This window comes from Mirounga leonina, unplaced genomic scaffold (assembly GCF_011800145.1).
Source record: "Mirounga leonina isolate KUSES-001 unplaced genomic scaffold, KU_Mleo_1.0 Mir_167, whole genome shotgun sequence".
Lineage (NCBI taxonomy): Eukaryota > Metazoa > Chordata > Mammalia > Carnivora > Phocidae > Mirounga > Mirounga leonina.
The window spans coordinates 2,063,447-2,135,535 of record NW_023270422.1 but is presented as its reverse complement, the minus strand read 5'-3'; the positions used below and the strand labels follow the sequence as shown (position 1 = coordinate 2,135,535).

Below are 72,089 nucleotides of genomic sequence, written 5' to 3'. Positions count from 1 at the left end.
GTGCAAGTCTGCCCAGGCAAAGACACTTGTGAATCAGTGTGACAGGGCCCTCCCTCAGAAGACCAGCTGGAAGAACAGGCCAAAAACAAAAAACAAAAAACAAAAAAACAAAAAAACGGAGCACATGGAACTTCAAAACTCCAGTGCTATGGGAAAATAATATGTAGAATTCGAGTTTTTTTTTTTCTCTCATGATTAACTTTCAGTTTAAAATTGTTCTTTTCTTTATTTTTTCCTTTTCAATTAGTTTCTTATTTTATCTTTCTTTTTTAAGTCTTTGTTTAATTTTCACTTTTTTACATTTACATTTTATAGATATATTCTTCATTTTTGGCTTCATTTCACTGTATTCAATTTTATTTTTGTAGGTATATAAGTTTTGCTTTCTTTACAATTTTGGAATTTAGTGTCTTCTAACAAACAGACCAAAATACACCCAGGACCAGGTGGATCACTCTGTTTTGTCCATGTGGGAGATTATATTATTCTATATACCCCCTCCCCCCCTCCTTTTTTTGGTTGTTGTTGTTTCTGACTCTTCAGATTTGCCTAGTGTGTATTTCACTTGGGTCATGGTTGATATATATATTTTTTTATTTTGTTCACTCATTCATCCATTCTTCTCAGGGCAAATGACTAGAAGTGGGAATTCACAACAAAAGAAATAACCAGAAGTAATACTCTTTGCTGCAGACCTAATCAATATGGACATAAGTAAAATGTCCTAACTGGAATTCAGGATAACAATTATAAACTCACTAGCTGGGCTTGAAAAAAGCACAAAAGACACTAGAGAATCTCTTAGGGCAGAAATGAAATCTAATCAGGGTGAAGTGAAAAATGCTCTAAATGAAATGCAGTCTAAATTAGATTCTCTAACACCTAGGGTAAATAAGGCAGAAGAGAGAGTAAGTGACATAAAAGACAAGTTGATGGGAAGGAGAGAAGCTGAGGAAAAGAGAGGAAAACAACGAATGAACCAGGAGGGGAGGCTTTGAGAAATCAGCATTGCCATAAAATGAAACAATATTAGAATTATTGGAGTCCCTCCCTGAGGGAGAAGAAAGAGAGAGAGGGCCAGAAGGTATATTTGAGCAACTCATAGCTGAGAACATTCCTAATCTGGGGAAAGAAACAGGCATTCAAATCCAAGAGGAGAGAGGACGCCTCCCAAAATCAGTAAAAATAGATCAACACCCTGACATATAAGAGTGAAATTTGCAAATTGCAGAGATAAAGAGAAAATCCTGAAAGCAGCTAGAGACAAGAGGTTCTGAACCTACAGGGGTGGACACATTAGCCTGTCAGCAAACCTATCCACAGAGCCCTGGCATGCCTGAAAGGGCTGACATGATATATTCAGGGTAATAAATGAGAAAAACATGCAGCCAAGAATACTTTATCCAGAAAGGCTGTCACTCAGAATGGAAGGAGGGAGAAAGAGCTTCCAGGACAGACAGAAACTGAGAGAATATGTGACCACTAAGCCTGTCCCACTAGAAATATCAAGGGTAATTCTGTAAGCTAAGAGAGAGCTCAAAAGTAACATAGAAAAGAAAGAAACAGAGACAATCTACAGAAACAGGGACTTTATAGGTAATACAATAGCACTAAATTCACATCTTTCAATAGTTATTCTGAATGTAAATAGGCTAAATGCTCCAGTGAAGACACAGGGTATCAGATTGGATAAAAAAGCAAGACCCATCCATATGCTGTCTACACAAAAGTCATTTGAGATCTGAAATCACCTCCAGATTGAATGTGAGAGGGTGAAGAACTATTTAATATGCTAGTGGACATTAAAAGAAAGTTGTGATAGCAATGCACATATCACACAAATTAGATTCTAAACCAAAGCCTGTAGTAAGGTTTGAAAAGGGACACTATATCATATGTAAAGGTTCTATCCAACAAGATCTAACAATTATAAATATTTATGCACCTAAATTGGGAGTAGCCAATAATATCAGCCAATTAATAACCAAATTAAAGAAACACTTTGATAATAATACAATAATATCAGGGGGGCTTCAACACCCCACTGACAGCAATGTGCAGATCATCTGAGCAGAAGATCAACAAGGAAACAAGTGTGTTGAAAGAAACACTGGACCAGATGGACTTCATAGATATATACAGATATATACATAGATATATACAGAACATTCAATCCTAAAGCAACAGAATACACATTCCTCTCAAGTGCACATGGAACATTCTCCAGAACAGATCACAAACTGGGTCACAAATCAGGTCTCAACCAAAACCTAAAGTTTGGGATTATTCCCTGCACATTTTCAGACCACAATGCTTTGTAACTTGAACTCAAACACAAGAGGAAATTTGGAAGGAACTAAAATCCTTGGGGTTAAAGAACATCCTACGAAAGAATGAATGGGTCAACAAGAAAATTAAAGAATAATTTTTAAAAATCATGGAAACTAATGAAAATGGAAAAAAAAGAAACTATTCAAAACCTTTGGGATACAGAAAAGGTGGTCCTAAGAGGGAAGTACATAGCAATACAAGTTTCTCTCAAAAAATTAGAAACATCTCAAATACACAAACTAACTGTACACCTGAAGGACTTGGAGAAAAAACAGCAAATAAAGCCTAAACTAAGCAGGAGAAGAGAAATAATAAAGATCAGAGAAGAACTCAGTGAAATAGAAACCAGAAGAACAGTAGAACAGATCAATGATTCTAGAAGCTCTTTCTTTGAAAGAGTTAATAAGATAAAAAAAACTCTAACCAGACTTACCAAAAAGAAAAGAGAGGGGACCCAAATTAATAAAATCATAAATTAAAGAGAGATCATGACCAACACCAAGGAAATACAAACAATTTTAAGAACACATTATGAGCAATTATAGGCCAACAAATTAGGCAATTTGGAAGAAATGGATGCATTCCTGGAAACTTATAAGCTGTCAAAACTGAAACAGGAAGAAATAGAAAATCTGAATAGACCCATAACCAGCAAGGAGACTGAAACAGTAGTCAAAAAACTCTGGAAAAACAAGAGTCCAGGGCCAGATGGCTTCCCAGGGGAATTCTACCAAACATTTAAAGAAGAATTAAGACCTATTCTTCTGAAGCTGTTTCAAAAAACAGAAATGGAAGGAAAACTTCCAAACTCGTTCTTTGAGGCCAAGATTACCTTGAATCCCAAACCAAAGACCCCATCAAAACTGAGAATTACAGACCAATATCCCTGATGAACATGGATGCCAAAATTTTTACCAAGATACTAGCCAATAGAATTCAACAGTACATTAAAATAATTATCCAGCACAACCAAGTGGGATTTATTCCTTGGCTGCAAAGGTGGTGCAATATTTGCAAATCAATCAATGTGATACATCACATTAATAAAAGAAAGGACAAGAACCATATGATCCTCTCAAATGATGCAACAAAAAGCGCATTTAACAAAATACTGTGTCCTTTATTGATTAAAACTCTCTACAGTGTAGGGATAGAGGGAATATACCTTGAAACTATAAAATCCATCTATGAAAAGCCCAGAGTGAATAACATTCTCAGTGGGGAACAACTGAGAGCTTTTCCCCAAAGGTCAGGAATGCGAAAGGGATGCCCACTCCACCACTGTTGTTCAACATCACACTAGAAGTTAAGCCCCAGCAATCAGACAACAAAAACAAATAAAAGGCATTTATATCAGCAAAGAAGAAGTCAAACTCTCACTCTTCACAGATGACATGCTACTTTATTTGGAAAACCCAAAAGTTTCCACCCCAAAATTGCTAGAACTCATACTAGAATTCAGCAACATGGCATGTTATAAAATCAATGCACAGAAATCAGATGCACTTTTATGCACTAACAGTGTGACTGAAGAAAGAGAAATTAATGAATTGATCCCATTTACAATTGCATCGAAAGACATAAGATACCTAGGAATAAAACTAACCAAAGAGGTAAAGGATCTGTACTCTAGAAACTACAGAATACTTATGAAAGAAACAAACAGATGGAAAAACATTCTATGCTCATGGATTGGAAGAATAAGCATTGTTAAAATGTCTGTGCTACCCAGGCAATCTACACATTCAATGCAATCCCTATCAAAATACAATCGGCATTTTTCACAGAGCTGGAACAAACAATCCTAAAATTTATATGGAACCAGAAAAGACCCTGAAGAGCCAGTGTGTTGAAAAAGAAAACCAAAGTGGGGGCATCACAATACCTGACTTCAAGCTATATTACAAGGCTGTGATCATCAAGACAGTATGGTACTGGCACAAAAACAGACACATAGATCAATGGAATAGAATAGTGACCCCAGAAATGGACCCTCAACTCTATGGTCAACTAATCTTCCACAAAGCAGGCAAGAATATCTAATGGGAAAAGGACAGTCTCTTCAATAAATGGTGCTGGGAAAATTGGATAGCCACATGCAGAAGAATGAAACTGGACCTATTACTTACACCATACACAAAGATAAACTTTAAATGGATGAAAGACCTAAATATGATACAGGAATCCATCAAAATCCTAGGGGAGAGCACAGGCAGCAATGTCTTCCAACTCAGCCAAAGCAACTTCTTGCTAGACATGTCTCTAAAGGCAAGAGAAACAAAAGCAAAAATGAACTATTGGGACTTCATCAAGTTAAAAAGCTTTGCACAGCAAAGGAAACAGTCAACAAATCTAAAAGGCAACTTAGGAAATGGGAGAAAATATTTGCAAATGACATTATGGATAAAGGGCTGGTATCCAAGATCTATAAAGAACTTCTGAGACTCAATGCCCAAAAAACAACCCAGTCAAGAAATGGGCAGAAGACATGAAAAGACACTTCTCCAAGGAAAACATACAAATGGCTAACAGACACATAAAAAAATGGTCAACATAAATAGCCATCAGGGAAATACAAATCAATACCACAATGAGTTACCACCTTACACCAGTTAGAATGACAAAAATTAATGAGACAGGAAACAACAAATGTTGGCAAGGATGTGGAGAAATGGGAACCCTCTTACACTGTCGGTGGAAATGCAAGCTCGTACAGCCGCTCTGGAAAACAGTATGGGGGTTCTTCAAGACATTAAAAATAGAGCTACCCTACAACCCAGCAATGGCACTACTAGGTATTTACGCCAAAGATACAGATGTAGTGAAAAGAAGGGGCACCTCCACCCCGGTGTTCATAGCAGCAATGTTCATGGTAGCCAAACTGTGGAAGGAGCCGAGATGTCCTTCAACAGGTGAATGGAGAAAGATGTGTTTCATATATACAATGAAATATTACTCAGCCATCAGAAAAGATGAATACATACCATTTGCATTGACATGGATGGAACTGGTGGGGATTATTCTAAGTGAAATAAGTCAATCAGAGAGACAATTATCATATGGTTTCACCCATATGGAATATAAGGAATAGTGAAGAGAACCATAGGGGAAGGGAGAGTAAACTGAATGGGAAGAAATCAGAGAGGGAGACAAACCATGAGAGACTCTGGACTCGAAGAAAAAGAACTGAGGGTTACAGAAGGGAGAGGGTTGGGGAGATGGGGTAAACGGGTGATGGGTATTAAGGAGGGTATGTATTGTGATGAGCACTGGGTGTTACATGCAACTAATGAATCGTTGAACACTGCATCAAAAACAACTGATGTAGTACATGTTGGCTAACTGAACATAAAAAAAGATAAATGTAAGAAAATAAATAAATAAATGTACTTCTGCATTTGCTTTCAACAACAGGCATATTTTAAAGAAATTAAGAGGTGAAAAAGTCTCTTTAGCCAGATCTGTACCCCTCCTGTTGGTTTTCACAAATTTCTCATGTTCTGACTTCCCTTCTGGTGTCACGCCCTTTCAACCAAAGATCTGCCTGTGGGATTTTTGTTCTTGAAGAAAATCCACTGGGGATGAATTCTCTTGGTTGGCCTTCCTATGAGAATATGGTAAATTTGCTCTCATTCCTGAAGAATATATTCTCCAGATGTAGGTTCCTGAACTGACCCTTCTTTCAACACTAATGACACCAATGGCCCTTGAGCAACATGGGTTTGAGTTGCACAACTCCAGTGATACATGGGGTTTTGTCATTAATATCAACAGTACTCTAAATGTGTTTTCTCTTCCTTATGATTTTCTTCATAACATTTTCTTTTCTCTATCTTACTTTATTGTAAGAACACAGTATATGAGACATATAACATACAAAACAGGTGTTAATTGACCGTCCATGTTATTGGTAAGGATTCAGGTCAACAGTAGGCTATTAGCAGTTACGTTTGGGGGGAATGTTAAAATTCCACCAAGTAATTTTGAAGATCTAACCGGCTTTATTAAAAGAAGTATGAATTGTGCAGTGCTATCTAGCAAGTAGAGGGCAGCTGCACTGCATTGTACAAAATGGAAGTTTTATATAGAAGGGGAGCAGGTGCAAGAAAGTTATTAACAAAAGAAAAGGATTGTTCCAGACGATGCCATGTTCTAGGGGGTAAAGCAGGGTGTCTTTTCATGCAGAGGAAAAATCTTTCCTTGGGGACTGGAGAGGACCCTAGGGCAGCGTCCCTGGCATGGACTGGAAACTTCCTGGTGAACTGGTGAAGACTATATTTTGGGGGGTGATTGAAACTATTGAGTGGATACTAAGCACCAGTTTGGGTGTCTAAGGGACACAATTTTGGCTGTGTGTGTGTGCTTGTGTTTCTTTTAATAGGAGTCAAATGTCATATGTGGATTTTCGACGGTGGGATGGGTAGGCACCCTTAACCCCTGTGTTGTTCAAGAGTGAATTCTATCTTCTTAGAGAGGCCTGGCATCTGTGGTTTCTGATTAAAAACAGAAAAAGTATAGTCATTTCATTTTTGTTCCATTAGCTACACCATTTCATTTTCTTCTGGTTTCATTTTTTTTTTCTCTGTCTTTGGGTCTCAGCACTGTATCATTATTTATCTGGACATGACTTTCCTTAGTCTATCCTGTGCTGGGCTCCCTGGGATTCTTTTTTTTTTTTAAAGATTTTATTTATTTTTCAACAGAGGGAGAGAGACAGCGAGAGAGGGAACACAAGCAGGGGGAGTGGGAGAGGGAGAAGCAGGCTTCCCGCTGGGCAGGGAGCCCGATGTGGGACTCGATCCCAGGACCCTGGGATCATGACCCGACCTGAAGGCAGTTGCTTAACGACTGAGCCACCCAGGCGCCCGGGTTCCCTGGGTTTCATAAATCTGTAAATTATGTCTTTCACCAAGTTGTCAGCATACACACACACACACACACTTTTTCCTACCTAGCATGCTAACCCTTTCCCTCAAGGATTATTGTATTATTGTGTTGTGTTGTGTTGTGTTGTATTCTGTTGTGCCGTATTGTAGTGTATGGTATTTAGATGTGGCAGAAATAGCCGGTCTCATCTTCAGGCTGGAGCTAATAGGTGGAGAAGGCCATGGAGCCAAACCTGGAGCCTGAGAACTGGGTTGGGACACATGAAAGTCCATCACTGCTGTCCTAAGTCACAACACTGTGGCTCAGACTGAAAACTTCTGGTACCAGTTGCCATGGTAACCCTCAATGCTACAGCTGCTCCCCTGGCAGGAGATCACCTGGGGGATCTAGTAAGATCCACTGACTGCTAGTAATTCTGCCAGCACTGAGGAATCTCTGCCCCCTGATATCCCACAGTCCCACCCCTTCACCAGGGCTTGAAAAGTTCCACCTGGGATGAGAAGAGAGGAAGATGTAAGTCAATTCCTGCAGAACCAGAGGAGCCCACCGTGGGGTTTTCGATGGTCCTGAATACAATCAGCAGTAGGAAAGTGACATTTATGGGACCCACTTCACCCACCTTCCTGGGAGCAGGCTCAGTGTTTTCCCAGCAATGGTGGAACCTCCGCTCTACCCTAGCATGGCCCACAAGAGGTTTGCTGGCTTCAGGCCCCAAGTCCTCCCCTCCCTATGCCTAACACTCTTCTCCTGGACATCACAACTGAAGGTTCAGATGCCCAACAAGTGTGCCAGGTTATCACTGTGCCTGTGTCTTTACATAGCCTCTCACATCTTATACCTTGTCCCTGGGACACAGTGAGCTTCAACCAGCTCTGAGCACAGGAGCCTGTGGAGGGAAGAGAAGGTCTCTGCTCTGACCCACAAAAGAGCACAGACCATGTGGTGGAGGACTGTCCACCTGCTGAGATCCCCAGGCTCTGACCAAGAACTTAGGAAAAGATGATTTGCCTTTTGAAAGGGGAAAAAAAGACAGCTCAACAGTCTCAGATTTATGCACCATAGATCTCCAGGCAGTTTCTGCACCGTAAGTTTTTCGTTGTTTTTTGTTGTTGTTTTTATTTTTCCTGAGGTTTCTGAAATGTTGAACAGAAAACTGGAAGAAAATACAAGTGACCTGGAAGCTACTTCGAAGTATAGTTGGTGTACATTCAAGTTATTTTTTTAATGTTTAATTTTTTATTTAAATAAATAAGTGATTCATCAGTCTTATATAACACCCAATGCTCATTACATCATGTGCCCTCCTTAATGTCCATCGCCCAGTTTCCCTATCCCTCACCACCCCCTTCAGCAACCCTCAGTTTTGTTTCCTATTAGTGGGAGTCTCCTACAGTTTGTATACCTCTCTGATTTCATCTTGTTTTATTTTCTCCTCTCTTTGCCTATGATCCTCTGTTTTGTTTCTTATATTCCCCATATCAGTGAGATCATATGATAATTGTCTTTCTATGATTGACATATTTTGCTTGGGATAATACCCTCTAGTTCCATCCATGTCATTGCAAATGGAAAGACTTCATTTTTTTTTTTTTTTTATGTCTGAGTAATACTCCATTGTATATATGAACCACATCTTCTTTATCCATTCATCTGTCGATGGACATCCGGGCTCTTACCATAGCTTGGATATTGTGGATATTGTTGTTATACACATTGGGGTTCAGGTGCCCCTTCTTTTCACTACCTTTGTATCTTTGGGGTAAATCCCTAGTAGTGCAATGGCTGGGTCGTAGGGCAGCTCTATTTTCAACTACACTCAGAGTCCAGGTCCCTGAGCAAGTGAGGTATTTGTTCCACTTCCCCATCGGTGTGTGTCACCATAAGCAGCATTCTTGTGCCAGATTGCAGAGTAATATTCAGCCTCATCTCAGGCTGCAGCCCAGAGATGAGCAGAAGCCCCGCATTGGCCGAGGTGTCTTTGGAGCCCGAGAAGCGACTGGGGACCCCAGCGCCCTGGTGCTTATCTGAGTCTGAGTAGTAGTATAGCAGACCCCGGGGAGGGCTCCCTGGCTGCTGCTGGAACCAAGTTATAGAATAACTACCAACACTGAAGCCAACCACTCAGGGTGCAGGTGAGTCTGGCCGTTGTTCCCGGAGATGCAGAGAGGGAGGGCAGCTGGGTCAGCACAGGCTGGGACAGGGAGCCTGCAAACACCGACACTCATGCTTGGTGACCAGGGATCAAAGAAAAAATTTTCTGGGCTCTGACCCACTGAGGCTGACATAAGTGGAGACCTGGTCTCTGAGCATGTCCCTACCTGTGCAGTGAGAGAGGACCACGAGGAAGACAGGAGGCCAGGCCATGGTGACACAGACCCTGATCCCCACAGTAGGCTGGGCTGCCCCAGGCCTCCTTTTCTCCTCCACCTTCTGTCACAGGAGGGGCTGTCCATGCAAATGGGGTCCACCCAGTGACTGCCCAGCCTCTCCCTGAGCCCTGTGCTGGAGCTCAGCTCACACCACACACTGAGGAAGATGGAGGTTAGCATCACCCCGGGGAGAGACCCGGGAGGAAGCACCTGCTGAAACGACACACAGGTCCCCGCTCAGGGGACTCTGCCGGGCAAGAGGGGACACAGCTGCTGAGTCCCCGTCAGAGAGCACAGGGCCCATTCCCCAGGCCTAGGCTCCTTTGCTTGAATCTTCCTCCCTGAGCAGCTACTAGGGACCACAGGGCGGTCCCACAGCGCCCCCTTCAGGCTGCAGCGCTCACCTCAAGGTGGCATAAAGCTTCAAGAGCCCCGCTGGTTTCTGCAGCTCACCTGGTTCCTGTCTGTATTCACACATCCATGGTCACATTAATAGTTCCGGTTTCCCCCAATGTCTGAAAGTAGAGCATTGCAATGACACTTCTAGCCAAAAGGCCATAAAGAAAAGAAGCAGTTACCATCAATTTATATGGAAATAGTGTTCCCAGACTCAAGTTATAACCTCTCTTAGGCTTTACTGAAACTCGAGGGCACACCTTGCTAATGGATGCACAAAATACATGGAAATAAATTGCACAAGCTCAAAGATTCAGTTCAAAGCTCTGGTGGCTGGGTGCTCAGAAGCTGAGGATACTTTCCAGGAAACGAGGTTGGTGGTGCCATTCTGGGTGCTCAGGGTGCAGGCCGCCTCTCCACAGGCTGGCTGCAAAGCAAATGCTGAAAGCTAACTAGGGCACACCTGCCTCACACCTCTTACCCCATTCCACACCCTAAGGAAAGGGCTGTGGGCTGTGATGTTAAATCATGTATAGCTCATGTACACCAGGAGAGCCATGTGTTTGGTCGAACACAATTCTAGTGGTTTCTGTGAATATATATTTCAAATGAGATTAAGAATTAAATCAGTAGATGTTGATTAAAGCAAATTACCATCTGAAAGGTGGGTGGGCCTCATCTAATCAGGTGAAGGCCTTGAGGGAGAAAAGACTGACCTCCCCCAGAAGGTGAGGGAATTCTGGGATCACACGACCTTCAGAACCAAACTACATCTACTCTTCATCCCCTGAGTCTGTGGCCTGCCAGCCTACACTAATGATTTTAGACTTCTACAATCATGACTAATAATTCCTTAAAACAAGTCTCTCAGATGGATTGATAGACAGATTACATCTATATCTACATACACATGCACATATATGTATATATTATATTAAGCATACACGTGCATACATACATATATACATCCATTCATACATACATCCTATTGGTTCGGTTTCTCAGGAGATCCCTACCTCATACACACCATTTTATCCTAATCTCAGTCTATTCTATGTTATTTCCATCCCTTTGCAGAGTTCTGTTCTATACACCTATCATGATCAATGGTGGGGCAAAAGAAGTCTGTGCTCTGGGTCCTACAAAGACCTTGAGAAGTCACCTCCACGAGGAAGCCAAATCTAAGAACACAAGATTTTGCACTGGGCTCAAGCGCCCACTGTATAACCCGACCACCAGCACCCAGTCTGCAGTAGGGCATATTCACACCCTTTCTAGGACCAATGCAGCTATGGAAGTACTCCATGATTTTGTAAGAGTCTTGGGATTTTATACCCAGGACTTACAGATGCGGCGGGTTCTATATCTGAGCCTTGGAAATGCAGTCAGGACCCAGGAATCATATGGTGCCCTCTTCCTTTCACTTTCTGGGGCTCAGTTCCTACTGAGCAGGTTGGCATTCATGCAGCTGTTCCCTGGGGTGCACTGGTCATCAGAAGACCACCCCCCAGGGGCCTCCCGCAGGGGACAGCACAGGCTCAGTGCCCTGTGCTGCTGGCCCAGGCCCGGTGCAGCCACACTGTGTGCATCCGCCTCCAGATCAGTGTTTCCTCGCCTGGCCTGAGCCTCTGCCCAGACTGATGCTGCCCTCCCTGCCTCGCCTTGATCAACCAAACAAAATATGTGTTCCTGGATTTCAGAGGCTTGTCCCACAACCCCCTTCCTCAGAAAGGTCAGGTCACATGCAGCTAGAGAAGGACCATTCCAGGATGATTGTTCATGTGTGTCTGTTCCCACCTTCTCTGTTTTCTTTGCTGAGACTTCCAACCTCACGTTTCACTGCAGGTGGATTTTCCCCAAAGACCTTGTGGTAAGTCTTTCAGTCAGTTTGGGAAGAGTCATTACCTTAGTGACGTTTGATATTTGAAGAAAAAAATAGGAATTTCTATTCATTGATTGGTTTAAAATCTTTTCTTGAAATATTTCGTAACATTCAGTGCATGAAACATTGAATTTTTCTCAGATTTATCCTTAAATGGTTCATATTGATGATATTATAAATGCTACTGTTTTTCTTTATAAACAAATGGAAGGTTCATTACCAGTCAATACAATACAACTCATTTCTTCATGTTGGTTTTATATCACAAACTCCAAGTTAAAGCACTCAGACCAGAAGCACGTCTCGGTCACTCCTCCACCCTGAGCTGGGCACACCTGAGTCACCCTCAACAGGCCTCCAGTGTCTCCCTGAGAGATTTTATTCTCTGATCAAGTAATGTTGTTTGAAAATAACCTGAACTAGATTAAAATACAGTAGTGATCTGAAAGTTGAACTGACGGAAGAGATAAGGCATTGTCAAATCTACCGGTTCAAGGAAAACCAGGTGCTTGTCTGAGATCTGACAACAGAAGTCACCCCCATAGACAGACTCCATCCAAGTCTCCAGCAGGAGTGACTGCACCAAGCACGAGAGCGTAGGGAGGTTTTTGTCTCACTTCCTCGTGGGTCTGCAGCACTGTGTGAGAACTAGAACTGCTATCCCAAATATTGCAGTAATAGTCTTGCCCTCAGCCTGCAGCCCCGAGATGCACAGAAGCCCTGCATTGGCCGAGGCGTCTTTGGAGCCCGAGAAGCGGCCGGGGACCCCAGAGCCCTGGTGCTTATCGGAGTCTGAGGAGTAGTACAGCAGACCCCGGGGAGGGCTCCCTGTCCCTGCTGGATCCGGTACGTGCAGTAGCCGCCAACACTGATGTCCCTGCTCAGGGTGCAGGTGAGTCCATCAGTTGCTTCCAGAGCTGCAGAGAGGGAGGGCGGCTGGGTCAGCACAGGCCGAGAGAGGTGACTGCAGACACAGATCTCATGGGTGATAGGGCAGGGACAAGTGTAAAGTTTCTCAGACTCTGTGACAGAGGAGCTGACACCAGCTGTAGGGCTGTCTTGTGTCCCTGAGGCCTGTCCCTACGGTGCCATGAGAAAGAAAAACCAGAAGGGCAGGAGTCCAGGCCATGGTGACACAGACACTGGACCCCACAGTGGGCCGGGCTGCCCCAGGCCTCCTTTTCTCCTCCAGCCTCTGCCACAGGAGGGGCTGTCCATGCAAACGGGGTCCACCCAGTGACTGCCCAGCCCCTCCCTGAGCCCTGGTGCTGGGGCTCAGCTCACAGACACACTGAGGAGGATGGGGTTGGCCTGACCCCTGGGGAGGGCTCTGGGAGGATGCACCTGCTGAGACCACACAGGTCCCTGCTCAGGGGACTCTGCCAGACCAGAGAAGACACAGCGGCTGAGTCCCCGTCAGGGAACACAAGACCCAGTCTCCTGTCCCAGGCTTGAGTCAAACTCCTCCCTGAGCCTCTGCGGAGGGTCAGCCACAGTCTGGTCCCACAGCACCCTCTGCTGGTCACAGGGCGCACACCTCACAAGGCCCAAAGCCCTGGGAGCCCAGGGGTTTCTGCACCTCACCAGGTCCCTGTCTGTATTTACACATCCACGTTCTGATTTCTAGTACAGGTTTATTCTGCAATCTGACAGTTGAACGTTCCTCCGAATCCTTTCTTATTTTAACATGGCATAATGTGAAGGAGTATTTGCAATCAATTTATATGATTTTTTTTTTTTATTCCCAGACCTAAAAAATAACTTCTCTTTGGCTTTTCTGACACGTTAAGAAACATATTTCTAGCCGATGCAGAAAGTAAATGGAGATAAAGCACAGACACTCACAGATAGTTCAAACATCTGGCAGCTTGATGCTACGATGGTGAGTGAAGTTCTTTTTCTTTCATTATGATCAGATAGCCACCATATAGTACATCATAAGTTTTTGTTGTAGTGTTAAACGATTCATTAGTTGCGTATAACACCCAGTGCTCATCCCAGCACGTGCCCTACTTAATACCCATCACCCAGTCACCCCCTCCCCCTCCCCCCTCTCCCCTCTGTAAGGGAACATTTTTAGGGGAAAATTAACCATACTAACATCAAATTAGGAGACTTATCCAAAGATCACACACATAAAAAATAAAGAAAAGAAAGCACGTGCTTCATACTCTGAAGTAAGAATGACACTATCTGAAAACATTTGTGTGAACGTTATAAAATACCCTTTCCCGGTGCAGTTGCTAGGGAGCAGAAAGAACGAGAAGGGTGGTTGTGGATGTGATGATGGATTTGGGAACAACATACAATTTCCAGAGTAACAGGTGAATGAGAAGCCACAAATTTGGAGTTCATTCCATTATTCAATAAAAAGGTGATTGAATGCTCATTTCTGAATTGTTAGTAAATTATTTAATGAAATTTGCATGATCATTTTTTCCCTTTATAATCATCTGTGTTCAGAGACTTAAGTGACATCAGACACAAATATTCATATTAAATTCAATGATATCTAATAGATAGTAGTTACTGTGTAACTATATGTATGAAATTTTGAGATGAAGAGGACCTAAAACTTAAGGGGAAATGGAACAATTAGAAAGGATAATTGAAACATCTGAAGATGTATGTACCTGTTCTCATCCATCACTACAAAGTGATGAAGCAAGTGAGAAGAAACAGAATAGTCATAAATACCATCTATGGGTATTGCTCATAAGGAAGCTGCATGTATTGAATGGCTCATCAAGGATAAGCAGGGGACACTATGGTTTCCACAGGGATTCCTGACCACTAGGGGGAGCCCTGAGACAACCCTGCTGATTGTCCCAGTCTTTCTCATGGGTCTGCATTACTGAATTACTGTCCCTGAGGACTGTCTAGGGGGCAAGTAGGAGCCAGCGCTGAATGGGAGAAGTGGGAAGCTGGATGAGGGAGAACCAGGGAACCAGGAGCCCCTCACAATGAGAAGGACAGACAGCAGCTGTCCAGATGTTCCACGGTGATGCTGCTTGATGCAGCCAAGAGCTGCCCTTGGGCTGTGCTTTCAATCCCTGAAGGACATGCCCATGCACCCCTCCTGCCCTGGGCTAAGGTAGCAGTGAGTCCCAAGGCAATTGTGCAGTGACCCCCCTTCCTCCCACCCCACTTTCTCATGGAACCAGAGCTGAGGGCTCAGGGGCTCTCTCGCTAACCAGGGCAGCTGATGTACTGTGCATATTACTTACCTCACATCTGCTGTCCCTGCAGGTTCATGCCCTCAAAATCTTTCCACTAGTGTCTTCATGGAACACCTTCCTATGGATTGAGACTTGTGAAGGGCAGAGGAATCCTGGCCGTGCTGAAGCCCCCAGACTCTGCTTGCAGAGGACAAGTATTTGGAAATCTGACACTCCCATCTGCAGGTGTCACTGATCCTATGACCATTTGCCCTCATAGGCCAGGTATCTTCATACAAATCTGTCCCTGTGTTTGACTGTCCATCTATCCCTGCCTGGACATAGGCCAGGATGACAACTCATGATGATGGAGGATGAAATTTGATGCAGGGGTGAGTCCGTGCTGAGTTCTCATGTGGTTTCTGGGGACCCAACATGCAGAAAGTCTTACTTCACTGAGGACACTGCTTGGTCAATTATGCAACATTCAGTAGAGTATTTTCCTAGTTGGCTCAGCCAGAGCCCTGTCCTTTCTGGATGAGCTCAGCAGTGCCCCCTGCTGAGCTCAGGGCCCCCCTGACACCACCCAGCTCTCCTGGACCATCCTGATGTCAGATGGATTTTTCTGATGGTACTACCCAGGTGCATAGAATGAGTAGGTCTCCTACACCATGACTGGGACTGTGACATTAATTTTTTCCAGTTCACTAATGAACTCCAGAAAGCTAAGCACAGAATGTATTGCACAGTGATTATGTTACCAGATATTCAGAATTACCTGGCATTTCGATTTCTTCAGCCCTGTACTGGAGCCATCACCAATCCATGACCAGCTTGAACTGGTCCTTAAGATTAAGGTTTTATCTTCCCCAGAGTTCCCCCATGTTCATAGCTGGAGTTGATTGTACATGTGTTCCTCTTATCGGCTGTCTCATTGTGTTGCTGTTCTTTCTTTCTTTTTTTTTTTAAATTTTATTTATTTGACAGAGAGAGCCACAGCGAGAGAGGGAACACAAGCAGGGGGAGTGGGAGAGGGAGAAGCGGGCTTCCCGCCGAGCAGGGAGCCCGATGCGGGGCTCGATCCCAGGACCTGGGACCACGACCTGAGCCGAAGGCAGACGCTTAACGACTGAGCCACCCAGGCGCCCCTGTGCTGCTGTTCTTGCTGGTCTAAGGGTGTCCTGTTAGGTTACCCCAGCCCACATTGTACAGGACTTGACCTTTGATGTCTGTATTGGTCATGAGACTATAACATTGTTGGGAAAAGTGTCTTCTGCTCATTCATACCTCTCTTGGTTTCCATTTGCCCTGTAAGCCTGGAAATTCCTTATTTTCTTTTGCTTCTCTGATATACTTAACATATTTTTAGTGGAGTTTTGTAATTGTTCTTAGTAAGACAATTGGTATAAAAAAATCATTGCTTTAGTGGAATCTCCTCTGAATTAGAGGTCCTCCTTCCACTTCTGAACTACAGGACCCTCGTGGCCTGTTACTCACCAGCACAGGGTCTGATCAAGTTTGTTGAGAGCTCCATGGACCATCACTTAGAAAAATAAGATTATCTAGAAATTTTCCTATAATAAAAGTTTATCTGATAATGGGATTTAGGTCCACAGGATCTAGACTGCAATAACAGATTTATTTAACATCATTCCAACTAAAGAACCTGAGAGAGAAAGTATGTGAACTCTGGATTAAACAGGGAGAAGTGAGCATGTCTGAGGGCCCTGTCTTCCAAGGGGAGGGGTCATCTCCTGCCCCAGGGCATTCCCATGATCCCCAGGGCACCATTGGAAGAGACAGAGAAACACAGACCAGCCAGTTTCACAGTCAGGAAATGATCAGGTAATCCTGGGACAGGACCATGGGACATGTAGGGAGCTTGGCAGAGGGGACTTGGGTCTCTCAGGTCACAGTCCCATGTTATTGCTTTCCTTACCATCCCCACCCAACAAGTGTGGGGGATACTTTTGCTTCTTGAGACAAAGTGAGTTTGTTTGGACTGGGACACAGTAATAGAGATTATTTTCTTTTTTAAATAAAGATTTTCTTTATTTAAGAGAGAGAAAGAGAGAGAGCATGATGGAGGTGCAGAGGGAGGGGGAGAGGCCGACTCCCCACTGAGCAGAGAGCCTGATGCTGGGCTTGATCCCAGGGCTTGATCCCAGGGCTTGATCCCAGGGCTCCGGGATCATGACCTAATCCTAAGGCAGATGCTTAACTGGCTGAGCCATCCAGGAGCCCTGAAAGTAAGTTATTTTCATGGAGCCCGTAAGACAGACAGAGTCAAGTATGTGGAGTTTTCTGGTTTCTGAAGCACAAGCTACACCAGAGAAGCAGAGCTGCTGTTGGTCACAGGCAAGGATGGGGGGAAGATGGATCAGAGCATCTAATGGGGGGCAGATGTTTTTCCTACTTCCCTGGGGAAGGGTAGCTCTTGGTGGCACAGGGGCTGTGCTCAGCTCTGTGATGCTGGGAGTCAGTCTCATCCTCAGGCTGCAGGCCAGGGGTGAACAAGGAGGTCATGATGATAAACCAGGAGCAGGAATGTTGGCCTGGGATTCCTGAAGACCCATCACTGGTGTCCTAGGTCACAGACTCAGGGGCTTTGCCTGGGACACCTTGCTACCAGGCATCATGATAACCTCCAAAGTGTCTGCTGTACTCCGTGTGACCAAAGTGACCTCTCACTGGGACCCTATTGAGAGCTTCAGAGGAGTGTTGTTGCACATATTAGGGGTTTTTTGATACTTCACAACCCTGGCTGACACCTGCGTGCGTAAAAGCTCCTACAGGGCAGAAAAGGAGAGGAGGACACACGTCACTTCCCATGGGCTCTGGAAACCCACCCATGGGAGCTCATGAGGGGCGAGCAGTATCACCTGTGGGGAAGTCACATATGGGACTCAGTGGTTTCCTAGGAATGCTGGATTCTCTCCCCTTCACCATCCCCAGCCCCTAAAATAGGTTTGCTGGCCTCCGGTAGCAAATGTCCCCCATGCCTAACCCCCGTCTCCTTGACATGACAGTGGAAGACACAGACAGCACAGCAGTGAGCCAGGCCGGCTCTGAGCCCTGACCTCCCCCAGGCCTGCACTTGCCATCTTCCTGACTCATTTCAGGAGCACAGTATGCCTCGGCCAACCTCTCAGATGGGACCTGGACGGAGGGTCTCTCTGGGGCTTTGGGAGCAGAAGCCATGTCTACGGACTGTCCACCTGCTGGGATGGTCCCACGCTCTGACCAAGAAAGCTAGCAGCCATTGTTCATCTCTTTCGCTGGGCATAAGTTCAGTTTTGCTGTGATTTTGTTTGTTTCCTATTTGCTTTGTTTGCTTCATTTTTATCTAAGACTAGAGTTTTGTTGGTGGGAACTTGGCAGAGAAGGGTTCTAGCTCCTGGCAGAGGCTCCTGGACAAGGTCCTGTGGGTGTCCCCACAGCTGCTTCCTCCACCCCCTCCTGGGTCCCACTCACAGCAGCCATAACTCAGAGCAGGTCAGGGATTTTGTCTACTTCCCCTTCGGCCTGTGTCACTGTGAGAAGCACCACAGTCTCCAACAAGACAGTGATAGTCCGCCTCGCCCTCAGCCTGCAGCCCCAAGATGCGCAGAAGCCCTGCATTGGCCGAGGCATCTTTGGAGCCTGAGAAGCGGCCGGGGACCCCGGGGCCCTGCTGCTTACTGGAGTCTGAGGAGTAGTACAGCAGACCCCGGGGAGGGCTCCCTGGCTGCTGCTGGATCTGGTAGATGTTAGAGCCGCCAACACTGATGTCCCTGCTCAGGTGCAGGTGAGTCTGGCCGTCGTTCCTGGAGATGCAGAGAGGGAGGGCGGCTGGGTCAGCACAGGCTGGGACAGGGAACCTGCAAACACACTCACTCATGGGTGATGGGGCATTTCCACTGGGAGTTTCTCAGTCTTAGGGGCTGATAATATCTGGGAAGATCCCAAGAAGTCAGATGATGTCCTGACCTGAGCAGAGAGAGAGGAACAGGAAGAGGAGAGGAGTCCAGGCCATGATGACACAGCCCTTGGTCCCCACAGTGGAACTGGGCTGTCCCAGGCTTGTCTTATCCTCCCTACTGTCCCCACGCAAATGAGGGTGCTCTTTATGCAAATTTGCACCCCCTTTCAGACTCGCTCAGACCACCTGATCAGTGAATCAGGATCCTGAGAGGGGACTGAGGGCAAGGCCTGCTCTGAATGGGACCCAGGAGGGGGTGGAGGGAGCAGCTGTGGGAAGCCCTATGCTGGGTCTGATTTAGAGAACATGGATACATGTCTGTGATTTGAGATGCTTATAACAGAGAGAGGAAAGTCATGAAGAAATAAACACTCCTGTGGAAATGAGAAGTCTACAAAACATAAATCATATAAAAGAGGTTATCCCACCCCTTGGGACATTTGGGCAGCTCCTCTTCTGAGGGGACTTTCAAGCATGTCTCAGGGGAGGGGTGACCGTGTTCCCCATACGAGCTCATAGAAGAGAAAATCAAAACAGGGTGTGAAGATGCTCAAACCATGAAGGGACACCGCAATTTCAGAGTGACAAAACGATCTGGTGACATTGTGCACAGGGGAATAGAGGGTGGACACAGCAGGGCAGGACTGAAGAACCTATGTGGTTGGGGAAGAGCAACTGAGGCAGGGAAACAGGAGGCAGGGATGCAGGCAGCTGTGCTCACAGGAGACACACAGGCTGTGGAGCAGAAGGAACACAGGGAGAGAAGGAGGAAGGGTAGAGTGGGAACTGGGGGTTTCTGCTCTGACTGCCCCGTCCGACGGCACTGCTGTTCACTGCAGTGGAGCATGAGATAAGGAGATGCTTCTCTGTTCGTAAAAGAGTTGAAGATCTGAGAAATAAGTAGAAACCCTGAATTCCAAGCTCAGAAATGGTGGGCCCTGACCTTGAGTGGCAGCAAGCAGGGACCACGGCCTGCAGCTGGTGTCCAGGTGTGGGGAGCAGTCCCTGGTGTGGGTGTGGACATGAGGGAGGGACAGGAGGCTGGGACAGAAACACACCATCTGCATGTCCAGAACAGGTGAGAGGAGTCCTGCAAGCAGAGTCGCTCAGTCCAGGCTGGCTCCCATAGCAGACCCTTCACCATTCCTGCAGCGTGTGTGTTAGTGATGTCCTACCTTCTGCTCAGGATACCGAGTGGTGCGCTGGCTGCCAGTTTAGGGGAGACCAGCCCCTCTCTGTCTTTCCCATGTAAATGTCCCAGGGAGGACTGAAGACAGTGAAGATGTGTTTGGTGGTGATGTTTGCAGACCTTCACACCCCATGTGTAGCTCAGGAGGAGTCATGAGGATGCATAAGTGTGGAGCATCCAAGGTCAGGCTGAAGATCCTGGGTCACTGGGGATCAGAAAGAAGTGAGGATGGAGAAAAACCCAAACTTTTTGCGCCCTCCTACCCCACACATCTCCAGGACCTCCAGCCACAGAGAGCCACAGCTGCAGGCTCTCTCTCATCCCCCTCAGCTTCTGGAGGAAGGAGCACTGCATTCTGGTCCCTGCTCCTCAACTCCATTTCCTCTACTTGGTATCTGTCATGGTGAGTGGGCTAGGAGGACCCACCTGAGCACTGAAGTCTTGAAAATGAAGTCAGCTAGACACTGGGCCCAGACTCAGGCAGGGGCTGCTTTCCCAGCTGCCATCACCCCATGGACCCCGAGGACAGGCTCACAGTGCCCCTCTGCCCCAGTCCTGTTCCCCCACTGACTGAGCTGAGGGGCCTGGAGCCCAGAACAGAGCTCCTCCGGCCTCCATTGCTGTGGATCCCCTGGCCACTATCCGTGGAGGACAGACCACGCATGGGCCTTCCTTAGGCCTCAGACTCATGGCCACACTTGGTCAGAATCCCCTGCTGTGGCTCATCACTGAGGTCTTCTCCCACTGTCTCCACTATTGGGGTGAGGAAGGGTGTCAGCGGCATCCCCAGTGCAGGAGCCAAAGGACAATGCCACACTGCACCTGCCCAACATGGGACCCAATCCCATGACCCTGAAATCATGAGGTGAGGTGAAATTGAGTTGGACACTCAACCAACTGAGCCCCAGGCGCCCCTAGATTGTTTTGTTTTGTTGTTGTTGTTGTTGTTGTTTTTTGAGAATGTTATATCCTTGGAGTCATATGGAGTGCAGCCATTTCAGGTTGGCTTCTTTCACTGAACAATATGCATCTAAATGTCCTCCATGTCTTTCCATGGCTTGATGGCTCAGATCTTCTTATCGCTGATCAATATTCCACTGTTTGGGTACACCCCAGTTTATTCATCCGTCACCTCTGGAAAGTCATCTCAGTTGGCTGCTTCCAGGTTTGGACAATTATGAATAAAGCCACCATCAACATCCCTGTGCAGGTTTTTTTGTTCACATTGTTTTCAGCTCCTTTAGGTAAATACCAATGGGTATGATCCATGGATTGTTCAGGCGAGACAACGTTTACTTTTAAAGAAATGGCCAAGCCCTTTTCCAAAGTGACTGTACCAAGCTGCGTTCTGCCCAGCAATAAAGAGAGTTCCTGTTGCTCCAAGTCCTAGGCAGCCTTTGGTGTCATCTGTGTTTTGGATTTAGGCCATTCTCATGGGAATGTAACACTATCGCATTGCTGTATTATTTTACAATTCCCCACTGACATATGATGTTGAACATCTTTTCTCAAGTGTGTTTGCCATCTGTGTATCATCTTTGACTGTTCAAATCGTTTGCATTTTTAATTAGATTCTTTATTATCGAGAAGACTTCTTTTTTAAGTTAAAAAATAGATACTTCCTTAAATCATTTTCAATTTGCAGTAGAAACAAATATGCATAAAGAAGCCTCTGTCTCACATTTCCTCGTTATTCCAATCCTTTACTACAGGCTGATATGTGTCACAGGTATATTGTGACTTCCCTGAAATAAGGAGAGACATATCCAAACTGAGTGTTTACTCCCCACAGCTACAGGGATGGTGAACACCCCTCTCCTTGCCCCTAAGGACTCTTGTAACAATCTCACCAGAGCTTCATGGGTCATGGAGGAGCCATCTCCAGGCTACATTCCTGTAAGTGTCATATGTTCCTTGTCCCCATCATTTCCCCAGCAGCAGTCACTGAAATGGAGATTGTGTCCACAGAGATGATGGGGAGAGCTCTCAGGGTCCCCAGCTGGTCAGGAGTGAGGGATGCATCATGGGGCAGAGGAAGGAGTTGCACTGTGATACAGTTGCAACAAGCTCAGCCCCTTCTGTGGTGAGTCTGGAGCTGGGATGGCTTTTTAGAGTCCTGAGGGGGGAAATCCGAGGACTAACTCATGGTACCATGCATCAGTCAGTCACTGCATGCAGGCTGCCTTTGGAAGAGTTATTGACCTTGAGTGATCCCTTACCCAAGGACGAGACCGATAAAGGGGCTCAGTTGAGACATGTTGGTGAATGACACAGCCACTAGGAGGCCACCACTATATGATGACAGTGCAGCCCTTGCATTGCTCAGGTCCCCTGGCTTCATAGCATGAGTCCTGAGAACAGCTCCTCCTGGATGCTTTTTAATCACTTTCACTGTAGGAAACTTGCAAGGCATTGTTCAATGGTGTGAACAACAGGCCCTGCTGCTGACGTTAATCTAAAGGAGACAGACAAAGCAAATTGGCCTTCTCCTGCACTACCCATTCTAGATTCACCTCCCATTTAGTGAAGAGCTCGGCTGGTCCAGGTGGCACATCTGGTGTGCTTCCTCAACCCCCATTCCTGAGAAGACGGAGCCCATTCACCTTATCTTCTTAGAGCTGTGTTGTCGGCTCCCATGGAGGTCAACCACAACATTTCACTGGCCTCATAAAGCCTGTCTCCAGGCTTCCTGATGTCAGTAGCACAAGCAACAGTGGAAGCTCAACACGAGCAGGTGTGGGTCACAGACAGGGACAGGCAACAGATGGATCTTAGGGGTAGTGGAGGACAGAATAGTCTCTCACATCTTCATTAAAAAGAAGCTCATGATGGCATAGGGTTGTATTCAGCTGTGGAGATTTTTGTGAGTATAACTTTTACATATAGTTTGGACTTTGAACTAGTAATTTTCTAATTATGGCAAAATATGCATAAATGCAAAATTCAAAACTTTAATCACTTTAACTGTACAATTCAGCAGCACTATGCACACTCATAACGCTGTGCACAACCCCCACTATCCATTTTCAGACATTTTTCATAATTCCAAACAGGAACTGTGTACTCCTTAAACAATCCCCCCATTCCCCCTTACCCAGAAGTGAATAGTAGAACCGGCAAACCGGGTATTACAGAAAAATCCAAGGATCCAGGAGCCCATGACAATGCAGGAAGCAGCAGACAGCAGCTCCCCTGGTGGCCCTTGGGAGATGCGGCTCAACCCATGTAAGAGGTATGTTTGATCTAAGAATGACCACGTTGTATGCTGCCCACCACGGGCTAGAAGGGCACTGTGTCTTTTGTCATTGTGTTCAATATCCCCATCTTTCTTTCCCAAAGTGTTTAAGGAATCGACACTGAAAGCCTGAGACTCTTACTGGGACACTGGACATGACTCATTATCTCTTGCTATCTGCAGCCCCCTTCACAATCCCTGTAAGCTCACCTCCAGAGACCACACAAAGGCCATGCTTTCAGCCCATTCTTCCCTGGAGGTCATGGGGAATTGTACCAATCGATGTTGGATTCTTCTAGCTAATATGCTCAAGATTGTGTGTCTGTATTAATACATGGAATTGTCCTAAAACTTTCATATCTAACACTGTTCATGTTGGGTTGTGTGCCATGGATTTTCTAGGATTAGAAATGAGTTTGGGCCACTTGCTCTCTATTTAAAAGTTCTTGGAAGTTGTCTTGCATATTCGTTAGCATTCTCTCATGATGCCTTCTGCTTAGCTTTTTGTTTGAGTGAAGGTATTTTATTACTGTTTATATACTACACATTATAGGTGATTTATATATATGTTATATAAGCGTATAAATATATTAACATACAATATTATAAATATTATATATGCTCATCCATATATATATACATGCATACATATAGTCATTTTTTAAATTTTGTACACAGACACCCAAACTCTGTAAATGGTGAGACCAGCACAGTCTGATCTGGATCCCGGAAGTAGAGAGAGAAGGTGGTAGAAAGAATGGGATGCCTGAACACTCGTGCTGGATTCCAGGAGAAAAGGTAGCAAAAATTTGTCTCGCACGTCCTTTCATTTGCTCCAAAGGACCTCCCTGGCCAGTGATCGAAGAAGAAGATGAAGAGGAGAAATGTCCAGGCCAGGGGGAGATGCCTCCAGAACTCAGCTGCTGAGGCCTCACTTTTAGCCTCAAGACCCCTCTTCCCCAGTTTTTTACTATTCTCTTCCCTGAGGGCCTTCCTGCTCAAGATTCTTCATGCAAATGTATTTATTCTGTGCGATGGTCCATCTGCCTGTGCCTGGCCTCAGGTGTGGAGAAGGTCGCCATGGGGGTGGAGGGAGAAACTCGATGTGGGGGAGTGAGACAGTCCGAGGGCTCCCGTGGCTCCTGGGGTGCAGGTGTGGGACAGTCACGCTGCAGTGAGGACCCTGCTTGCCTTAGTATATGAGAGCCAGTCGAGTATTTTCCTGCTGGTCCAGCCCAGAACCCTGCCCTCTGAGAGCTGAGTATTTATACCCATTCTTTGAAAGCTCTGCATGAGAATGTGTCTCTTTTCCTTCCATTTATTCATTATACAACCAGGGAACAACATGGATCATAGACATCTGGTTAAACTTGATACAGCCCTATATTCTTACATTTATTGGGTCCTCAAATCTTTCCAGTTTTTCCCAATGGGAGACCTTTAAGTGGACTCATGAGTTCCTTGACACACCCTGTCATTGTGTGTGTGTGTGTGTGCACGTGCATGTGTCTGGTGGGTTTGCACTCACATGCTTGTGTTTGTTTGGAAGAATTCTTTACTTTCTGACACTACATGTGCTCCATGCTCATCCTGTGTAATTCCTGATCTGGGGATTACACATTTCTCCAAAGAAGTCTGCATTTCTTCTCCTGAAGAATGGTATTAGGAAGCAAAATCTGGGAAAGTGCATCTCATGGCTAGGGGGAAACTTGCTTCCAGTCCCACTCAGCTAATAAGCGAGATAATATCTACCTATGAGTCAACTAACCCAGGAAATTGCACACATTGGTAACTGTTTCCCCATGCAACTACCGGTCTCCATCAATCTAAACATAATTCCAAACCACTGTCTCCAGCTCTAATCCATGACCACACGCTTCACCCAAGCCTCCTCCCTTGGTTACATCTGTGAATTTCCCTTTCCGAAAGTGAGTCATCTGGCTCCTCCACCACCCATCAATTTACTTAATTGTTCAATTCCAGGACACTGTGCAGCCCCATCAAAACATCCACCTGTTCCCAAGCGGGACACAACCTTGTCTACTAGAGCACAGAGCTCACGTGTGGTCTCTTACGTCTTTGCACTGAAAGGCTCGGCTCATTTTCAAAGTCACTCGGCTCAGCAGCTTTCTCCCAACCCCTGCACTGAGCTGGGTTCACGTGTTTGTACCAAAAGTAGATGGATTTTTTAAATCCTGCATTCCATCATGTGCTCAATTCCTCAGTGTCTGAAAGGATTTTCACGCCCCTCCCCTCTAAAACCCTGTTTGTTTCTGTTTTTTTTTTTTTCCTCACTTCCCCACAGCCCTAGCAGCACTGTGTGAGCATTGAGACTCTTGTCCCACATTGCACAGTAATAATCAGTCTCATCTTCAGCCTGGAGTCCAGTAATGGTCAGGGTGCCCAAGCTGTCAGACGTGATTGCTATTAGCATAGATGATGGCTTTGGGAGCCTTGCCTGGGAGCTGTTAGTATCACTGCAAATATTCACGACTCTTGATGTTGGAGATGCTTCTGGTGCAGGTGATGGTGACTCCCTGGTCTGGGGACCCAGACACTGAGGGCAGCTGAGTCAGCACAGACTGGGCTCAGGACCCTGCAAGGGGAAGAGACACAGAGAGGGTGATGCTGGGGTCTAGAGAGAGGAGGAGGAAGCAGGGTCCCACATGTCCTCCCAGGGCCCCTTCCCCTGTCCTTGCATCTGGTGTTGCATGGGTAGTTGAGTTTGGGAGCAAGAGTGCAAGGCAGAAGTCTGACTTCATTCCCTGAACATTGTGTTCTTCTGTTCCTCCATGGTCAGAGGCCAGAGGCAGGCAGAGTCCCTGGCAGGAGCAGGCTGACCAGCAGTCCCCTGTAGGGCCCCCAAACATTCAGGGTCCAGGGTTCCTACTGGCATGAGCCGTCTTCCAATCCCACCACAGCCCCTGAGTAACTGATAGTCATGAGACAGGGTGACCGACACCTTGTTGGAAGGTTTGCTCTGTGTGCTCTGCTCTGTATCTTCTTCTTCATCATGGGCCCAAACCAGGTAGCCTGATCCCAGCTCTCATTTTCTAGAAGAAAGCCCTTTCTGCTCAAACTTAAAATTCAACCCGGTGATTCAGAGAGGAAATATTTAAGATCCTGACATCCTGAACTGAGATGGTAAATCCGGCTGGCTTAGCAGGGGCCTTGAGGGATGGGACTCCTATGGGCTGAATGGAGCCCTCAACGAAGTCACACTTTGTAGCCTCAGAAGGGACTGATCTGCAGGTGGGGCGATGAGAGAGGTCATTAAAGTAAACCGAGGTCACCAGGGTTGGCCCTAATCCAGGCTGACACATGTTCTTTATTTTATTTTATTTTTATTTTATTATGTTATGTTAGTCACCATACAATACATCACTGGTTTTTGATGTGGTGATCCACGATCCATTGTTTTCGTATAACACCCAGTGCTCCATACACTACATGCCCTCCTTAATACCCATCACTGGGCTAACCAATCCCCCCACGCCCCTCCCCTCTAAAACCCTGTTTGTTTCTCAGAGTCCATAGTCTTTCAAGGTTCATCTCTCCCTCCAATTCTGCCCTCCCATTTTTCCCTTCCTTCTCCTAATGTCCTCCATGTTATTCCTTATGTTCCACAAATAAGTGAAACCATATGATAATTGACTTTGTCTGCTTGACTTATTTCACTTAGCATAATCTTCTCCAGTCCAACCATGTTGATGTAAAGTTGGGTATTCATCTTTTCTGACGGCTGAGTAATATTCCATTGTATATATGGACCACATCTTCTTTATCCATTCATCTGTTGAAGGGCATCTCAGCTCTTCCCACAGTTTGGCTATTGCGGACATTGCTACTATGAAGGCCCTTCTTTTCACTACATCTGGGATTCTGGGGTAAATACCCAGGAGTGCAATTGCTGGATCATAGGGTAGCTCTATTTTTAATTTTTTGAGGAAACTCCGCACTGTTTTCCAAAGTGGCTGTACCAACTTGCATTCCCACCAACAGGGTAAGAGGGTTCCCCTTTCTCCACAACCTCTCCAACATTTGTTGTTTCTTTCCCTGTCCATTTTGGCCATTCTAACTGGTGTAAGGTGGTATCTCAATGTGGTTTTGATTTGAATTTCCCTGATGGCTAATGACGATGAACATTTTTTCATGTGTCTGTTAGCCATTTGTATGTCTTCTTCAGAGAAGTGTCTGTTCATCTCTTCTGCGCACTTTTTGACTTGATTATTTGTTTTTTGGGTGTTGAGTTTGAGAAGTTCTTTATAGATCTTGGATACCAGCCCTTTATCTGTAGTTGCAATATCTTCTCCCATTCTGTGGGTTGACTCTTTGTTTTGTTGACTGTTTCCTTTGCTGTGCAAAAGCTTTTTATCTTGATGAAATCCCAAAAGTTCATTTTTGCTTTTGTTTCACTAGCTTTTGGAGATGTATCTTGAAAGAACTTGCTGTGGCCGATGTCAAAGAGGTTACTGCCTATGTTCTCCTCTAGGATTTTGATGGATTCCTGTCTCACATTGAGGTCTTTCATCGATTTTGAGTTTATCTTTGTGAATGGTATTAGAGAATGGTCGAGTTTCATTCTTCTGAATGTGGCTGTCCAATTTTCCTAGCACCATTTATTGAAGAGACTGTCTTTTTTCCATTGCGTGTTTTCTCCTGCTTTGTCAAAGATTATTTGACCATAGAGTTGAGGGTCCATATCTGAGTTCTCTATTCTGTTCCATTGGGCTACATGTCTGTTTTTGTGCCAGTACCATGCTGTCTTGGTGATCACAGCTTTGTAATATAGCTTCAAATCAAGCAACGTGATGCCCCCAGCTTTGTTTTTCTTTTTCAACATTTCCTTGGTGATTCGGGGTCTTTTCTGATTCCATACAAATTTTAGGATTGTTTGTTCCAGCACTTTGAAAAATATCATTGGAATTTTGATCGGGATGGCATTGAAGGTATAGATTGCTCTGGGTAGCATAGACATTTTAACAATGTTTATTCTTCCGATCCATGAGCATGGAATATTTTTCCTTCTTTTTGTGTCTTCTTCAATTTCTTTCATGAGTGTTTTGTAGTTCCTAGAGTATAGATCCTTTACCTCTTTGGTTAGGTTTATTCCGAGGTATCTTATGGTTTTTAGTGCTATTATAAATGGAATCGTTTCTCTAATTTCTCTTTCTACAGTTGCATTGTTAGTGTAAAAGAAAGCAACTGATTTCTGTGCATTGATTTTGTATCCTGCCACATTACTGAATTGCTGGATGAGTTCTAGTAATTTGGGGGTGGGGTCTTTTGGATTTTCCACATAAAGTATCATGTCGTCTGCAAAAAGAGAGAGTTTGACTTCTTCTTTGCCAATTTGAATACCTTTTATTTCTTTTTGTTGTCTGATTGCTGTTGCTAGGACTTCTAGTACTATGTTGAATAATAGTGGCAAGAGTGGGCATCCTTGTCGTGTTCCTGATCTTAAGGGAAAGGCTCTCAGCTTTTCCCCATTGAGGATGATATTCGCTGTGGGTTTTTCATAGATGGATTTTATGAACATGAGGAATGTTCCCTCTATCCCTATACTCTGGAGAGTTTTAATCAGGAAAGGATGTTGTATTTTTGTCAAATGCTTTTTCTGCATCAATTGAGAGGAACATATGGTTCTTCTCTCTCCTCTTATTAATGGGTTCTATCACATTGATTGATTTGCGAATGTTGAACCACCCTTGCATCCTGGGGATAAATCCCACTTGGTCATGGTGGATGATCCTTTCAATGTATTGTTGGATCCTATTAGCTAGGATTTTGTTGAGGATTTTGGAATCCATATTCATCAGGGATATCGGTCTGAAATTCTCCTTTTTGATGGGGTCTTTGCCTGGTTTGGGGATTAAGGGAATGCTGGCCTCATAGAATGAGTTTGAAAGTTTTCCTTCTGTTTCTATTTTTAAAATAGCTTCAGTAGAATAGGTATTATTTCTTATTTGAATGTTTGGTAGAATTCCCCAGGGAATCCATCAGGCCTTGGACTCTTGTTTTTGGGGAGGTTTTTGATCACTGCTTCAATCTCGTTACTGCTTATTGGCCTATTCAGGTTCTCAATTTCTTCGTTTTCAGTCTTGGCAGCTTATAGGTTTCCAGGAAGGCCTCCTTTTCATCCAGATTGCTCAGTTTATTGGCATATAGTGGTTGATAATAATTTCTAATAATTGTTTCTATTTCCTTGGTGTTGGTCGTGATCTCTCCCCTTTCATTCATAATTTTCTTAACTTGGGTCCTTTCTCTTTTCTTTTGGATAAGTCTGGCCAGTGGTTTATCGATCTTATTAATTCTTTCAAAGAACCAACTTCTAGTTTCGTTGATCTGATCTAATGTGTTTTGGTTTCTAATTCATTGATTTGTGCTCTAATTTTAATTATTTCTCTTCTAATGTGTGGCTTAGGCATCATTTGTTGCTTTTTCTCTAGTTCCTTAAGGTGTAGAGTTAGTTAGGGAATTTGGGATTTCTATTTTTTGAGTGAGGCTTGGATGGCTATGTATTTCCCCCTAGGACCGCTTTTGCAGTATCCCATAGGTTTTGGACCGATGTGTTTTTGTTCTCATTGATTTCTATGAATTGTTTAAGTTCTTCTTTGATTTCTTGGTTGACCCAAACATTCTTGAGCAGAGTGGTCGTTAGCTTCTAAGTGTTTGAATTTCTGCCAAACTTTTTCTTGTGATTGAGTCCAGTTTTAGAGCATTGTGGTCTGAGAATATGCAGGGAATAATCTCAATCTTTTGGTCTTGGTTGAGACCTAATTTGTGACCCAGTATGTGGTCTATTCTGGAGAAAGTTCCATGTGTGCTCAAGAAGAATGACTATTCTGTTGTTTTAGGGTGGAATGTTCTGTAAATATCTATGAGGTCCATCTGCTCCAATGTATCATTCAAAGCTCTTGTTTCCTTGTTGATTGTCTGCTTAGGTGATCTGTCCATTGCTGAGAGTGGAGTATTGACGTCTTCTACAATTAAAGTATTGTTTTCATTATGACTCTTTATTTTGGTTAACAGTTGGCTTATGTAGATGGCTGCTCCCATGTTGGGGGCATAGATATTTACAATTGTTAGATCTTCTTGTTGGATAGACCCTTTAAGAATGATATAGTGTCCTTCTGTGTCTCTTATTACAGACTTTAGTTTAAAATCTATTTTGTCTGATATAAGAATTGCTACCCCAGATTTCTTTTGAGGTCCACTGGCATGGAAGATAGATCTCCACCCCTTCACTTTCAGTCTAGACGTATCTTTAGGTTCAAAATGAGTCTCTTGTAGACAGCATATGGATGGGTCCTGTCTTTTTATCCAATCTGCAACCCTGTGCCATTTTATGGGAGTGTTTAGGCCATTCACATTGAGAGTGATTATTGAAAGATATGAATTAATTGTCATCATGTTGCCTGTGAAGACGTTGTTTTTATAGATTGTCCTGTAAATTTCTGTTGTATATGACTCTTGGGGTCTTTCTCCTTTTATAGAACCCCCCTTAAGATTTCTTGCAGGGCTGGCTTAGTGGTCACATATTCTTTCAACTTCTGCCGGTCGTGTAAGCTCTGCATCTCTCCATCCATTCTAAATGAAAGCCTTGCTGGATAAAGTATTCTTGGCTGCATGTTCTTCTCATTTAGTACCCTGAATATGTCTTGCCAGGCCTTTCTGGCTTGCCAGGTCTCTGTGGATAGGTCTGACATTATTCTGATGGTCCTCCCTCTGTACGTAAGGAATCTCTTCTCCCTCACTGCCCTTAAGATGGTTTCCTTGGTTCTAAGATTTGCAAGTTTTACTATTACATGCCGGGGTGTTGGCCTGTTTTCCTTGATCTTGGGAGGGGTCCTCTCTGCCTCTAGGACGCGAATGTTTGTTTCATTCCCCAGATTAGGGAAGTTCTCAGCTACGATTTGCTCAAATACATCTTCTAGTCCTCTCTCTCTCTCCACTGCCTCCAGGATTCCAATGATTCTGACATTGGAATGCCTCATAGTGTCACTTATTTCTCTGATTCTATTTGCATGGATTCTGAGTTGTTTTTCCCTGGCCTCCTCTTTTCCCTTTTTATCTATTATATTGTCTTCTAGGTCGCTTATTCTCTCTTCTGTCTCAGTTACCCTAGCTGTTAGATTATCTAGATTGGATTGGATCTCATTGATAGCATTTTTAAGTTCTGCCAATTCCCCTTTTATTTCTGCCCTTAGAGACTCTGTGTTGCCATTAATTGATTTCTCCATTCTAGCCATTGTCTTCACAATGACTAGCCTGAATTCCATCTCTGACATCTTGGTTATATCTGCATCCATTTGTAAATCTGCAGCATAAGTCATAATCTCCAGTCTTTTCTGTTTTGGGGGCTCCTCCTCCTAGTCATTCTGTTGATGGGTGTTTGAGGGAATGTATAGAGTCCAAATTATTGACCAGAACCCAAGCAAGATGCACCTGTTTTCTTGGGACCTTAGGGTTGCTGGCCTCTTGTTTTCCCAGCCTGCCTTCTGTGGGAGGGGCCTGCTGCGCTGTTACCCTGTTTGGGCGGAGTTGCCCTGCGCCCCTGTGGTGGGGGATGGGCTCAGTGGGAATCAGTCTTTGGGGCTTTTGTTCTCTGGCACCTTTCCCTGGTGGCTCTCCACGTCTCTTCTGCGAGTCAGAGCAGAAGAGACCATTTCCAACCCTCTGCCTCAGAGCAGAGAGACCACAGTCTGTTCTTCAGTGAGCTCTCCAGGCCACACCATCTCCATTTCTGTCCGTGCTGCTATAAACTGCAGCATCTTGGGTTGTGCACCCCCTCCGCAGCACTCCCAGTCCTGCCTCCAGGTCGGGGCACATCTCTGCCCTTTGTGCTTCTAAAACCACCAGCTGCTCCCAGTTCGTGCGTGTGCAACTTCGCCGCTCGTGGTTTCCACCCTGGGGGTTGCAGTTCACCAGCGTGATCCTGGTGCACCGGGTTTCCCTCTCAGAGGCTGCAGTTCGCGTGCGCGCGACCGTCGCTCCGGGTTTCTGTCGGGGTGGCTGCGGCTCACGTGCGCGCGACCCCGCCTGTCTGGTTTTCCACCCAGGGGGCTGCCCTAAAGTCCTTTCCCCATGCTACCTGTCTGCGAGTCTATGCCCTGTCAGCAGCCCGTGAGGCTGTCACTCACCGGCGGTGTAGGATCCCCATGGCCAGGCACCCTCTCGCTGCCGTTTATCCTCCGATACCTGCCCGCAGAATCATGGCTCCCTGCTTGGTACCTCAAAACCAACTGCCTGCGATATTCTGTTTGTAGAGATCCAGATCTTCTGACATCTCAGGCTGGTTTCATGGGTGCTCAGAGTGGTCTCATAGATATCCAGCTCAATTCCGGGGACCAGTTAAAATAGGGTCCCCTACTCCTCCGCCATCTTTCCCCCCTCGGAAAGACATTTTTAAACAAGGTTTTTTAAATAAAAGATTTCTAGAATGGCAGATATAAAATGAAAATTTAAGTCTCCTATGTGGCCCCTTCCAGGGGTATCCTTTTTTTTTTTTTTAAGTTTATGTAAAATACAGTGCAGTATTAGTTTCTGGAGTAGAATTCAGTGATTCATCACTTACATGCAGCACTCAGTGGTGATCACAAGAAGTCCCCTCTTTTATACCCACCATCCATCTACCCATCCTAGACCCACTTCCCTCCATCAACCCACAGTGCGCAGAGCTGTCTGCACTCTGAAAGTTCTATCATGACCAACCTATCACCATGGTGACTGATGATGCAACCTTTCCTTCCATTTCAACTGTCACTTTGTGAGCTGAGCCCTGGCAGTTTGGTAACAGGTGTGAAGTTTACCGCGATGGGCAACCTGAATTGCTGTTCTACAGGTATGTTCATATGGATTTTCTGAATTCTCTTCTCTCAAGTTGGCTGCCTCACTTCTAGAGAAATTTGTTCCCTTTTTTTTCTTTTCATGGCAACCTTCCAATTTGTCCACACTGATAGATGAATATTCTAGGTTTTCCGGATTAATTACTTTTGATTTTTCAATGAAGCTGGCTTCCTTAAATAACTTCTAAATCTAGAAAACTGTACTATTTCTGAATGCCAATTTCATACATAGTCATACCAAGAACGCACACAGGGAACACACCACACTGCTCTCATTGGATCAGGAGAATCTTGATGCCATCCAGCAAAACATTATAGGGAAAGGAATTATAAGTCACCTCTTCTCAAGGTGGATGACAAAATCTGGAAGCAACTGCGAGCAGTCTAAATCCAGACATTTTTAGAAGGAGAGAAACTGGAATATCTTGTGGTATTTTCATGTGTTGATGTGGAAGGGTTCACTGGCTGTCTGGATGATGCCTGGGAGTGAACGAGAAGGGACTGTGCCATTGGGTAGGTGGAATGAACATTTAGCAGCTGAGTAATGGGTTGTCTACCTTCAAAGATAGTCCTGGGGTGGGTTCTCAAGGCCGTGTGTATGGAGGGGACTCTCTAAGAGGAGACAGGTGACTGTCCCCTACCCCTACAGTGTCTAGAGAAGATGAAGAGACCTGAGAGTAGAGAGTGGAAGTGGGAGAGGTAGGAAAGAGTAGGGAGGAATTCACTCCAGTCAGTGTAGCCTCACTTTAGTCCAGGCCCCTCAGACCATTCCTTAGATCAACAGTAAGACATTCAGCATCATAGACTGACTTCCTTAAAGCAAACATCTCCAACCCCAATGGCCACTTCCATGATAATTCCCGTGAATTGCTTCATGGGATTGGTGAGCTGAAGGCAAGCGAATTCCTGGTAGGGTCACAGTTGTGACAGTTGGTTTGGAATGGCCTGGATTTTGAATCCGCTTGGGAGCCAAGCAGACGGCCCGTCACCGTGGGTGGTCAACTGGCCTTCGGGAAGACCCTGGGGGACTGAGCTGACATTGCAAAGAACTGGGGGAAAGTGGCCAAGCTGCACTTCCCTGATGCTTCACTGGGGCTCAATTTGGAAGAAACTGTGGCATATCTTACGTCCGGGACCCTAACGTAGAGGCGAATTAGGATTGAGATTGTTTTTGTGGCACAGACACATCCCGCAAGGCACAAGTGGATTTGAGAAAGTGAGGGCAGCTCTTGGTTCAGGGGTTCATGACATTTTCTCAGAGGCCCTGGGCAGGTGACAGGTCCTCAGGATCTCTCTCCCCAGGGAAACAACTACATCCCTGTCCCGGATGCATCACTCACCAGCCTGGCCACTCTTGACAGTCACTTCATCTCCCTACCTTTTTAGGGCCCTCCACTGTAAAATATGGGTTACCACCCCATATTTTCCACTCCAATGGTGCTGGTGCAGGGATAACAAGAGTGGATGATACATTTTCTCTGAGAGCTGTAAAGCTTCATTCCCATGTGAAGGATAAAGAGTGAGCTTCCATCCTCCCATGCAGTGGAGTCATCTGAGTCCCATGTCTGGATTCACCCACTACCAGGTGTCTAGCTCACTCTGTAGGAAATCAGAACCTGACTACCTCCAGAGCAATGGTGAAGCATCAGTCCTTTACTGTGTCTGAGGCTCTACTTGGAGGAAATCACTTTTAGTGTCACAACAGCACACTAATGAATAGGAGGTATGAATATTTCCACATTTCAGAGCAGGAAACTGAGACACAGAGGGCTGTCGGTAACTCTCTCAGCTATGGGTACCTTCTAAATGGGATGTGAATGCAGGCCATTGTGCGGTTAGATGTGCTAACCATTTTCTTTTCCTCTGTCCTCATGAATATGATTATTTTATATAAAAGTTGTCACAGGTCAATTTTACAGTTGGGTCTTTAAGGAACAGAATGTTCATTGAGACTGTGCCACATCCTTTCCAAGGAGGTCTGAAGGGAGGGTATTCTTCCCCCAGGTCTCCGCTGCAGCCCCAGAAGCAGGGCTTTGCTCGTGCACCTGCTGTATCCTCTGTGATATTCTTTTTAGCTCTTAGTAGGTAAACTCTTTCACTAGTTAGCAACTGTTATATTAAATGTTCTCCAGTCAAATTACTGGTGTTTTTCTGTCTCCTGCCAGAACCCTGGATGCTACATTATTACCGTATTATGCAATGATACATATACAGTATTATATGAAGGTGTCATACAAATGGAAATTTGAAAAAATATATATAAACCTCCCCAAATGCAAGTATATATATAAAAAAATAGAGACACAACAAATAAAACAGACAACATAAGGAGAGACAATTTATAGAGACAATCTGGTGAACTGAGGGCACACGTTTATCCTATTAAATACATGTAAATTGGCTTAACTCATCTACAAAAGGAAAAGATTTTGAGCCTGACCAACAAAGAAAAATCCAAGACTGTGTATATAAGAGACACATCTAAATCGAAGAAATTTAGAAAAAGTACAAGTAAAAATATGGACAAAGAGGTACCAGGCAAAGGCAAATAAAAAGAAAGTAGGGATAATAACCTTGGTATCCAAAAAGATAGAATTTAGACAAAGCAAAATTAAAAGACACAAAGTAGCCCACTTTGTAAAACTTAAGTGTACAATTTGCAATGAAAATATACACACCAACAACTTAAGCACAAACCTAAGAGAAGTAAGAAGAGATAAATAGAAATACATAACAGGAAAATTTAACACACCTCTCTCAATAAAAGCTAGGCCAAGAACAAAAAAATAGTACAGCTGCAGAGGACCCAAACAACATAACCAATAAGCAATAAGTAGATTTTGTACATGTATACTGCAGAATATACATTCTTTCAAATGTACATGGAATGATACACAACCTCAATACAACCCAAAGAATAAAACTAATACAAATAGGTATTCTCTGACTACTATCAGCAAAATTATAAACTAATAACAAAATCAAAAAGAAAATACCCTGCTATCCAGAAAAAAATTTTAAATGCGATTTAAAAATTATTGAATCAAGTAGAAAACACAGACCAATATTGTAGGTTTTCCAGAGAAGAATAATGAAAACGTGGCATATCTGAATCCATTGGCATAGGGCTAAAACCGTTCCCAAATAAAATGTACAGTATTAAATCTATTTACGTATCTATTGATAGAAATGAAAATAAATGAAATAAGCACCCAATTCAAAAAGTTTTAAAGAGAAAAAGAAGCATAAAATAAGCCCCCCAAATTAAGCGATGACAAAATCAGAAATTAATAAGTTAGGAGGGAAATGTAGTGGGACTAGTGTTAAAACTAAAAGCTGGTTCTTTTTTTTTTTTTTTAAGATTTTATTTATTTATTTGAGACAGAGAGAATGAGAGACAGAGAGCACATGAGAGGGGGGAGGGTCAGAGGGAGAAGCAGGCTCCCCGCCGAGCAGGGAGCCCGATGTGGGACTCGATCCAGGGACTCCAGGATCATGACCTGAGCCGAAGGCAGTCGCTTAACCAACTGAGCCACCCAAGCGCCCCTAAAAGCTGGTTCTTTTAAAATCTGAACAAAATAGGTAAGTCACTAGCTATCCTAATTAAGAAGACAATGGAAGAGACAAAGCACAAATCTGAAATTCTGTGCAAACATATTTGAGAACCTAGGTGAAATAACTACTTTTCCAGAAAAGCACAATATATCATAATCGACCTTAGTAGAGCCAGAAAGCTTAGCCAAGCCAATGACCACAGAAGAAGCAGGACAATTAAGGTGTCCCCCTCAAGAAGCATTGCCGAAACATGGTTTCTTCCTTTTTTTTTTTTAAAGATTTTTTATTTATTTATTCATGAGAGATAGAGAGAGAGAGAGAGAAAGAGGCAGAGGGAGAAGCAAGCTCCCTGCGGAGCAGGGAGCCCTATGCGGGACTCGATCCCAGGACCCTGGGATCATGACCTGAGCTGAAGGCAGACGCTTAACTGACTGAGCCACCCAGGCGTCCCTTGAAACCATGTATTCTAACAAACCTTTAGAGATTAAATAATCCCACTGCCACATAAATTAGTCTAGATCCTAAGCAATAAAGAAAATTCTAAAGTCTTTCCATTAAGCAAGCATAACATTTATTCCCAAACCTGATAAAGAATACTCCAAAGAGCAAACTACAGACCAACCTCACTTGTGAGTATCAATGCAAATGCCCTAAATATAATACTAGCAAAGAGGAATCTAAGATCAATCTGTTTAAATAAACCTGAATTGGTCCTGAACTTAAATTGGAAATAACAGAATGGATTCATGATGCATTTCATCTTTAAAAACAATAGCAACATAAAAAATTATGGGCTCTGCTGAAAATCCTAGACACAAAGACCACCCAGCAGCACTGAGCGCGCCAAGGGCCCATTGATCTCCCAACACCATTTCCCACTGAAAGAAACCAGGATTACTTGGGGAAATGGCGAGTCCAGGTGTGGAGAGGGAAATGTACAGGATGAGCCTGGAATGTCTTCTGGCAGCCAGAAGCAAGGAAGATCTCAAGACCACTTGTGTGGGATCAAAAGGGGCCAGGAGAGGCTCCCACTGCCCAAAGATGAGACAACTGGATCATTGATCAAAGCAAAGCTGCAATGGATTGGAACCCACCAGGAATATTTACATCTATGAGTTTATGATGACACCTTTAAAAACTCATCAGTCAGCTTTTGAGGGGGCTAGCAAATCAATGCATTACTTTGCAAACTGCAAAAGGAGGGAAAGAATCAAGCATCTACCCTGCTTTTTCATAGTAACTGAGGGGAAGTTTCTTTTTATGAAGATACTCCAACTAATTAAGTAAAGAAATTATAGAAAAAGACTATGACCACATCACTCCCTCATGAAGTAACAGCTGTAGCAATGATCATCAATGCCTGCTAGCATCACAGAGAGACAACCAGGCAGGATGTGCCTGTGATGGATGAATACACATCCACTGATGAAGGATTATTGTCCAAAGGGCCCATCTGAACCTTGAAGGCTGGTGCGCATCTTTCAGCATCAAGCATATCACTTATTGGTCATTGGCCATATGGTGGGCAGGAGAAGGGTGATCTTTTATTTTCCTCTTCTTCTTTACTTTCTGATTCAAAGAGATTTTAGGGTGCTGTAGGATCCTACATGTGGTGTGGCCACAGTTGAAAGAAATAAGTTGCATCGTTGGATTTCACAGTGCCAGAACCCCATGAGACAGGTGTTCCTTTCCAGCATTTTACAGATGAAGACAATGACTTCCTTAAAGTCTACAAGCTAGTTAACTGCAGACCCAGGATTCAAAACTGGAACTTCTTTTCATTCAAGTAAGGGAGCTTGCCCACACCCCAAGTTTCCTGAATAGGAGAGTCGCTTAGGATTTTTCATCCCCAGAAATGCAGCAACCTCGGGCATTCTTCCCACAGCAATGGGAAAGATCACAAAATCAGGAAAAATAAAAATACACTCACAAATTCTTTGTGAAGTTGGCATTTTATTTAGAGATTTTTAAATCCCATGTCTCTAAAGGATAAGCATGTTTGTCTTGCAAAGCCTAGCTTTGTAGCAAAAACAAACAAAACAAAACAAAATCTTGGAAACCTGTGTTGCCCTTAAGAACAAACAGTAATCATTGTTGCTACAGTCATGGAAATTCTGAATGTCTTCACCAATGCATAATTCAAACACATCTGAATACACTTTATTTAAAGGTCCCCCCAAAGTTGTCTCCTACTGGTTGATATCTTCAACATGTGCATTTGTTTGATTTTTAGCAACTGGCTCTCAGCATTACATAGGAATGGAAGGAGGAAGATTTGAGGTGAATTAATGAATTTCCTGAGATGTTCCATGTGTCCTTGTTTTCTGAGAATTTCTTTAAATGGTACAGGTATTGACAAAACCAGGTACTTTAATATCTGATACTTAGCATGAGGTGACCCACCAGAACCAGCTTGATCACAAAGAGCAAACCATGCTTCTCGGCTCTCCAGAAATACCTGTCTTTATGGCGTTTTGTTGGGACGGTGTCATCTGAAGGGCAATCTAAGGGGGCTGGTTCCTGGGAGTCAGCTTTCCTCTGTACCTGTTCCAGTAAGGATTCGAAGGATGGACCCATCAGTCACAGCACCAAAGATCACCAGTTCAATAAGGAACCCAAAAGCATTCTGTTCCACTTCCTTAGACTTGTGGTGCTGAGCTGACCACGAAACTGTGAGGCCAGACTTCACCTTGAAACCACAGTGTGTGGGGACACACAGATGACAGCACAATCTGGATGGGTAGAATCTTCTGGAAAAGTGGAGCTACCCAGAAAATTCTCCTTTTCAACTTTCTCATTTAAATATTTTAGTTCACTTCTTTGCCTTAATTTGTATAGGGAAAAGGTCACTGAATCTTTATAAGATAACCATGTTTCTGGAGCGAGCCCAAAGGAGTTAGGGGGATGGACATCCCAGCACTGTGCAGGTAGCTGCCTAAGGAGGGAACATCCAGCTGAATGCATTGCCGTCTTTTAATGAATCCTCGGGGTAAATTCTGTTCCTCATGCTTTTCCTCTCTCTCCTGCAAAGTAGAATGCACTGAACTTTCTTTTTTGTTTCTTTGAAGGCTTCTAACCGTTGAATTCAAATAGTTTCAAGATCTCTTGCCTCTAAAAGGAGTTCTGAATGTCAGCTAAGATGAATCTCTGCACAAACCTCAGGTTCAAGGTGGAGATGAACCAGGAAATGCTATTTTAAAAAGAACTGAAACGCTGGGAAAACTTAATATTCAGAACCCAGGCTGTCAAAAGCTGTTGTGGGCAGACACTGATGGTGAAAAGACGCTTTGTTTTTATTCTCAGTAACATCTAGCAGCTGAGTACATCTTATTCAGACTTCCCAGAAAATTGAGAAAATTCACCTGCTAGTGGGATTGAGCAGAAAATATCTGAACCTCAAAGGGGCGGTTTGCCAAAGGTCTCGGGAAAAGGAACACCGGATAGTGCAAACACGTTCTGAATTGTTCCTGAGTTCAGGATTTCTCTAAACAGAGCCTGAGGAGCCTGTCCTGCCCGCAGGGATGTAAATATAGCCCCTCTTGCTTAAGGCAACCAGCGGAACCATTCCTTCACTCTCTCTGGGTCTCTCTTCCCCACCTGCAAAGAGAAGGCCTTGGGGTCACCATCCTCCCACACCTCAGAACCTGCAGTCCTGCCAGCCCCAGCAGAGGCCAGTGCAGTAAGGTGCAAGGTGGTCGCATGCCTTCCTTCCGGGTGAGACATGTGGCTGTGGGTCCCCGAGGGTGGCCACGAGCCACAGGGAAACGCTGCACTCCTTGGATGCAGGCAGTGATGGGTCTGCACCTCGGGCTCTCTCGGCTTTTGAAGCAAATCTCTTTTCTCAGACACATGCACTCAAAGCCAAAAGGAAGGCAGCATGTCCACGAGGCACTCCTGAACCTTCCTTTGCATCCTCGGGACAGCTCCGTCGCATGGGGGCAAGTGAGCCGGGCACCTAGGAAAGGCACCAGGACTGGGATCTTGCCTGGGGAAAAGTCTCAGCCGGCTGAGTTAGAAACTCCTGGGATACCAGCCTTTGCTCAAGAGATGTGGTCTATCACATGCCTACAGCCTAGTAGCTACTCCCCAGGAAGAGTGCCATCTTCAAGCGCCAGTCCCAAGCCAAGGCTCTGTCCCCTGATGCCCTGGGGGCACTCCCCTCCTGTAGGAGGCATGTGCTCTGCAGGCAGCAAACCTTCAAAGGCACCTGGAGGACCCAGAAGCAGAGACAGAAAGGAGAGGGTGGGGACCTGGGGCCAGGTGGGGGAGGGGTGACTCACTGGGGGTTCCTGCACTGCTTCCTGGGACAGCCAGGCACCCTGGCCAGAGACAGGTGGGGTCTGCACTCACCCTCCGATTAAGCGGATCAGACCAGTATCCAGCACAACAGCGCAAGTAACACTGGAGAGGACAGGAAATGGGGCGGCAACTTTTCCAGATACCCTGTGGCAGGCACGGTCATCGGCCTACCTGTGCTCAGGTAAGAGCCCTGCTCTGACAGGGACAAGCAAGCCACAGACCAAAAGCACCTGTGCAGGTAAATGGACCCAACTACATTCTGGGTCCTTCTATTTTGTTGTTTTGATTTTGCTACAAAGCACAAGGAGGTACCTCTGGGGTGTTGGGGGTGTGCAGCCAAGAGCGCGGGAGCAAATGAGCCACTTGTTCTGGTCAGCACCACTCCTGGGATAGGCCGGGTCAAGCTGCTGCCCGTCTGCTGCCCCATGACCCCAGCAGGCCCCAGGCACAGCCTGCTCTGTGGTGGGAGGTGGAGAGAGCAGGGATGCGGTCCCTGAGCCACACATTCTGAAGCTGCAAGGATGTCGAGGGGCAAGAAGGATCTTCTGTGACACCGTTTGGGGGATGCCCTCTGACCCCCTTCTGAGACAGGAGGATGGAGGAGAGCAGAGGCCTTTCCAGAAGTGGTGGGACTTGGAGGGGAGCCAGGGAGCCATGGAGTGCTGCCGCTGAGCAAGGGTGTGGAGCACTTCCCATGCTGCTGCTAATGACCAAGAAAAGACCTGCTTTCAAAGCCTGGGGTGCACGTGAGCGGCAGAGGCCGGTGGAGGTGGGGGCCACGGGGGGCAGACACGGGCCAATATCTTCAGGGATATTGGCTCTAACTACCAGGAGTCTCCCGGGAAGCACGGCGTGTCATCAGTGCTCATGAGTCTCCTCGAATGAATTGGCAGCCAGTGGTTTCCTCGTATCCAGATAGAAGTGGGGACTCTCACGTGCAGGACCTTCCCGCCTGCTTGCTATTTTATTTCCTGGGGTCACTGTTGCCTTAGCAGTCCCTAACCCACCAGCAGCCACCCGCACATTCCATTAGCCCGGTCACGCTCCTCGGGCCCATTAACCAGCCAGGTAAATCAGGACTTAACACCAGGCGGAGCCACTTACCTGCGAGGCCAGCCTTCAGGCCCCCCCAGCAGTTGAGGAAATCATTACCACCTCTCAGCACACAGCCCAGCCCGCCCTTCTGCTCTGGACATTACCCAAATTCATGATCTTATTTATTTGGGTCCTTTCTCTTTTCTTTTTGATAAGTCTGGCCAGGGGTTTATCAAGTCTGTTAATTCTTTCATAGAACAAGCTCCTGTTCCATTGATCTGTTCTACTTATTTTATTTTTATTTCTATATCTTGATTTCTGCTCTAAACTTTATTATTTCCCCTCTCCTGCTTGATTTAGGCTTTATTTGCTGGTCTTTTTCAAGGTCCTTTAGGTATAATTTCAGGTTGTGTATATGAGACATTTCTTGCTTCTTGAGGCCCATATTGCAATATACTTCTGAAGGCATGTTTGTTGATGCACTTGAATAAGGAGCATCTCACAAGGAGCAGTGAGGTAAATGAGTCTCATTGTCTGGGGATATATTTTGGATCTGAGCCCCCTCCCCATCAATCTAAGCAATGAGAGAGGAATCCCAGTCTTGGAGAATCACACTGGAGAGATGGACACACCCTGGGAGAGATGGAATGGGGCACATGGTGATGGACCACTGGACAGGAAAATGGGGCCAGAGAGTCTCACTTCCCATGGTGGTATTAACTATCCACCCTGTCATGTTCTCTCCTGCCTCTAAGGGCTGAGCCATTCTGAGCCCGTGAGAAGTTCTGGCTGCACTCTCCCATAGATTTGAATCTCTCCGTACACACCACTACCCACATAGCACAGTGATAGTTGGCCTCATCCTCAGGCTGAGCCCCAGCCATGGTAAGGGTGGTTTTGTTCCCAGAGATGGATCCAGAGAAGTGATCAGGGACCTCAGAGGGATGGTTCTTTATCCAGTAGATAAGGGTGTGGGGAAACCAGCCTGGGGTCTGCTAGTACCAGCCAGGGCAGTTACTGGTAGAGACTTACCCAAGCCTAGGACCACAAGTGAGTATGACCATCCCTCTTAGAGACACTGCCAGTGATGGCTCCTGGGTCACCACAATCTGACAACCTTCCCCTAAAACCAAAGGGAGATGAGCGCTGTTATGGGAGACAAGCGTCACCCTGAGACACTGTTGTTATGTGTCCCACCACAGTTGCAGAGTCCCTTCATCTGAGCAGAGCCTTTAGTGAGGCACCTGAGAAGAACCACAGTCCGGGCCATGGCGGTGACCTTACAGGACGTGGCCTCCTCCGCTTCCTGAGCTGGAGTGGGGTGTCCTTGGGAAATTTTCATGCCCTAAACCCATTAGAAGGATAAGATATTTCATGCCACTCCCCCTGCTTGTGCTCTCTCTCTCTGTCAAATAAATAAATAAAATCTTAACAAAAAAAAGTCAGGGTAGTGTTTATGGTGGAGACATTTTAAGGATCCTGCAGGTTCCAGATATTTATACAGTCAGACCACTGTTCTGCCTCTTGTTTGCCTTCAGCATTCAGGTAGACTCACATAATCTGGGTCAGAGAGATTCTAGTGCCATCTCCTATGGGTGAGGCTGAGAAGCTAGCTCTGACCCTCCATCTGCCCTGGACCTCTCAGATTTGCTCCTCTCTTGTAATTGGACCACCAGCTGAACTTTGAAACTAGATCTAGTGAAATATTCAAGGGCTAAGCCTGCATTTGCACTAAATAAATTTCTGAAAACTCTGGGCAATGCAAGCTGTGCATATTGCGTCACTTTTCCAGTGGCTGCCATCATAATTTGGGAAATGCATCTGTATGGAAGTAAATGTGGGGCGTGTTAGTTTGCTAGCTGCTGTAACCAAGTACTACAAACTAGGTGGCTTAAAATAATAGGAATGTATTCTATCCCAGTTCTAGAAGCCAGAGTCTGAAATCAGGGTATTGATAGGGCTATGCTGTCTCTGAAGGTTCCAGAGAAGAATCCTTCTTTGCCCTTTTCTAGTTTTTTTACTTGCCAGCAATACTTGGCATTCCTTGGCTTGCAACCACATCACTCCAACTTCTGCCTCTGTCTTCACAAAGCTGCCTTCTCACTCTGCGTGTGTGTTCACATGGCATTCTTCTCCCCGTGTGTTTATGTCCAAATTTCCCTCATGTTTTAAAGACATTTATCATTGGATTAGGGCCCATTTAATCCACTTAAATCCTGTATGACTGTGTTTTATTTGATTGATTCATCTGCACTCTATTTCCAAATAAGGCCCCATTTGCATGTGACCATTATTAGCATGGTTTAGAACTTCAACAGAACTTTTTCTTTGGTGGGGGCGGGGGGTGGTGCACAATTCAACTTACAGCCTGGGACAAAAAATGTATCAAGAATCTCTTTGAGAATAATATCTACTTAATAAAACTAGTCTGATGATTGGGTACATTTAATTCTTCCACATAACATAAAAATAAGCCAGTCCCCAAGCTCTTTGTCCATCCAGCTGTCTTAGATGGCATTTTCATTCACTGCATGAGATTTTGATGTTGAAGAAGCAGCACCATCGATATCTGTGCTCCTTTGTTCAGTGCAACCTATGAGGAAGAGCCATTCTGTTGAACTCATCCTTAAGATACAAACCACACACCCGGAGAACATCTGACTTACACTGGGACAGCCCAGTCCTCAGCTGTTCCATCATTGTCTTATTAACCTACATCTTTGGGTGTTGACAAACCCCAACAAACATCTTGACAGCCTTTCAGCCTCTGATGGGCCAACAATGACAGAGAAAGGAGACCAAGACCTCAGAAAATCTGTACCCATGAGGCATGTGTGGTGGACTAGTCACGAGGCTTTGTCATTATACAAATGGGAAATCTTATGAAGTGATCAAATATATGTCAACAAATTGACCCAATCCTTGTTATTGTAGCAGGAAATGTCCCAAGGGCTGATAGAAGATCATGGCTGTCATTATGATCTTTTACGTCATATGTTGTCACACAAACTTCTTGCTCTCCTTCATCTTACAACCCACCACATTCTTCGGCCTGAATATTCTTTTCTGACAACCCTTTCTCCACTCACTGCATAAATCCAATTAATCATTTGGGGCTTAGTTTCCATTATCTCTTGTGCTTAGAGTGTGCCTGTCATATAATAGGTACTTAATAACATTTGCATGATGTATTTAAGAAAATATTGAAATTCATTTTATCTTTCAGATCATCTTTTTCATAATGTCCCTTTTCTTTTGATTATACTAATTTTGGAATCTTGGCCCAAGGAGAATGTGAAAACCGTCCTTCTTAAAGCCTGACTATGAGATGTGAAACAGGTTCTGGAATGTATCCAAAAGCTACCTCTTTAGCTACATAGCAGAAAGGTCTGGCCATTGTAACTTCAGGAGAGAGTGTTTTCCTTATCTAAATTGGTGCAGAGCACTGATGAGTTGTTCTAAAACAAGAAATGAAGGGCTATAGAGAGTGTCCGTTTTGTCTCCCACCTCCCACCACTTTCACAAGTGGGGAAACTGAGGTTCAGAGGGGAAAGAGTGTGGTGCAGGCAGCATGGCAGTTGGTGGAATACTTAGGATTAGAACAAACTTTCAGGACAGTGCTCCTTCCTGCTCCGTCCAGATTCAAGCTCAAACTGCAAAATAATATCAGTAATGCTGGAAATGAAGAAGTGATTTATGACACAATGTCAGTATCACATAACTTTTAAAAATGATTCTTTAAGATGTTACATTGGTCTTGATACACCTTTACAAATATTAATTTTAATGGATATCTCAAAAGCCTTTCATGACATAGACCACAGGTTACCTTGGGCAGGAACAATTGTCTGGCAGCTCTCAACATGCAGTCATGCAGGATCCTAAATAACATTGTCAATCTCAGTGTTGTGTTTCACAGAGGACTAACTTGGACCTTCAGCAACATCCTTGCCATATATCTTTGGAAGTTCTGGTCCTGAGAAGTTTATCACAATAAATGGAGGCTCTGGTCAACAATTAAAATAAAAGGACCAGAGACATTTTCTGGAAAGTAAGAGAATACATCACTGGATATCGAAATTCAAAAGGGTTGTCACAGTGGAGATGCTCTTGGCTTCTGACTCCTGTTGGTTTTGAGGACTTCTCCAAAGGTGGGCACCAAATGCTTTCTCTGCCCAGTTCTGACACTGTGACCGGTGGCATGCATTGATGAGGTGGTAACTGGGTGCCACCTTTAGTGGGAAAGAGTTACCACAGAGCAGAAGGTCACATCAGAACTGGTTAGGTCCATGCTGGAGTGTCCTCACTAGGGCCCAGGGACAGTTGCTTTCTTACTGGTAGCTTCATCTTCATTCTGCATTGAGCTGGATGTGCTCATGTTGACTCGATCACTAAGGCCTCTAGTGACACTGTCGTAGGATGGTGGGAAGGATGTGGTAGATGCAGTTTCAGATTTGTCTGGGAGTGTGCAATTTTCATTTGCCATGAATACAACAAAGGCTGCACCTGGGGGTGACACAGCCTCCTCCTCAGCCCTGGGCACACCTGGGATTGTCATGGAGCGGTCTAACATATAGCTCCAATAGGCCTTTTGAATGACAGTAGCTGAAATGTCTTCCTGCTTCCACCAGAGGGTGGTTGCTGTTGGTTCATAAGATGTTTTTGAAACATTATTTGCCATAAACATCTCTTCAATATTTGCCTTCAGAGAATCCAACTCCCCAGATTCTCCCAGAACATTCTTAGTGAAGGCAAAAAGAATGTCCAAACAGTGAATCTTATCTCCAGGGACCAAGGGTAGGTCTATCTGGATTAATAGATTCCGATTGGGTTTTGGGATTCGCAGGGGGCCTGAAAGGGTGTCTGCAAAGGCTGAGAGGCAGAAAAGGTAATAACCTGAGGGACCTCTGGGTCGAACTTCTCCCGGGTCTCATAGAACATGTCAAAGTCATCCTCACTCAAAGGTTCACTGCTCTCTTGCGTGGCCACATTGAAGTTCTCCAGAATCACAGCAGTGTACATGTTGACCACGATGAGGAAGGAGATGATGATGTACATGGCGAAGAAGAGGATGCCCATGGCTGGGTTCCCACAGTTCCCCCAGGAGCCATTGCTGTTGGGCAGATTGGGGTCACAGAAAGGGGGTCCTGTGTTGAAGATAAGGCTGAGGAGACCATCCCAGCCAGCTTGTGTGGTGATCTGGAAGAGGCACAGCATGCTGTTGGCGAAGGTCTGGAAGTTGAACATGTCATCAATGCCAGCCTCCCCGCTTACATGGGGGAAGCTGGCTATGCCGAAGATGGAGTAGATGAACATGACAAGGAAGAACAGCAGCCCTATGTTGAAGAGGGCAGGCAGGGGCATCATGAGGGCAAAGAGCAGTGTGCGGATTCCCTTGGCTGCTTGTATCAGCCTGAGGATGTGACCAATTCAGGCCAGGTGGGTGACTCAGAAGAATGTTGGGGAGAAGTAATTTTCAAGTGATGTAAGAACTGCAGAAAATGTCAGGCGCTTAGAAGAGGGGGAAATGATCTAATTAGTATTTGCAAGCATGAGCCTTCTTCGTCAGCCTTCATGGTCAAAGCCCTATCTTCTGCAGCCTAGTTTAAGTGGAAGGGAGTGCACCTTCTTCCACATGTACACAGCCCTTGTCTGGTACTGTCTATGACACAGGCCCTACTCTTCCCTGAGAATTCAGCCTTGGGACATGCTTTTTCCTCCACCTTTTCCTGGTTCTGTGCTCTGTGAAGGCCAGGATCCCCTGTGATTCATCTCCCCATCTCCTATTGTGAAGATTGACTCAGTTCCTGGCACATGGTCCTGTGATAACTGTACAGAGCCTGGTATTAATTATAAGGGGGCCTGAAGAGTCGGGCAACTTGCTGACAGCTAAAGTACACAGGCTTTGAATGGCCAGCTGTCTGCATAATGGCTTTTATTTGTTTCATTCATCTCCAGCTGCATTTGAACTCTATGTTAGGGCCTGGGGATGGGCTTGTTTAGGGTCAGTTATGGCCCTCCCACCCCCCAACTATGAACAAAGTTGGAAAGATGAAGAATGTATATGTCTTCCTATATGATATCTAACTTGAAGATTTGTGAAGCTTGATCTTGGGGCCGCGGATGCCTATTGGGACCACGAAAGATAAGATGAGGCCTTTAGGTCAGACAGGATTCAAAGTCTCTCAGGGCAAATGGTGAGGAGTGTGGTGGCAAGCTCTCTCTCCTTGCCAGGGTTCCCTTGACCCTCTTCCCCTACTTGCCTTTTGTCATATGAATATAGATGGTCACAGTATTGTGTTGGAAGGCGGAAGGAAATGGGACGACGTCTGGGAAGTAATTATAATATTGTATTATAAAATGTTTATGAAAGTCCCTCTCTTAAAGCAAGTTTAACTGGGATATTTTTCCACAGCGTGGGGTATGTGTCTATATAACCTACTAAGATTCTGCCAGCCAACAAGTCTACATAATACTTCAAGGGAGTATGAGTCTTCATACTTGTAACAATTAGATACTCAATTCATGTCTTGCTAGTGGGAAGGAAGAAAGGGAGAGAGAGAGGGCAGAAGGATGAAGAGGTGGATTCTTTCGCTTGTTTTCCAGGTGTCTCTATGACTGATTTCTAACCAAGGGATGATGTTGCTGTGTAGGTCATAGGAACTGGTAGTTAAGGTGTCCCCATCATAGAATGGAGTACTTTGAGTATATTTTATTTCTATAGTGTTGTTATGGGAAGTCACATAAGCAAGCTCTTTTCTCTACTGTAATGTCAAAATGACCTTTAGAGTTTCTCACTTTGGAAAGCAAACAAACAAAACAAACCTCCCACACAAAACCAGGAGCAACAGGAAAATAAAACAAAACAGAAAACAAAAATAAATGTTAACCTCCCAAACAAAAAAAATACAACCCAAGGCTGTGTTTCAGCACCAGGGTGGGGAGATTGATGAAGTGCTGCCAAGTTATACTGAGATGCTGTTAGCTCTTGAAGGTAAATCAATGGAAAATTAAATCTACAGCTATGCTCTGACGTGAAAAGTAAGCAGGTCATGATATAACAGGTCAGGATATATTTATAATGCAAAGTAAAGCTGATGCACTGTCATTTGGCCTTTGTAGGGCTAAACTTTGCCTAAACCACAAGAAGGCTGAGGACATTCTCTTGGTTGTTGGTAGAAGGCAGCTAGTTCATTTGAAGGACATTAGCCTGGTCAAAATTCAGCTCTACCCTTTACAAACTGTATGACTTTGCATAACTTTCTTAATCTGTAAGGCTCAATTTTAAATGTATAAAATGAAGATAATAACACTCCTTCAGAGAGCTGTTGTGAAGATCCAAGGAGCCCAGCCCAGTTCTCAGAAGTCAGCAAGCACTCAACTGTAGTGGCTCCATTCCCCACTTTAGCTTCTGACTTTATGAGTTTTCTCTGAACACTCATTGGCCCCCAAATACTGGGCCTATTATTCAAACACCCAGACTATGCGTAAGAGCGCTGATCTCTTGGCATTGATCTTGGACTTGTCTATCACGCACATTCCCTAAGCAGACAGTTATATAAAGATTTAACTGCAGATCCTTGACTTAAGAATCTCCTTTGAACACTCTTAGTCTTTGCTCACTCTTCTGGCAACCACCTCCTTTTCCAGAAAGTATTTACTGACTCACCTCACATCATACCACCCATTCTCCTCTTTGAAGACCATCAAGATAAGGCCCAATGGAAGTTCCATCATCTTATATTCTCTGGAGGAGTGACTGACTGTCCCCATCAGCCCCAAAGTTCAGGCAATGGGCTATGCACACAGTAGGTGTCTATAAACACTTTGTGACAACATGGAGAATGCCAATGGAAACTCTCCATTTCACAGAGAGGACAGGGGCATTTTAAATCTGCTGCTCTTGGAAAGCAGCAAATACTGGGCTCCTCTAACATATAATGTATATTGAAAAAGTTTGTTGGTTGCCCTCTTGGTTTTGAAAAAAAAAAAAAAAAAAACAGCCCAAACAACCCCAAGCAGAGTCTGGGCTTCCCCACCACCTGTGAGCCCACTTACTCCAAATGGAGAGGACCACGACAATGAAGTCAAACACATTCCGGCCGTTGGTGAAGTAGCGATGCCGCAAGGCGAACAACTTCATGACATACCCACCCGTGAAGGCAGCCACAAAGAACTGACTGATTTTGTTAAGGATTTTTGTCTTTTCTTCACACTGCTCATCAGTCTCCACCATCATGGTGATCATGTTGAGGCAGATGAGGACCAGGATAATAATGTCAAAAGCTTGTCTGATCACAATGTCAAAGACAAAGCCCTGGTACTTGCTCTGAGAAAACAAGAGATGGTCCATCAGGGCCTTTCTGGCCAACCTACAAGAGGCATCTGGAGAGGCTGCCTTCTCCACAGATGGCTTTATAAAATCTAGCTCTTATCTTCCTCACACCACATCCAAAGAGAAGCCAAGTCCTGTCCTTACTCCTTCCAAAATCTTATTCTTAGTTGATTCTCCTTCAATGCCTCAATTCAAGTCCTTGTTGCCTTTCCCACCCCCTTGAAGTCACCAGGCACTTTTTCCTCACTGGTGCACCATTTGCAAGCTCTTCCCATCACATCTCTTGGCTATCCAGATCCCAATCGTCCTGAGTGATCCATTTTTCTTAAGCCCTACTCCTTCCAGGGTGATCTCCCTAATCACCTAATCACATCACACCACATTACCTATTTCCTCTCTCCTCCCACAGCCTTTGTAGTCAGTCTTAAGTTCTGGCATTTCATGTGTGCTTCTCTTCTTCTCTACTAGATAGTGAGCTCCTTGAGGATGAGGCCATGTCTTATTTAACATTGTGTTCCCATAGTGCCTGCAGAGCATGAGTTCAAGAACTGCAAACTCAGTGGCTGCTCATTCTCCCCCACCCCAGGTACACCAGGACAAGAGGGTAGGCCTGGAGTCCTTCTTGTTTCCCACTGTAACTTGCAAACCTTTGCTCCTCCTGCATCTTGCAAAACCCTTCCTCCTTTGAAGCTTGTGTCATCTAGGTAGTTCACCTTCACCTCTTCTTCACTGCTGCCACTTACAAACCTCCTGGTCCTTTGGCTTCATTACTGAGGAGTGAGCTTTTGGCCAGACTTGCCCACTCTTGGCTACTACCTCTTGGTTCCTTAGCTAAATCTCTAATGACCTAGCTGTTCCTAGCTTAAAGAAAAAAAAATCTTCTGAACCTTACATCTCCCTCCAGCTACCACCCTACTTTTCCCCCTACTTTCACAGCCAAATTCTTTTTTTTTTATTCTTATATTATCCCCATACATTACATCATTAGTTTTAGATGTAGTGTTCCATGATTCATTGTTTGTGCATAACACCCAGTGCTCCATGCAGAATGTGCTCTCCTCAATACCCATCACCAGGCTAACCCATCCTCCCACCCCCTCCTCTCTAGAACCCTCAGTTTGTTTTTCAGAGTCCATCATCTCTCATGGTTCATCTACCCCTCTGATTCCCCCCCTTCATTCTTCCCCTCCTGCTACCTTCTTCTTCTTCTTTTTTTTTTTCTTAACATATATTGCATTATTTGTTTCAGAGGTACAGATCTGAGATTCAACAGTCCTGCACAATTCACAGCACTTACCAGAGCACATACGCTTCCCAGTGTCTATCACCCAGTCACCCCATCGCTCCCACCCCACCCCCCACTCCAGCAACCCTCAGTTTGTTTCCTGCGATTAAGAATTCCTCATATCAGTGAGGTCATATGATACATATTTTTCTCTGTTTGACTTATTTCGCTCAACATAATACCCTCCAGTTCCATCCACGTCATTGGAAATGGCAAGATCTCATTCCTTTTGATGGCTGCATAATATTCCATTGTATATATATATACCACATCTTTTTTATCCATTCATCTGTCGATGGACATCTTGGCTCTTTCCACAGTTTGGCTATTGTGGACACTGCTGCTATAAACATTGGGGTGCACGTACCCTTTCGGATCCCTACTTTTGTTATCTTTGGGGTAAATACCCAGTAGTTCACAGCCAAATTCTTGAAGGCATTTTGTGCAATCACTGTTCCCATTCACTTCCCAATTCACCTCCAAATGGCTTTTGTCCCCATCCTGCCACTGAGATGGTTCTCGTTAAGATCACCAATGACCTCCAGAATGTAAGTCCAAGAGCACTTGTTTGGCATTGCTTGCCACACCTGCCACCTTGAAACTCTCCTTTCTTAGTCTCCATCATGCCTTACCTCCCTGGTTCTTTTCTTGCCTTTCTGGCTATTCTGCTTTGAGTCTTCTTTATGCAACCCTTAAATGTTAGAGCACCTCAAGTCTCAGGCCTAGGCACCCTTTGCTCATCACCCCATTCTTTCTCTCTTAGGAATCTCTCCAACCTGTGAATTGGTATGTGTGTGATTTTCGCTAATTTTTTTTTTTTAGAATTTTGTTTATTATGTTATGTTAGTCACCATTAAGTACATCATTAGTTTTTGATGTGGTGTTCCATGATTCATTGTGTATAACACACATTTTTTTCCTATGTCACAGGACTATAGTCTCTTTGAGGGCAGGAATTTTGTAGGTGTTGCTCACTGCTCTATCCCCAGTGTCTGCTGAGTACATGGCATGTAATAGATGCTCAGTAAATAGATGAATGAATGGATGACAGAGGGACAGCTCTGAATTACTCACACCTCAAATAAAATTAGAAGGCCACTCTATTCTATACAACAGGCAATTACTGAATGTATACTATGTGCCAGACTCTGTATGAGTGGAGGCAGAGAGGACCCTGTTATGAGTCTCACCAGGGAGCTCACAGGAGCTGCAAAGCAGACATGGGGAGGAGGGCTGTGACAGAGGCTGGGTCTTGCTTTCTGCTTCCAGGTGGGGAGAGGTTGCTACCCTGTGGGTTAGAGCAAAGAACCAGACCCAGTGGCTCTGGGTATAACTGCTGGCCCATGTCTTTTCTGGAGTGGGAGGGGGATTGAAGAGCCACTAATAACTTCCATTTCATCACTGAAAATGGTGAAAAAATAAAGGGCCATTCATGACCACACAACTTCTAATTAAACAGAGCAGGTGACAACATTACTAAGTTGTAGGCATTGAGTTTGCCCTGGATATTTGGATGCTGGGGAATGGAGCAGCTTGCTGGCTACTCTTGGCTTAACCTGTGGGCAGGGTTCACTTCTTTGCAACCCTCAGTGCTCTCAGAGATGATGAAGTGGGTGACTGATGATGTGATATTCTAGAGCCTATTATTTTCCTATAAAGTGAAGTACGTGAAACCTGCTTTTAGTAAATTCTATAGCAGGGAATGTCATAGAATAAAATTTCCCAGTCTTGTGGAAGCTGTAGTCTTTGCTATGGATGAAGCATACAATTTAGAACTTGAACTTTGCCAGTGGTGAGGAGGAATGTGAGTGTGTGTGTGTGTATGTGTGTGTGTGTGTATCCCAGGTTGACCCTGCTGTGAAATGGCACCCATGCACCTGTGGGGCAAAACTCCTGTGTCAATGCTCAGCTTATGTGACCAGCTCAATCTGTTGGGACTGCTAAAGGAAGAAGATGAGCATTCCAGTGCCAATAATCTAGTGAAAAGAGAGTTGGATCTGGGAAGGTAAATCTTAGGGAGGAGTGGGGATTTCTCTTTTTGCTTGTGTTTCTTTCTTGGCTCTGGACTTTGAGGAAGGCAGATGATCAGGCTTGTCCCACTGGGTGGTGGGTGCCGAGATGTTGTCTGCCATATGGATGCTGGCCAGGAGCAAGGATGGGCCAAGACTTGTGGGCCCTGGAGATCAGCCAAATGCAGTTGCTGCTTGGGCCCCTGCCCTGCTAATTTCCCCTTTGGGACCCCTAAGACTTCAAAGTCTTGTTTAAACGTTCCAGCCTTGCCTCGGCTATGATAAGGGGAACAAAGGAAAAAAGTGTTGGCTATGCTTGGAACAGAGTATTAAGGAGAGAGCCACATTCCTCCACTAAAGCTAGAACAGTGTTGGTAGTTAATTAGTAATACACCCCCTTCCCATCTAAAGGGATGATGAATCTCAGAAACACAGTTGGGCTGTGAGGTCTCACTTCCCTTATCCATGTGGCGAGCCTCCCCCATTGCCAACCTTGGAAGGTCTTGGTTATGGCTTGATCAGGAGAAATGGTGATTTTGTCATAGGTCTTCCTGCCCAGCCATTGACTTCCACTCCGACTGTAGTGTCTGGAATTTTAACATTAGGTTCCTACCTTTGTATTAAGATAGTGTCCTCTCCAGGGTCCCTTTTTGAAATGCAGCTCATCCTATCCCAGTGAAATTGTCCTCCTTGAAAGGAGGAAGTTATGGTGGCCTGTGGGATTAGTTGATAAAAGTGGAGAATCTGAGATGTTATAGAGAGATTGAGCAGTGTGTAGGGCAAGGTACTAACAATTGTCATGATTTTGCCAAGGGACGTCCCTAGCACAGACTCCTTACTTTCTGGTTCAAGTGTAGATTCAGCATCAGTCCAGCCACCACTGAAGGCCAGCAGGGACTCAGCTGCTTGTTTCTCTGTAAGTCTTAGGATCCTCCTCCCCTGACTTGATGCCGATTAGCTGGGCTCAGCCATTTACCTGCATCTTTTAATTCTGAGCTTGTTCCTGCCTGACAGAGTACTCCCTGAGCCTTAAGGCTCACTCAACCCCAGATATCTTGATTTGATGAGGGATTTGGAAGGAAATCTCTCTCCCTACAGAGGTCTGAACATCCTATCACCCCTCATTATAACACTTCTTATCAGAATTGACCATAGGGATACATTTATGACCACTGTTTCCAAGTAAAGTATATCCAAAGGTCATAGCATTTTTTTCTCCCGTAAATGTTTTCAAAACTATGTGCTTATGAACTTTTTAGTAACTTATACAAACCCCATACCTTAATTTAGAAATCCTAATGCCTTGGTCACTAGAATATATGCCTCCTTAATTCTAGGGAAATTCCTCTCCTATGTTGTAGGTCCTTAGGCTTTGCCCTGATGGTGGTGGTGGTGGTGGGAGGGGGTCTAATGGCATAAGCACCTGTCATTTTCTTCACAGATACTGCATCTTAACCACAGAAAGGTTATGTAAATGGACAAGGTGCCAATTCCATTCTGTTGGCTCAGAAATTCTTGGAAGAAGTTCCATTGTACATTTCCTACATAGCAATACTCCCACTCTCAAACCTGTTCATCCACTCTCAACGGAAGCCAACTAGAGGTTTGACATTTTCCATCTCCTGGTGGAGGACCAAGAAGAACCTAGGTGATAATATGTATGGTTTGAGTGTTGCATTTCATGGGGGAATAAAAGGGCATGTCTCTCTTTTCTTTTTTTTTTTTAATTTTATTATGTTATGTTAGTCACCATAAATACATCATTAGTTTTTGATGTAGTGATCCACAATCCATTGTTTTTGTATAACACCCAGTGCTCCATGCAGTATGTGCCCTCCTTAATACCCATCACCGGGTGAACCAATCCCCCCTCCCCCCTCCCCTCTAAAACCCTGTTTGTTTCTCAGGTCCATAGTCTCTCATGGTTCATCTCCCTCTCTGATTGACCCCCTTCATTTTTCCCTTCCTTCTCCTAATGTCCTCTGTGCTATTCCTTATGTTCCACAAATAAGTGAAACCATATGATAATTGTCTTTCTTTTTTTTTATTCTTATGTTAATCCCCATACATTACATCATTAGTTTTAGATGAAGTGTTCCATGATTCATTGTTTGTGCACAACACCCAGTGCTCCATGCAGAATGTGCCCTCCTCAGTACCCACCACCAGGCTAACCCATCCTCCCACCCCCCTCCCCTCTGGAACCCTGTTTGTTTTTCAGAGTCCATCGTCTCTCATGGTTCGTCTACCCCTCCAATTTTCCCTGCTTCATTCTTCCCCTCCCGCTACCTTCTTCTTCTTTTTTTTTCTTAACATATATTGCATTATTTGTTTCAGAGGTACAGATCTGAGATTCAACAGTCTTGCACAATTCACAGCGCTTACCAGAGCACATACCCTCCCCAGTGTCTATCACCCAGTGTCTATCACCCTCCCACCCCACCCCCCACTCCAACAACACTCAGTTTGTTTCCTGCGATTAAGAATTCCTCATATCAGTGAGATCATATGATACATGTCTTTCTCTTCTTGACTTATTTCACTCAACATAATACCCTCCAGTTCCATCCACGTCGCTGCAAATGGCAAGATCTCATTCCTTTTGATGGCTGCATAATATTCCATTGTATATATATACCACATCTTCTTGATCCAGTCATCTGTCGATGGACATCTTGGCTCTTTCCACAGTTTGGTTATTGTGGACATTGCTGCTATAAACATCGGGGTGCACGTACCCCTTCGGATCCCACCTTTGTATCTTTGGGGTAAATACCCAGTAGTGCAATTGCTGGATCATATGGTAGCTCTATTTTCAACTTTTTGAGGAATCTCCATACAGTTTTCCAGAGTGGCTGCACCAGCTTGCATTCCCACCAACAGTGTAGGAGGGTTCCCCTTTCTCCGCATCCCCGCCAACATCTGTCGTTTCCTGACTTGTTAATTTTAGCCATTCTGACTGGTGTGAGGTGGTATCTCGTTGAGGTTTTGATTTGGATTTCCCTGATGCCGAGCGATATTGAGCACTTTTTCATGTGTCTGTTGGCCATTTGGATGTCTTTGGAAAAATGTCTGTTCATGTCTTCTGCCCATTTCTTGATTGGATTCTTTGTTCTTTGGGTGTTGAGTTTGATGAGTTCTTTATAGATTTTGGATACTAGCCCTTTATCTGATATGTCATTTGCAAATATCTTCTCCCATTCTGTCGGTTGTCTTTTAGTTCTGTTGACTGTTTCCTTTGCTTTGCAAAAGCTTTTTATCTTGATGAAGTCCCAATAGTTCATTTTTGCCCTTGCTTCCCTTGCCTTTGGCGATGTTTCTAGGAAGAAGTTGCTTCGGCTGAGGTCAAAGAGGTTGCTGCCTGTGTTCTCCTTTAGGATTTGGATGGACTCCTGTCTCACATTGAGGTCTTTCAACCATTTGGAGTCTATTTTTGTGTGTGGTGTAAGGAAATGGTCCAGTTTCATTCTTCTGCATGTGGCTATCCAATTTTCCCAACACCATTTGTTGAAGAGACTGTCTTTGTTCCATTGGACATTCTTTCCTGCTTTGTCGAAGATGAGTTGACCATAGAGTTGAGGGTCCATTTCTGGGCTCTCTATTCTGTTCCATTGATCTATGTGTCTGTTTTTGTGCCAGTACCATGCTGTCTTGATGATGACAGCTTTGTAATAGAGCTGGAAGTCCGGAATTGTGATGCCGCCGGCTTTGCTTTGCTTTTTCAATATTCCTCTGGCTATGCGGGGTCTTTTCTGGTTCCATACAAATTTTAGGATTATTTGTTCCATTTCTTCAAAAAAAGCGGATGGTATTTTGATGGGGATTGCATTGAATGTGTAGATTGCTCTAGGTAGCATGGACATCTTCACAATATTTGTTCTTCCAATCCATGAGCATGGAACGTTTTTCCATTTCTTTGTGTCTTCCTCAATTTCTTTCATGAGTATTTTATAATTTTCTGAGTACAGATCCTTTGTCTCTTTGGTTAGATTTATTCCTAGGTCTCTTATGGTTTTGGGTGCAATTGTAAATGGGATCGACTCCTTAATTTCTCTTTCTTCTGTCTTGTTGTTGGTGTATAGGAATGCCACTGACTTCTGTGCATTGATTTTATATCCTGCCACTTTACTGGATTCCTGTATGAGTTCTAGCAGTTTTGGGGTGGAGTCTTTGGGGTTTTCCACATAAAGTATCATATCATCTGCAAAGAGTGAGAGTTTGACTTCTTCTTTGCCAATTTGGATGCCTTTGATTTCTTTTTGTTGTCTGATTGCTGTGGCTAGGACTTCCAATACTATGTTGAATAGCAGTGGTGATACTGGACATCCCTGCCGTGTTCCTGACCTTAGGGGGAAAGCTCTCAATTTTTCCCCATTGAGAATAATATTTGCTGTAGGTTTTTCATAGATGGCTTTTATGATATTGAGGTATGTACCCTCTATCCCTATACTCTGAAGAGTTTTGATCAAGAAAGGATGCTGTACTTTGTCAAAAGCTTTTTCTGCATCTATTGAGAGGATCATATGATTCTTGTTCTTTCTTTTGTTAATGTATTGTATCACATTGATTGATTTGCGGATGTTGAACCAACCTTGCAGCCCAGGGAAAATCCCACTTGGTCATGGTGGATAATCCTTTTAATGTACTGTTGGATCCTATTGGCTAGTATTTTGGTGAGAATTTTTGCATCCATGTTCATCAGGGATATTGGTCTGTAATTCTCCTTTTTGATGGGGTCTTTGTCTGCTTTTGGGATCAAGGTAATGCTGGCCTCATAAAATGAGTTTGGAAGTTTTCCTTCCGTTTCTATTTTTTGGAACAGTTTCAGAAGAATAGGTATTAATTCTTCTTCAAATGTTTGGTAGAATTCCCCTGGGAAGCCATCTGGCCCTGGGCTTTTGTTTTTTGGGAGATTTTTGATGACTGCTTCAATTTCCTTAGTGGTTATAGGTCTGTTCAGGTTTTCTATTTCATCCTGGTTCAGTTTTGGTAGTTGATACATCTCTAGGAATGTTCCATCTCTTCCAGGTTATCTAATTTGCTGGCATAGAGTTGCTCATAATATGTTCTTATAATTGTTTGTATTTCTTTGATGTTGGTTGTGATCTCTCCTCTTTCATTCATGATTTTGTTGATTTGGGTCATTTCTCTTCTCTTTTTGATAAGTCTGGCCAGGGGTTTATCAATCTTGTTAATTCTTTCAAAGAACCACCTCCTAGTTTCGCTGATCTGTTCTACTGTTCTTTTAGTTTCTATTTCATTGATTTCTGCTCTGATCTTTATGATTTCTCTTCTCCTGCTGGGTTTAGGCTTTATTGGCTGTTCTTTCTCCAGCTCCTTTAGGTGTAGGGTTAGGTTGTGTACTTGAGACCTTTCTTGTTTCTTGAGAAAGGCTTGTATTGCTATATACTTTCCTCTCAGGACTGCCTTTGCTGCATCCCAAAGATTTTGAACAGTTGTGTTTTCATTTTCATTGGTTTCCATGTATTTTTTTAATTCTTCTTTAATTTCCTGGTTGACCCATTCATTCTTCAGTAGGATGCTCTTTAGCCTCCATGTATTTGAGTTCTTTCCGACTTTCCTCTTGTGATTGAGTTCTAGTTTCAAAGCATTGTGGTCTGAAAATAGGCAGGGAATGATCCCAATCTTTTGGTACTGGTTGAGACCTGATTTATGACCTAGGATGTGATCGATTCTGGAGAATGTTCCATGGGCACTAGAGAAGAATGTGTATTCCGTTGCTTTGGGTTGGAATGTTCTGAATATGTCTGTGAAGTCCATTTGGTCCAGTGTGTCATTTAAAGTCTTTATTTCCTTGTTGATCTTTTGCTTAGACGATCTGTCCATTTCAGTGAGGGGGATGTTAAAGTCCCGCACTATTATTGTATTGTTGTCGATGTGTTTCTTTGCTTTTGTTATTAATTGCCTTATATAATTGGCTGCTCCCATGTTAGGGGCATAGATATTTACAATTGTTAGATCTTCTTGTTGGATAGACCCTTTAAGTAGGATATAGTGTCCTTCCTCATCTCTTCTTACAGTCTTTGGTTTAAAATCTAATTTGTCTGATATAAGGATTGCCACCCCAGCTTTCTTTTGGTGTCCATTAGCATGGTAAATGGTTTTCCACCCCCTCACTTTCAATCTGGGGTGTCTTTGAGTCTAAAATGAGTCTCTTGCAGACAGCATATTGATGGATCTTGTTTTTTAATCCAGTCTCATAGCCTGTGTCTTTTGATTGGGGCATTGAGCCCATTTACATTCAGGGTAACTATTGAAAGATAGGAATTTAGTGCCATTGTATTGCCTGTAAGGTGACTGTTACTGTATATTGTCTGTGTTCCTTTCTGGTCTATGTTGCTTTTAGGGTCTCTCTTTGCTTAGAGGACCCCTTTCAAGATTTCCTGTAGGGCTGGTTTTGTGTTTGCAAATTCCTTTAGTTTTTGTTTGTCCTGGAAGCTTTTTATCTCTCCTTCAATTTTCAATGACAACCTAGCTGGATAGAGTATTCTTGGCTGCATATTTTTCTCATTTAGTGCTCTGAATATATCCTGCCAGTCCTTTCTGGCCTGCCAGGTCTCTGTGGATAGGTCTGTTGCCAATCTAATGTTTCTACCCTTGTAGGTTACATATCTCTTCCCCCGAGCTGCTTTCAGGATTTTCTCTTTGTCTATGAGACTCGTAAGTTTTACTATTAGATGTCGGGGAGTTGACCTATTTTTATTGATTTTGAGAGGGTTTCTCTGTGCTTCCTGGATTTTCATGCCTGTTTCTTTCCCCAAATTAGGGAAGTTCTCTGCTATAATTTGCTCCATTATACCTTCTGCCCCTCTCTCTCTTTCTTCTTCTTCTGGGATCCCAATTATTCTAATGTTGTTTCATCTTATGGTATCGCTTATCTCTCGAATTCTGCCCTCGTGATCCAGTACTTGTTTATCTCTCTTTTTCTCAGCTTCTTTATTTTCCATCATTTCATCTTCTATATTACTGATTCTCTCTTCTGCCTCATTTATTCTAGCACTTAGCGCCCCCATTTTTGATTGCACCTCATTAATAGCCTTTTTGATTTCTACTTGGTTGGATTTTAGCTCTTTTACTTCTCCAGAAAGGGTTTCTCTAATAACTTCCATATTTTTTTCAAGCCCAGCTAGTATCTTTAAAGTGATGATTCTGAATTCTAGATCTGACATCGTACTAATGTCCGTATTGAGTAGGTCCCTGGCAGTCGGTACTACCTCTTGTTCTTTTTGTTGAGGTGATTTTTTCCGTCTTGTCATTTTGTGTAGAGGAGAATAGATTAATGAGAGAACAAAATGCTAGCAGAGTAACCACGGCCCCAGAAAATATACTCTATACTAATCAGAAAAGACCTGAAGCAGTGGGATAAGAAAGGGAAAGAGAGAAAAAAGAAAAAGAAAAAAAAAGAAAAAGATAAAGATAAAAACAAAAACGAACAAAACAAAAGAACAACAACAAAAGAAAAACCAGAATGTGATCAAATATGATCTATATGGTATATAGATCAGTGCCACACACTAGATTTGAGGTATATTTTGGTCTTTTAGAAGAAAGTGCCTCCCAAAATTTTAAAGAAAGAAAAACTTATATATGTACAAAAATAAGGGTTGATATGATGAAGGGATGGAATATGACTGTAAAAATGGAAATTATAAAAAATTTTATAAAAGGAATTGATAAGAAGTTGTTTGAAAAAAGAAAGAAGAGGATTTAAAAAAAGAAAAAAGAAAAAGAAAAAAGAAGGGAGAGGATGTGATCACACAGGGGAATAGAAAACACCATATACTAGAGATTTAGGGTATATTTTAATCTGTTAGAAGAAACTATCTCAAAACTTTAAAGAGAGAACAACTTACATATATAAGCCAAAAATATGGGTAACTACTATGAAGGGATAGAATATGACTCTAAAAATGAAAAATAAAAATGTTTTTTTTTTTTAAAAAAGGGATTGATAAGATGTTGGTTGAAAAAGGGAAAAAGAAAAATTCAAAAAGAAATAAAAAAAAAAAGACAGTTAAAAAAATTAACTTTAAAAGACTAAAGAATCATGGTAAAAAAGCCGTGAATTCTATGTGCAGTAGTCCCCTAGCGCTGGAGTTCTGCTGTTCTCATTGATCGGTAAACTTGGTCTTGGCCAGCTCTTCTCGCTGATCTTCTGGGGAGGGGCCTGTTGCCGTGGTTCCCAAATGTCTCTGCCGGAGGCGGAATTGCCCCGCCCTTGCCCCTCCCAGCTAAGTAATCTGCTCGGGTTTGCTCTCCGGGCTTTTGTTCCCTGCGAGCTTTCCGTACAGCTTTGGAGGCGGAGAGTGAAAATGGCGGCCTCCCAATTTCTGCCCCGGAGGAGCCGAGAACTCGGGGCCCCGCTCCTCAGTGAGCCCCCAGAGAAAAGCCGTCAGTCACTCCCGTCTCCCCAGTCTCTGGCCGCACTCCGTGCTCACCCGGCCTGCGACCGCGCGCCTCTATCTCTGGCACCCGACCCCGGGTGGAGTCTCCAAACCCAGAAGATCCCTGCAGTGCACTCCTGCGCGTCTCCTCCCGGGGGAGGAAGGTGAGTCTCCCCGGATCTGGTGCTTGTTGGGTCCCTGCTGGAGGAGCAGTGGCCCGACTGTGCCCCAGATCACAGTTTATGGCAACCCCGAGCTGAGAGCCCGCGCCTGGGCTCCGCCTCTGCAGCCGGCTTCCCTGCTCCGTTACCTGGGAGCTCTGCCACACTCAGGCACCCCCAGTCTTTCTGTGACCCCGAGGGTCCTGAGACCACAGTGTCCCACGAGGGTTCCACCCCCCGCTTAGCCACCAGAGTGACGTCCCTCGGGGGAGCAGACTTTTTAAAAGTTCCGGTTTTGTGCTCCGCGGTTCTATCACTTGCCAGAAGCGGCCGACGGAGGCCCCTCCCCCGCCGTCTATCCTCCCGAATATCGCCTCGGATTCACTTCTCCGCACGTCCTACCTTCCAGAAAGTGGTCGCTTTTCTGATGAGAGAGTTGTTGCTCTTCTTTTCTTCGATCTCCTGTTGAGTTTGTAGGTGTTCAGATTGGTTTGATCCCTATCCAGCTGAATTCCTGAGAGGAGACGAAATCCAGGTCTCCTACTCCTCCGCCATCTTGCTCCGCCCCCCAGTAATTTCATTTTTTTAAAGAAAATTGTTCACCATATATAAGATTTCAAATATATTAGTCCAAAATTGATCATTTATTTTTGTACTTTGATCACTACTTAGCAGTGATTCTTCTTCTTCATTTCTGATATTTATTCATGCCTTTTTTTTTTGGTTAATCAAGAAAAGAATTTGTGAACTTTATTATTTTCTTATTTTGTTTTTCCTTCGTCTTACATTGATTTTCATATTTAAATTTTCATATTGAATTGTTAGCTCATTAATTTAAAATTTCTCTCGTTTTCTACCATATGTATATTCATATTATAAATTCCCTATATCCTTTCATCTACTTCCCACAGATTCTTGAGTATAGTTCCTTTGTGTCATTCAGTTCTCAGTATGTATAATCTCCATTACAATTTCTTCCAGATCCATGAATTATTTAAAATTGCTATTTAGTTTCCAAATGTATGGGTGTATTTTAGCAGACTTTAAAATGCTATTTATAAAATCATTGTGGAGTGCATGTTTTCAAATCTTTGGAATTTTTCAGTACTTCCTTTATGATCCATTATGTATGTACTCAAATTTAAGAAACACATTTTATGAGTTTGAAAAGAATGCATAGTCTGTATCTGTGGAAGTCTGGGAGCTCCCTCTCTTCTGTCTCTACCCCCATTTCCACCCCCATCCCCACCATTTTATATATAAAATATATAAAAGCCACCCCTATCCGGATCTCCATCTCTGTCCCAATCCCCATCCCCATTTCCAACCCCATTCCCTCCCCATCTCCATCTCCATCCATATCCCCATCTCTACTTCCACCCCTTCCCCATCTCCATCCCCATCTCCATCTCCATCCTGATCCCCATCTCCATCCCCATTTCCATCCCCATATCCATCTCTATCACCATCCACATCTCCATCTCCACCCCCATCCCTTTCTCCATCCTCATCCCTTCTCCAACCCCATCCCCATCTCCACTTCCATCCCCATCTCCATTCTGTCCCATCCCCTCCCCATCCCCATCTCCACTTCTATCCCCACCTCCATTCTATCCCCTCTCCTTCCCCCTCCTCATCTCCATCCCCATCACCATCCCTGTCTCCAACCCCATCCCCATCTGCATCCCCATGCCCATCTCCCTCCTCCTCCCCATCCCATTTCCATCTCCATCTCTATCACTCATCTCCATCTCTAGTCTATCTATATCCCATATATCAATTAGAGTGTTTCAATCTTTTTTATTCTTGCTGATATTTGGGAAGCTTGATTTATCTGTTAGTAAGAGAAGTGTGTTAGAATATTTTGCTTTGATTAGGGATTTGCCAACTTGTTACGGTTCTGTCAATTCTTGCTTTGTATGTGGTAAGGCTGACCTATCTGATGTGTGTGTATTGAAGATTATTCATCTCCCAGAGAGCTCTTGCTTTTATCCTTAAAAATGATCATTTTATCCCTAATGATACTTTGTCTTAATGTCTCTTTTGTCTCATATTTATAAAGTCAGTCAAGCTTTCCTTGTTCAGCAATTGCCTTTCTCATCTCTTTATTTACATCCTGTGTTTCCTTGCACTTGGGGTGTTTGGGGTGTTTTTCTCATGCACTATATGTAGCTGAATATTTTGTAACTAGTATGTGCAATAAACATGATTTATGTGGTAGTGAGGGCAGGACTTTAGTTTTGTTCCCTGTCTCTTTAAAGTGAGTTTATTGGTGGTCATGGCTTGGGTAGGTCCCATACTCACCTCCGACTTCTAGAGTGCCGCCTCCAACACATCTCAATTCAGAAATCAAGTAAGTGCAGCTGAGCTGTTCATTGAAATGGTTATATTCATTTACCACTCTGTCCCCCCATGAGCTTTGTGGTTGTGGAGTTGACAGCCCTCACAGAAGTGCCGACTTCGGCCAGGCCAGGCTCTCTTCCTTGGAGAGAAGAGAGGAGTGTATGTGTGTGGGGGGGTGCTTCCTCCTTGCAGGTCCAGCAGAGGTTTTAAACAGCTCTTGTGGGGCACTTTCCGGTTCTTCAGAGCTGTTCTTGCCCACACTGGCAACCCTGTGCAGGAACTCTGGGGTCTGCTCCTCTGGAGGCCTCTCTGCTGGGATCTCAGGGGGCCACTCTCCCATGGCTTCTGCTGCTGTCCTCTAGGCACTTTGGGTGGTCCTCTGGGGCAGGGCCTCGCATGTCTGTTATATGTGTGTGTGCATGTGCATACCTAGTTCTGTTTCTTGTCTGTCTCTTGCCCCTGTCTCCCGCCCTGGTTCCGTCCCTTCTGTACGCCCGACATCTGGTACGGGAGGGCTACTTGTGTCTAACCACCTCTGGCTGCTGAGCCTTCACACACCTGTGAAAGCACCTGGCCACCTCTCTGTTTGGGCAGGGGGAAGTTATCAGTCTAGAGCAAGCCCTTAGCATCAAACCTATACAGCTTCTCCAAGAACCACAGCTGAGCCTGTTCTCTTGGGGTGAGAAAGGTGTCACCCCTCCCACCCTTCCCTCTTGGGAGGGTCTCAGCTATAAAAACCCCTTCCACCACAGACATGCTTCACAAATCTATGCCTTCCCCACAAATCTATGATTTCACCATATTCTTGAGTGTGTGAGTTCGAAGCCAGTAGACTGGTTCTCAACTGTCTCCTTTGTGAATCTGATACTTCATTTAGGATTTTCACATCCCTTTATCTTGGCGTCTAGTCAAAACTTCAATTTTAGGATCTATTCTGTTTTTTTTTTTAAATCTGTGCTTTCATTTATTTTTTTTAAAGATTTTATTTATTTGTTTGACAAAGAGAGACACAGTGAGAGAGGGAATACAAACAGGGGGAGTGGGAAAGGGAGAAGCAGGCTTCCTGCTGAGCAGGGAGCCTAATGCGGGGCTGGATCCCAGGACCCTGGGTTCATGACCTGAGCCAAAGGCAGACCCTTAAGGACTGAGCCACCCAGGCACCCTCTAGTATACAACTTAAGCCATCTTTTGACTTTCTGTTTGTTTATTTCAATGGCTGTGTTTTTCAGTTTCCAGATTTCCAAGTGGATTTTCTTAAACTTGAAATGTCTGTTCTCACTTAATGGTTGTCACTCCTTCTATTTCCATAAAGTCTAACAATTGAACGTCAAAGTTCTTTTCAACTTGCTTCATTTCCCCTCTATTTCATTAGGTATGAATTCTCCCATGATTTTGTTCTATTAATTGTGTCCTATGGCAATAGGTTTTGTCAAGTGTTTTATACTTTTTACTTGTAAATTCACCTTGTCTGGGAGTTTTCTCCCAAGCAAATTTGTGTGCAAATGTGAAATTATAAAATTAGAAAACCCCAAACATCTGCGAAAGATAGAGGTTAATATCTAATATCCTTACTAAGAGAGGGACTCATGTGAGTAATAAAGGCAAGAACTAAGTTTTCAAGAAATTCAAAACAAGGTCATAAGCAGACCTTCTATTACAAAAAAATGTTTAATAAACTACCCAAGTAGTCAATGTCCCTGGTAGTCAAGAAATGCAAATTAAATTAAGATAGCAATTAGTTCTATTTTCATCCATTGTATTACAACAAAGTGAAGAGCAGGCAGTAGCTAGTGCCATCGAAGGTTTTAGGGGACAGAAACTTATTCACTGTTGGTGGGAGTTTAACTTGTCAGGGAAGCAATTTAACCATGTCATAACAACACTCACTCACCCTCTCACTCATTTACTGAGCACTTTACTTACTCTGCATCAAGCTAGGTGCTGAGCCAAGTATTACAATCATGAGACATATCTATCAAGACCAAAAATTCCTTTTGTCTTGGGGACTTTTGTAAATACCCAACAATAGGAGGACGGTTAATTAAATTAGGATACATTTTGCTTCCAGAGTTTTCTTGACAGGAGGAAAACCGAATACAAAATTTTTAGAGCAAGACAAGTTGGGCTCAACAATGCAAAAACATGCATAGAACATCATCTGGACAGAAATATAAACACACGTCAGGAGCAATTTCTTTTGGTCAGATTGAGGGTGATTGTTTTTATGTCTCTTTGTACTTTTATGTACTCTCTGCATTTTCTACAATGTGACACAATTAGTTTACCCAGTTTAAAAATGTTAAGCTATGGAAAGCAGGCATATAGGCAGAATGTTTTACAGATAGGTAAATTTTTTTTTTCTTTTTTTGCATGCTGAAGCTCGTCTCTTGAATGGAGACAGCTGAATGTTCTCCTATCTCTGCTTCTACCTGCTGTTACCTTCCCATCAGTCTGTGCTAGATAGTTTTCTGACTCTCCTTCCTGTCAGTCACATCTATTAATAATCAATCTTCTATTTCCTCAGACAGCAGTTTCCTTTGGGAAGCTCTGCCTGTTAGGAAGTTTTTCTTTAAATTGAACTTCAGATATATATTTGGTGGTATTGGATATTGATTTTGTTGTAAAACTGTCTTTGAGGGCTCCCTGGCTCTGGATAGCAATGCATACGGTCCCCATTCATGTCTGAAATGCACTGCCGATGTTCAACAGTATGCCAACACGTGCCATCAGCCTCCAGGGGACATTGGGCAATGTCTGGAGACATTGTTGATCATAACAACTGGGGAGGGGGTGTGCTACTGACATCTGGTGGGCAGAGGTCTGGGATGCTGCTAAACATCTTAATGGTGCTCAGGACAGGAACACACTGAACAAGCTATTTGTCCCACAATGTCAATAGTGCCAAGATTGACAGACCCTGTATTTGAAAAGAATTTAAAAGTTATTCTTTACAAAACCCATAGGTTTTTAGAATTTTTTTCATTTTTTTGTACCCAAAAAAGTACTATTAATGCCTTTTAGGTCAATACATCACGCTTAAATATTTTTTTTTGCAAATGATTTTTAAGTTTCAAAATGTCCCTTATTAGTAAGAAAAAAAATAGCATTGAATAACTTACTAATCACTACTGACCCTCTGATAACTAGAGGAATTATAGACTTTCAGGACACAAGGCATGAAATGGCATGCTTGGGAAGTTATTTTGGGTATCCATCAGATCTCCCTAGAAATGATGGTCTTCAGACTCTGGAGTGAAGCTCTAGGAGCCTGACTGCCAACCCTGAGATGTCCTTCAGTGATACCTCACTCTCACTGTTTGGCCCACCCTGCAAAGGATCATCAGAATGGATCCAAGCATGCTCATGCAGAAGATTCTCCTGCAAGGGCAAAGTGAAGACAGATGTTCTGTCTTTGTTCAAAACACTAACACATGAGAATCTGCCGAATTGTCATTTTGCGTTTCCATTAGCAACACCTTCTGCATGAAACCATAAGTGGGTTGGAGGCATCTTAGGGAGGGCTCCTTGGCTCTGTTCCAGAGGTCAGGGAGATGGCCTGGCCGCATGCAGTGCCCTTGGGAAACTGGACCCTCGGAGCAGCTGCTAACTAGCTGTGTGGCATTGAGAAAGTCGCTTCAACTCTCTCCATCTCAATTTACCTGTAACACAAGGAGATTATATCAGAGCATCCTCTGGTTCCTTCATTCCTCTAAAATGCTAGGGTTTTAGAGAGTTGCCTCAAAAAGACAAGACAAACATCGCCAATTAACAGTGCAGTGTATTTTATAAATCATTCTTTCACCACTGTTTCTTCTTCAACTCTGGAAATGAATTCAATTTTCTTTTCACAGATTTTCTTTAACAAAAGCAGCCTGCCTCACTAGTTAATATGAGTTTACCTGGGACGATTTTAGAAGGAAAACAAGTTCAAAGCATTGTTTGATAGGAAATGAAACCAGAAGTTAGTTGCATATGGATGTTGAAAATAAATTTATAAGCTAAAAGGTATGACAAATTTCTCTTCTAGCCAGTGTTTCTTCAAAAAAAAAAAAAGATACTTCAAATAAAAGAGTTTAGGATCTTCACATCTGGTTGCTGCATTTTTGTTTAATTAATAACTGTCTTTGGTCATTTTTCATCTGGTAAAGCAACCTAACTGGGAAATAATCAGGAAAGCATTACCCAACATATTGCCAATGAATTAGAACATGGCAACTGAAGACATCTGAGTTTGGTTGACCCTTGATCCTTTCATGGACCATTAGGAATAATTTCCATAGGGTTCTTGCAGGTGGGGGAACAAGCTGGAAATGATGAAGATTTGAGTCCAACCAAGAAGGCAGAGCAGGGAATTGGTTATGCTTTGACCAACTAGAACTATCCCCCCGACCCCCCTCCCAGCTGGAATCAAGTTTGAATCCAGCATCATATGGAAATCTACAGAGCCGACTTTTCTGACTTCAGAGGTTCTTTCCAACACAAACTTCAGCTCTAATGATGTGGTGCTAAGTCTGTGGACCAGTGTTTAGGTTCCTTGGGGCTGCTCTGGGGCAGTGTGGCAGGCAGGATTCTAAGACAGTCCCCATATCTCACCCTGGTGTGCACACCCTGTGCAATGTGTGTATGTATGTATGAATATAATGGATCTCACTCTGTGATTAGATTGTTAAATGATGCAGCTGACTTTAAGAGGGAGAGCTTACCATGCAGACCTGACCCAGGCATGTGACCCTTGACATTTGGGGCCAGAAATCAGAGACAGATGAATTGAGGCATGAGAGGGATTGCACATGAGGGAGAGTCTCCTTGCCCGAGGACATCACATGGCGAAGGGTGTGGGCTGCCCCTCTGAGGGAAGAGTAGCCCCTGGCTGACAACCAGGAAGGAAGTGGGGCTGCCACTCTACAGCCAGAAGGAACTGCATTCTGCCAACAACCTGAACGAGCTTGGAAGTGAATTCTTCCCCAGTCAAGCCTCCAGATGAAAACACAGCCCAGCAGCCACCTGGATTTCAGCTTTTGAGATCCTGTGAAGAGACCCCAGTCACACTGTGCCTGGACTTCTCGTCTACGGGACTGTGAGGTAATAAACAGGAGTGTTTTAAGCTGGGGATGAGTTGCTGGTAATCTGTTATGCAGCCATAAAACCGAATGTAGCAGGATTCACATAGGCTGAAGTAATGTAAGTGGGGATGGCCATGATAATAGGGAGATGCCCTGTCCACACACAAATAACACCCCTTTACAAGGTGTGAGCATCTGCAGGGTGAGCAGCTCCTGACAGCATGTATCCTGCCCGTGCAGCCTAGTTTGAACCCACTCTTCATTGTAGAGGGTTCTGCGTTCTCTTGTTTTCTGCTTTGCAATGATCTCATGGCATCTGACCACATCACATTACTTAGGGACTGCAGTCCAATCATCTGTATAAGAGTAATGAAATTAGATGCTCTCTGAAGTCAGAGAGGTGCCTATAATCTGTTATGGTTTGGTGATTGTTTACACCCCACCTTCCCAAGTTGTTCATGAGTCTATGCCCGAGCACCATGAAGCAAGAGGTGTGGGCAGCTCACTGCTTTTTGGACCACAGTGATGTCGGCCTATTCAGGGCTCATTCATTCCACGTGCAGTGACTGTGCATAGAGCAGAAGCTGATTATCATCCTACACAAAGAATCAAGATGAATTATGACATGAAGGGAGAGAGAGAGTGAATCCGGAACTAAGGCCAGGAGCCAGTGTGGGTGAGGAGGACTGGAATGAGGAAAACAATTTAGAAGAGCCACACAGGGCAGGACTCCATCCACAGGCCAGGATATTATGATGCTTTTAAACGGCATTCTGAGAACATGCATACAGCGTGCTGAGGGAAAGAAGCAGGATCTGAAGAAGCACATATGGGAGAATCAGCAGAAATCATGCAAACTGGGTCATGAATCCACTCAGCTCTTCCTCAGCAAGTGCTCCTTCCACAGCGGAGAAAGCAGCAGGGCTGTGGGACCCGGCCCCTCCCACAGGTACACTGCACGTCAGAAACCTCACTGGGCAGCACTAGTGGGTCAGACAAGACACAAGTCACCTAATGGTTCTGGTACTGGCCATGTGCGTAGTGTTCTTTCTGTTTGTGCATGTGTGTTTTTCCAGTCCTTTTATGTGGTAAAATAGGCCTAACATAAAATTGACTGTCTTAACTATTAAGTGTATTAAGTTCACTGATATTAAGAGCATTCACATTGTTGAGCAACCATCACCCCCAGCCATGCCCAGAACTCTTTAAATCCTGCAAAACTGAGACTCTATAGCCAACAACTTGCCTTTGCCTTCCCCAGCCCTTGGCACCACCATACTTGATGGCCCTGTGAGGGTGACTGCTCTGCAAACCTCATACTGGAATCGTATGGTGTTTGTCCTTCTTTGATTGGCTTATTTCACGTAGTATAATATCCTCAAGTTATCCATGCTGTAGCATGAGTCAGAGTTTCCAGTCATTTTTTTCTTTTTTAAGATTTTATTTATTTATTTGAGAAAGAGAGAGCATGAGCGGGGGAGGGAGGGGCAGAGGGAGAAGCAGGCTCCCCACTGAGCAGGGATCCTGATGTGGGACTTGATCCCAGGACCCTGGGATCATGACCTGAGCCAAAGGCAGATGCTTAACCGACTGAGCCACCCAGGCTCCTCCCAAATCCAACCTCTTGAAAATAATATATACATACATACACACATAATTGACTAACCAATAAATAAATATTTGATTAAAGAGGAAATGGCCATTCCAAATGCAGACTATTAAAAAAGTAATTACAATGACAACACTACATATCTGAGTGTATAGAACATGTCCAAACTGTACTCAGAAAAAAACCCAAGTCTTAAAATATATTTTGTTCATTCTTGTTGTCATTTTTATTAATAGCTACTATTGATAAAGTGTTGACTATATTTTAAGCACAGTGATAAGGACTGTATATGCCTTATCTGATTTAATTACTCTCTGAATCTTACCAGATAGATGTTAAGTAATTAGTATCCAGAGTGCCCCCAGAGTTTCCTGTCTTTTAAAGACTGAATAATAGGGTGCCTGGGTAGCTCAGATGGTTAAGCGTCTGCCTTCAACTCAGGTCATGATCCCAGGGTCCTGGGATCGAGTCCCGCATCGGGCTCCCTGCTCAGCGGGGAGCCTGCCTCTCTCTCTCTCTCTCTGTCTCTGTCTCTTATGAATAAATAAATAAAATCTTTAAAAAAAAAAAAAGACTGAATAATACTCCATTGTGCGTATACACCACATTTTGCTTATTCACTTGGGTTGCTTCCAAAGTGCACAAATCCTATGTATATAGTTCAAAAGATGTTTTCATTCTTTGGGCTCTGTTTTCTTCTCTGTTTCTATTCTGGTTTTTTTCCTCATTATTAG

At 44.1% G+C, this 72,089-nt stretch overlaps 1 pseudogene; it reads right to left on the bottom strand.

Moving 5' to 3' along the window:
- Nucleotides 1-46,451: 46,451 nt before the first annotated feature.
- Nucleotides 46,452-50,498, bottom strand: LOC118016424 (annotated as a pseudogene).
- Nucleotides 50,499-72,089: the final 21,591 nt, after the last annotated feature.